The sequence below is a fragment of the Gossypium hirsutum genome, chromosome D13 (assembly GCF_007990345.1).
Source record: "Gossypium hirsutum isolate 1008001.06 chromosome D13, Gossypium_hirsutum_v2.1, whole genome shotgun sequence".
NCBI lineage: Eukaryota > Viridiplantae > Streptophyta > Magnoliopsida > Malvales > Malvaceae > Gossypium > Gossypium hirsutum.
The window spans coordinates 50,201,386-50,272,903 of NC_053449.1; the positions used below are offsets into that span (position 1 = coordinate 50,201,386).

General features: G+C 34.1%; 6 protein-coding genes, 1 long non-coding RNA gene, 2 other non-coding genes and 1 pseudogene across 13 annotated transcripts in view; 6 read left to right on the top strand and 4 right to left on the bottom strand.

Moving 5' to 3' along the window:
* Window positions 1-1,497: 1,497 nt before the first annotated feature.
* On the top strand, window positions 1,498-2,258 carry LOC121225109 (uncharacterized). Its single transcript, XR_005922966.1, has 2 exons — window positions 1,498-1,606; window positions 1,988-2,258. It is a non-coding gene; the product is annotated as an uncharacterized lncRNA (long non-coding RNA).
* Window positions 2,259-20,626: 18,368 nt separating this feature from the next.
* Window positions 20,627-23,213, top strand: LOC107920079 (purple acid phosphatase 18-like). Its single transcript, NM_001327167.1, is given in 5 exon segments — window positions 20,627-20,849; window positions 21,513-22,181; window positions 22,285-22,473; window positions 22,556-22,644; window positions 22,775-23,213. Coding segments are annotated over 5 exon segments (1,314 nt in total). The 5' UTR covers window positions 20,627-20,702; the 3' UTR covers window positions 22,995-23,213.
* Window positions 23,214-23,354: 141 nt separating this feature from the next.
* Window positions 23,355-27,112, bottom strand: LOC107920078 (probable folate-biopterin transporter 4). Of its 2 annotated transcripts, none has more exons than XM_041109050.1 (7): window positions 26,928-27,112; window positions 26,125-26,252; window positions 25,506-25,727; window positions 24,907-25,374; window positions 24,354-24,551; window positions 24,115-24,252; window positions 23,355-24,039 (listed from the first exon to the last, which is right to left on the bottom strand). In XM_041109050.1, exons 1-7 carry the CDS (start codon window positions 27,006-27,008, stop codon window positions 23,940-23,942), a joined length of 1,335 nt encoding a protein of 444 aa, XP_040964984.1. In that variant the 5' UTR covers window positions 27,009-27,112; the 3' UTR covers window positions 23,355-23,939. The 2 variants fall into 2 exon arrangements, with proteins under 2 accessions (XP_040964984.1, XP_016705086.1); XM_016849597.2 differs by having other exon boundaries at window positions 23,355-23,956; window positions 26,928-27,108.
* A 3,735-nt stretch (window positions 27,113-30,847) lies between these two features.
* Window positions 30,848-33,408, bottom strand: LOC107919199 (uncharacterized). Its single transcript, XM_016848710.2, has 2 exons — window positions 32,967-33,408; window positions 30,848-31,321 (listed from the first exon to the last, which is right to left on the bottom strand). The coding sequence occupies exons 1-2, from the start codon at window positions 33,262-33,264 to the stop codon at window positions 31,038-31,040; spliced, it is 582 nt and encodes a 193-aa protein (XP_016704199.2). The 5' UTR covers window positions 33,265-33,408; the 3' UTR covers window positions 30,848-31,037.
* A 143-nt stretch (window positions 33,409-33,551) lies between these two features.
* Window positions 33,552-37,857, top strand: LOC107920626 (uncharacterized; annotated as a pseudogene).
* On the top strand, window positions 33,938-34,022 carry LOC121226042 (small nucleolar RNA R21). The gene has a single exon (XR_005923940.1). It is a non-coding gene; the product is annotated as a small nucleolar RNA R21 (small nucleolar RNA).
* LOC121226043 (small nucleolar RNA R21) lies at window positions 34,388-34,477 on the top strand. The gene has a single exon (XR_005923941.1). It is a non-coding gene; the product is annotated as a small nucleolar RNA R21 (small nucleolar RNA).
* Window positions 37,858-37,907: 50 nt separating the features above from the next.
* On the bottom strand, window positions 37,908-42,463 carry LOC107920625 (microtubule-associated protein TORTIFOLIA1). The gene is made up of 6 exons (XM_016850424.2): window positions 41,175-42,463; window positions 40,692-40,883; window positions 40,131-40,236; window positions 39,394-40,043; window positions 38,451-39,317; window positions 37,908-38,349 (listed from the first exon to the last, which is right to left on the bottom strand). Exons 1-6 carry the CDS (start codon window positions 41,865-41,867, stop codon window positions 38,152-38,154), a joined length of 2,706 nt encoding a protein of 901 aa, XP_016705913.1. The 5' UTR covers window positions 41,868-42,463; the 3' UTR covers window positions 37,908-38,151.
* Window positions 42,464-43,491: 1,028 nt separating this feature from the next.
* LOC107920673 (DNA polymerase delta catalytic subunit) lies at window positions 43,492-53,784 on the bottom strand. Of its 4 annotated transcripts, XM_016850485.2 has the most exons (31): window positions 53,423-53,782; window positions 53,212-53,322; window positions 52,954-53,060; window positions 52,712-52,871; window positions 52,316-52,511; window positions 52,086-52,221; window positions 51,778-51,915; window positions 51,154-51,231; window positions 50,918-51,009; window positions 50,221-50,287; window positions 50,046-50,117; window positions 49,742-49,828; window positions 48,809-48,928; window positions 48,631-48,729; window positions 48,410-48,517; window positions 48,175-48,270; window positions 47,974-48,039; window positions 47,780-47,836; window positions 47,570-47,657; window positions 47,375-47,454; window positions 46,899-47,012; window positions 46,434-46,548; window positions 46,181-46,353; window positions 45,988-46,059; window positions 45,522-45,596; window positions 45,335-45,424; window positions 45,094-45,254; window positions 44,561-44,634; window positions 44,368-44,455; window positions 43,994-44,092; window positions 43,492-43,725 (listed from the first exon to the last, which is right to left on the bottom strand). In XM_016850485.2, exons 1-30 carry the CDS (start codon window positions 53,706-53,708, stop codon window positions 44,005-44,007), a joined length of 3,294 nt encoding a protein of 1,097 aa, XP_016705974.2. In that variant the 5' UTR covers window positions 53,709-53,782; the 3' UTR covers window positions 43,492-43,725; window positions 43,994-44,004. The 4 variants fall into 4 exon arrangements, 3 of the variants coding, with proteins under 3 accessions (XP_016705974.2, XP_040964985.1, XP_040964986.1); XM_041109051.1 differs by having other exon boundaries at window positions 43,492-44,092; XR_001690722.2 differs by lacking the exons at window positions 43,492-43,725; window positions 43,994-44,092; window positions 44,368-44,455; window positions 44,561-44,634 and having other exon boundaries at window positions 45,522-45,631; window positions 53,423-53,784.
* Window positions 53,785-71,036: 17,252 nt separating this feature from the next.
* LOC107919198 (uncharacterized) overlaps window positions 71,037-71,518 on the top strand; it is a 1,038-nt gene continuing 556 nt past the window's right edge. The window contains exon 1 of the mRNA XM_016848709.1: window positions 71,037-71,518. This exon is cut by the window's right edge and continues 556 nt beyond it. Within this exon, the coding sequence (XP_016704198.1) occupies window positions 71,037-71,518 (482 nt within the window).

Sequence of the window (71,518 nt, forward strand, 5' to 3'; positions counted from 1 at the left end):
TGGCAATTTGTTTAAACGAAAAATCGAAACCCAGCACATTAGGGCACGTTCCTCGAATTTCCAAACGCAAAACATTGCCTTATTTTAAAAAATTTTAAAAGGATATTTAGCTATTTGGTTGAACGAGAAAAATCGAAACCCAGCACATTAGGGCACGTTTTCTCGAATTTCTCAAACGCTAAATATTGCCTTATTTAGAAAAACCTTCCTTTTGATGTTTGGTGTTAATATGACAATAACGAATATAACAAGTTAAGGATAAATGGTACAAACAATCATAAAAAATGGAATAAATAAATATAAGAGATGAATCGATCACTTGATAACAAGTAAATAAACAAATAGAATTAAAATGTTCTTTTAAAATAATAATGAACGTATACGCAAACAAATAAATGAACATCAAGTAACACGAAAAATGAGATGTGTGTTTCTATATACGTATTTTAAAATAATAAAGTATTTTAAAATATGTACATTGTAAGATATAGGTATATATACGTATTATAAAATGTATAGATGTACGTAGTTTGAGATTATAAAATATATGAGGAACATATGCATATAAATATAGATAAAAGGTACGTATATTTATATTCATGAAAATAAAATGTATATAGGTATATATGGAGATGTATACAAATTATAAAAATATGAAAATAAGTATATGTTTATATAAAATATTTACATACAGATATATTTTACAAAATGTATGCATATATGTAAAAATTTAAGATGTATATATAAATTATATGAGAATGTAAAAATATAAACGTGTATTTATTTATAAAAAGAAAAAATGTACACATGTGTAAAGTATAAAGTATAGATGATACATATTGAAGTAGGTATATTTATACATATATATAAATTTGAAAAATTATGTGTATATGTATATAAAAATATGAAATGTCTAAAATATAAGAGTATGTGTATACATGTATATTTATAATAAAGATAAGATATATAAGTATATATATATGAATAAAAATTATAGGCGTATATATATATATTATAAAAATGTATGATGGATATAGACATATATATGTATGTGTAACAAACGTATTTATGTACATAGCAATAATAATAATAATAATAATAATAATAATAAAATAACGGGACTAAATTGAAAACAAAACAAAATCCCAGGGGAGAAACCAAAAATAAAATAAGGCCAAAGATCAATCCGTGACGCGCGCAGAGGGAGGGGGACCGATTGGTCAATTATCCCTAGCCATATGCGTGTCGTTCCACGTGGGACTAAAATGAAACAACTATAAAATTATATGGCTAATTTAAAATAAAAGAAAAGAATGAAAAGGGGGCTAATTGTAACGCACTGCAAAAGCGGAGGGACCGCGCGCGTAAATAACCCATTTCATGCAAACACGCGGATCCCCCTGGAACGGGTCGGGTCGCGCGCGGGTCATGGAGGCTAAACGGCGCCGTTTAATGTTTTTATTCAAAACCCCTAAAAAAAACCTATTTTATTTCAGCAGAAAAAAATAACATAAAAAAAAGGCAGAGCCTCCATCTCTTTCGGCCCTCCGAGCTCCGGCGCCAAACTCAACCCCCTCTTTCCGATTTAGACCCGGCGATGGCGTAGGTAAGTCCTCGTCCTTCCCTTTTTATTATTTATTTCTTATGTAGAAGATAAAATAAAAATAAAAATAAAATGAAACAAACAGAAACGTGAATAAAAAAAATCACCTTCAAAAGTCTGTTTTGTTTTTTTTATTTCAATAATCGTAAAAGCAAAGGAAGAAGAAGTTCTTCCTTACAGTAGATTCGGTTTTAACCGAAAGAAAAGAAAAATAAAAGTGAAAAAAAGATTTCCCCCTATTACAGTGATTTCGCCCCCTCTACATTTTACAATATACTAGGCTTTATAGCTGAAAGAAAAAATGAAAAATCGAGGGAAAATCTCCTCTTTTGCTACTGTTTTCCTAGTCTGCTTCCATTTCTCTCTTTTATTGCTTGTTTGCAGGTACACAGCAAGGTCAACTTGCCATTTCGGTGAAAGGAGGGCTGGCGGTGGTAGACATCGGGCGTGGTGCGCGCTGAAGGCGCACATGGGGTAGCAACGGCGCGAGGAGCGTCAGAAACCCTAGGGTTTCTGGCCATTCCAAAATTTTTTAAGGTTTTGGGCCACCGGGCTTTGTTTCTGTAATTGGGCTTAATTTAGTTTGTTGGGCTGGAGCAAATTTGGGCTTTGTACAGAGTGTATATAAATAGAAGGTCTATGGTGCTCACAAATATATTACAATCAATTCAATTTTAGAAATTAGAGTAAGAGTTAGGGAATTCCTCGATTTTGCTAATCAAAGGAAATTCAAAAACTTTGTTGTATCCCAAGAGGACCTTTTTCTTAATCCTCTAGCAACATTGTGTAAGGGCAAATAATTATCTTTGGAAAGCGTCACCTGCGCCTTGAAGTCTACTGTTTAATTCAATATCGTCTCTAGATCTATCTTCTCCACTCAAAATCTCCAACAATTATTACATATGCTCCAATAAATTTTTCTTATACTAAAACTCAAATATCAAAGATGGAGACGATAAAAATTCATTTTCTTGCATTTCTTAAAGTTTTCTCACTTTTGCTATAGCTTTCTCTCACAACACCCATAAACCCTAGCTCTTGAAATGATGAACTTGATAGAGGATTCAAACTTGGATCAAGTTTTCCTACTTGAATTTAATAAGAGATAAAAGTTTAAGGGTTAGGTTTTAGATGAGATTGAAGAAGAAGGCATGAAAATGAAGAGAGAAAAAATTCTCTCTTCCTCCCATAACTGTCGTGTAACACCCTACACCCAATCTGATCACCAAGTTTGGATATCAGATTTTACAGATGACTTGGATAACCTTTAATCAGTTCCATGGTTAACGACCAATTTTATACATTATGTTTACAATTAGAATAAATTCTTTTATGTACTGAACTTTTACAGTTATTCGCCATTATTAACTCAATAAATTATTTACAATTTCCAATTCAAGTCTTTACTACAATTACATTATATTAGCCCCCGAGGCGTGGCCTCTAAGGTTGCCCCTCTATGTATATGAAATAACTATTATGCCCATCCATCAGATTTGGTGGTGTCTGGCTTGGTTGCTCCACTCAACCCCTGAGTCCTCATCTACCCTGCATTCAAGCAGTAAGTTTTATAAGTTCAGATTTTGAAAAAATATGCATTGCGGCACTTTAATTTTTCAAGGAGAAAGAATGAAGGCACAAAATTTCAACTCCCTATGTGTAGTTAGGAACTCCAAAAGTTTTTGGCGTGGTTGACGCCTTACCCTTTCCTGGTTTTCACCATAGGCTACTTTATACACTGATTTAATTGCAAGCATGCCTCCTAGACAACAACTCTTTTTAAAGTTTGATCCTACCTCACTTCATTTTAGATCCCCATTTTACCTTTCTTGGTTCCGCCTCCTTAAGATATCCATGTGGAAATACATACAGTTTGTTGACTACATTTACCATTGTGGACTTGATATTGTCCTCGTCATATTGGCGGATCCCTACCCTGATCCATCTGTTCTACACTAAACTGATCCTACGATTTCCATATCACCTCGATGGTTAACTTCTTTGACTTAACTCGGGCATAGACCCTCCCTCATAGAAGACCCATTATAACCTCTTTCTTTGCAGATTCCAAATATGAGATTTGGCTGGTTACTACACACCCCCTCTTCCTTAGTTCACTCATGCTTGTAAGATAGTCCATTAGGACTTTCCCCATTTCAGTCCATTCTACCAATATGCTCTCAATATCAGATTGTGTAACAGACCGTTTTTAGTGGTGTCGAAAATAGTGGTTTCGAGGCCACAATTTCGACTAGCGAGTCAGTAAATATTATTTATTTAATATTTATTAATCTAATAGAGTGTCATAATAAAATTTAGTTCAATAATTTTGATGTTTAGTTGATTAATTAATGTTTTAGGACTAATTTGCAAACAAGGTAAAAGTTTTATTTCATGAAGTATTACATAGAACAAGGGTCAATTGAATAATTAAACCAAGATGTATTTATGATAGTGGATTTTTATGTCATCATCCATGTTAATAATATTTAATTAATTTTAAAGAATGCTTAATTAAAAATGTGTTAATATTTACAAAAAAAAAATCAAACTATATAAGTTAAAATAATAAAACAAAATATGATAATTTTTATCATCTTCTACATTTTAGTTTCCCATGGCCGAATGTTGAGATAAAGTTAGGGTTTTAACATTTCAACCTTTAATCTTCAATTGGTAAGTGATTTTTAACCCGTTTATTGTAATTTTTATGTTTTTGAAATTCTAGAAAATCGATTTAGCTAGCCCAGGGACTAATTTATGAAACTGCTAAAAGTCTAGGGGTCTACCATGAATGAGTTAGGTGTGGATGTGAAATTAGTTGATAGATTCAAGAGCTTGATAGATAAATATAAGTATTTTTTAAAGTGATTTTTAATAATTTTAATGTTTAAGGATATATTTGTTAAATTAGTAAAACTCCATGGTAATATTTTGAAATGGTGATAAATATGGGTTGATTATGGACTTTAAGAAATTCGGTTAGCATGAATGATGGTTAAATGTGGTTAATTTGCAAGTTTTGGGTTGAGGGACTAAATTGTATAAAAGATAAAATGTTGGAATAATTTTGTAAAATGATTATGGAAGGGCTTATATTGTATAAAATTGTTTATTTAAGTGTTGGAATAGTATTAATTGAATCAAATTACTATTTAGAGCAAGAAACGCATCAACCAAATTTAAATTGAGGAAAAGCTAAAGTTTTGGACTAGTTGTCGACTCTGTTTTTGCAACCGTTTTAGTCGAGTTAAGTTCGTATAAGGATTAAGTTTATTAATTGATGTTTTGAATGTAATATTATTAAATATCATGCTATGTATAGTTTAAATTGATAGTTGTACGATATTTTAATATTTTGGATAAAATTATGATGTTAATTAAATTTAATGTTATATTTGAAAAATGTGCAGTTTCATGTAAGCATGATTGAAATGGTATAATGCAATGGAATTAAAATATTTGGATATGTACAATGGTCCTGTTTGAACCTCATGAATACTTAGGATACAAATGACATGTCATTAGGGGTTATTACAGTTTCGAGTGCTGGTCTCGGATGCCTTACCAATGGCTGAGATGCTGCATTTGTTGCGGATTCTCCACAGCTCGTGTGAGCAGCATTGTGTAGCTTAACATCCCGACCCACAGCTCGTGTGAGCAAGCTCATTTCATAGCATGTTTGAGCATATACGGTTATTGATTGTCTAATTTCAAATTGTGACAAGAAATATTAGCTCATTGGTTGTCTAAGTTCAAATTGAAGATAAGTGGCATTGTAAGAATATTTATATTGTGAAAAAGACAACTTACTTTAGTAGATAATCTAAATGAGCCTGTAATCCCGTAAAAGAATCAAAGTGGGTATTTGATTTAAATACTAAGAAGGATTATTATGTTGTCTACAATTCCAATTAGGAAGATGGCTAGTCTTGGCTATCGGAGTAGTTGACTCCACGCGTAGAGACATAGATGTATTCATTGGTAGAATGATCCATTAGACTGGACCTAAGATAAATTAATTCTAAATCTGTTTGTGAATTAATTCACTTGTGACATTCATGGTGTGATTTACCTAAATCCTAAGTTAGTCACTAACCATGCGTATGCAACTCATGTGTTGTGATATAAGTGGAGGCTTATGCTCTAAAGATGATCGAGCCCATAGCCAGTATGTTGGGTACATGACTTGTGTATGGCATGGCTTTACTAGAAATAATGAAATTCATAGCTCAATTGGCATTATGTGGATTGATAAATATGGAACGTGGCCATGGGTTGCTTGTTCTTAAACGAGCAATTTATCACAGTTATTTGTTGATAGTGATCATATTAATCATTAAGAAGACACAATGGTGACAATGAGATAAAATAGGATTGTATTCAGTGAACGGATTTAACTCAAAGGAATCAAGGATATCATATGAGAGTAACACACACATGACGGGGTCATAGGACAAAACAACTAGATGAATTGCTTTCGTAAAGAGTATACAATAGTTTTCAATCATGGTACTACTTGTGGACTGACTCCATGATTAAGTAATTGCGAATTATCGGAACGATACTTCTAGACATAATTGCAATTACTAGAGCCTAATTGTATATGTTCGATTGGTCCCTCCGCTAGCTTAACATAATATCCATCGGACTACATTTGAATCAAAAGAAAATTCCACGACTTTGGAAATAATTTAATTGAGTTGATTTATTCGATGTGGAATTAAATTAGGTGGTCATGAGAATTGTTCAACTTGAGCAACTGATTAAAGAATTTTCTTGAAAAATTAATTTGGAAAATATAAGTGATTTTTGGGAAAATTAATTTTGATCAAGTGAAATTAAATTAATCAAATTAATTAAAATTAATATGATATTTTTGGAAATTATATTTCAAGTCAAATAATTGGTCCAATGGGTAACTGAACTTGAAAATTGGAGCTGAGACCGTAAATTAGGCTCGGGAGCCCAAAGCCGTGATCAAGACCCAAAACCTGGTCGAACCAGGCCCGGTATGAGAAATCGAGTCGACTATCCAACCGGCGGCTAAACTAGACCGGTCAGGTCATTACTGACCCGAATCGAACTAGCAGTAACCAAATTGGCTCAGGGTGCTGTAAAGGTGTCGCACCTAGGGGTGTGCAAAATTCGGGTAAAACCGAAAAAATTCGGTTAATCGGTCGGTTAACCTAATTTTTTCGGTCGGGGGTCGGTTAATTATTTTTTGATTTTTCGGTTAAAGGTTAATTCAGTTCGAAACCGATCGGTTAACCGAATTTCTTCGGTTAACCGAAAAAATTAATAAATAAAATTATAATATATAAATAGGCCACTATTCACCTAAACCCAATCTAAACCCAAGTATTCAACCCAACCCAATTACCCAACCAAACCCAATCATAAAATTAAATTACAAATAATTTAATAAATATAAATAAAATTTTAAAACTAAGACTAAAACTAAGGTCTAAAAGTCTAAAAATAATTTAATTATGTAGTGATTCAATTTGGTTAATTTGGTTAATTCGGGTAATTCGGTTAATTCGGGTAATTCGGGTAATTCGGTTAATTCGGGTAATTGGTTAATTCGGTTAATCCGGTTAATTTTTAACCAAAAATAAAGAAAACATATAATTTTCGGTTAATTCGGTTAACCGACCGAATTAACCGAAAAAATTTCGGTTCGGTTAATTTTTAAAAAAAATTCGGTTCGGTTAACGGTTAAAGATTTTGAAAGGTCGGTTAATTCGGTTAATGTTATTTCAGGTCGGTTAACCGAATGAACACCCCTAGTCGCACCTACATCACTGGACACGGTGGTTGAGCAGTGGAAGAGTTACACTCCTACAGGGGCTTTACCAAAGAATTTGATTTTAGATTAACTGTTCCAAAAATAATAGTTTAATAGTTTAATATTAAACTTAATTTAATACTTGTCGTAATAGCATTTTAATAATTTAATATTAAAGTGATTATCTTAATATTTAATTTAATTTAATGTTTATCTACAAGATAAACATTCTATTATTTTACTAAGATTTAATATTAAATTTAATATAATATTTATCTTGATAAATATTATATTAATTTAATATTAAAGTGATTAAATTTAATCATAGTTGAACTCTCTAAACTCTCCTTATATAAAGAGAATATAGAGTTGTTATTTTACACACACACTTGAATTTAAGAGAAAGTTGTAGAGAGAAAATTCTCTAAAGAGATTATTTTAGAAAATTTCAAACAATAATTTTTTTGATTTACAACTTGACCCAAAAGTTCAGAGAATTTACAAAATTATCTCACTGGTATTTTTTGTGAAAAATTTTCTGATTCGAAGCGAGCCCACGCACAACAGGCGTGAGCTTAAGGCTAGTGAAGAAGACTACTCGGTCAAAGAGCTCATCCTATACGAATAAAAAAGGTACAATTTTAATTAAGTGTTTATTACGTTATCACAACCAAGATCTTATTTTGGAAAAATATTTAAAACTTTATTTTCCCTAAATTTATTTTTTGCTATGTTTTCCAAACTCGTTTTTTTTCCAACAGTTACATGTTACAGTCACAGCTTGTGTAAGCATTTCCCGAGTATCCAATGATATTCCATTTGGTTCAACGGGCGAGTAAAGCTTAAATTGAATATGTATGTATATGAAATGATTTATAATTTGAACAATGAAATGAAAAATGTTGAGATGTATACTTGAAGTGAAAAGGGTGTATTTGGATATATAATGGATGAAACATATATTGAAATGCTTATTATGATTTGTTCTATGATTTGGTTGGATTTATAGATTTATTGATACACCTACTAGCCTTGTAAAGTGGTGTGTATAGAAAAGAAAAGTATGCTTATAATCTAATGAAATTATGCTTGATTGGTTTCGACATAAATGTTGGTAAGCTAAGCTAATTGCTTATGTTAATTTTTTCTTTCTCTTTTTCTGTAGATCATCGAAAAGCTCAATCAGTTGGAATATCGTCGGAGCACATTCACACTATTCGCTCATCATTTTGGTAGTTTCTGGTTAATATTTGTTGATGGTTATAAATGGCATGCAATAGGAGTTTTAAGGTTATTTTGGCAATATGGTATGGTTTGAGTTTATGCCGAGCTTATTGTGTATATATCCTTAGTTGATGGTTGGTAAATACTGGTGTAAAAATGTATTTTGGTCACTTATGAATGCCTTATGAACATAAATGGCTTATGATTATATGGTATGTGAAATGTCTGTTTAAGGTATGGATTTATAACATTGAATTGAATTTTTTTGGCATGTGGATTGTGGTGTCAAATGATGGCATATTGGTTAGGCACATAGGATGAATGATTTGGCATGTTTTATGTGTGTTTGAAGGTATTTTAACCATGTGAATGTGTATGGAAATGGTTTGGTTTGGTGCCCAAGTAATGGAGGATGTTTTGGCTTGCATTAGAGGTCATTTAAGAAGCATGCAACTTGGGACACAGACTGTCACATGGCCATGTGCCACACACAGCCACACCATACGGCCGTGTGCTATTTAAATTTTAAGTGCAGGATGAACCACACGGTCACAGAAAATCATATGGCTTGCGACACGGCCGTGTCTTCAAGCCACATGGCCTGGGCAATGTTAGACAGCTTGGCCATACAGCCGTGTGACCCTTGTTTTCAATTTTTTTCAATTTTTCCAAAATTTTCTATTTCATTTCAAATCAGTCCCTGAATGTTCCTAAACTACTTTTAAGGCCCCATAGGCTCGATTTAAGGTTTGTAATTGTGGCTATGCTATGTATAAAGATTGAGATTGAATGTTATTATTTTAAATTGATTAATTGTTGTTATGTGAAGTTAAATGTTACGATTTGTTCGGTAATACTCTGTAACCCTAATCTGGTGATAGAGACGGGTTAAGGGTGTTACAGATAGTCTCCCCGGTGGACTATCAATTCCTTATTTATCATTGGCATACTTCTTCCTCTGTTAGTCCCAAATGACTCTTCCGCGTTATGTAACCCTTAGGCCATCTGCGCCTTTAGGTGAACTTCCTCGGCAGACTTTCCCTCCAAAGGTAAATCCCTAGACGAACTCTCTTGTCTCTGGTGACCTCTTTTCTTGTAGACCATTAGGATTAAAATCTACTTACTTGTCTCACTTTATTACACCCGATACTAGTTTACTTGCTAACTATTAGCAAAATCATATTGGCAGATACTTAGATACTTCAAGAAGGTATCCCTTCCATTACCATTGTCACGTTAAGACCACTTATGCCAATTCCTCTTATCGTCAAAATTTTTGTGGTTCCCTTATTAACAGGCTTACCCGTATTATCAGACGCTTCTACCAGCCTTTCTTATCTTTGTAGTCTAGTAGTTTCTCTTACTATCCTGTTTACCCGCGTTCTCAAACACGCCAAATTTATTATGTCTTACTACTCGCCGTGCGATTCATACCGCTACTTCTCCTTTTATGCCCTGACGGGTCTCCTGGTTCTTTGTCCTAGCGGACTTCATATACTACCATAGCCCAGCTATGGTCTTACACAATATAATCCCATGTTTACTATCATGACAGACTTCATATGTTGCTATAGCCCAACCATGATCTTACGCAATATAATTCCATGTTTACTGTCCTAGCAGACTTCTTATGATGCCATATCCCAAATATAGTCTTATGCAATATAATCTCATATTACTGTCTTGGTGGACTTCATATGCTGCCATAATCTAGCTACGGTCTTACGCAATGTAATATCATGTTTATTGTTTTGACAGACTTCATATGCTACCATAACCCAGCTATGATCTTACACATTAAACCTCTTTTGAGGTGTTGCCCCGAAGGACTATTCGATAACTATCGTCACAGTGTTGCTTCGTAAAGTCGATAGACTATCATCACGGTGTCGCTATAGCGAACCAGTGGATACCATTCCATGATGCCGCCTAAACTCCCTTAAAGGTAATTCCCTTATTACACCAATTTTTCCTATATTCATCTACCCTGTCAAGATAATTCCCTCCATACTCGCGTATAACATAATCCCGCAGTTGATGCAAATCAATGCATTTATTACTTAACATACAATATGCCACTTACTTAAACATTTGTTCACAACCAAATGACATCTAACAATCATATATGCACATTGTTATACATACTCAACATGCTTAATCACTATCTCACACACGATAGCAGAATCAGACAACACATAACAGACTTAACACAAATCATTCAAGTAGTGTCACATCCTATTTTCTTAATTAATTTAATTTAGTAAAGAGGATGAATCTACTAGCTCTTATGTCTTAAAATTATTCACGCATTATTGAAAACAAGGACGTGTTGTGGCTTAGTGGTAGGAAGCTCTTTAACTATCTTTGAGGTCTTTAGTTCGAATCCCTTTGAGCATATTTTTTTTATTTAATATTTGCACATTTTTAAAATGTGCTAGCTAGCCTTGCTGTCCACCTATGTTACCATATAGGGAGGATTCCTTTCCTCCATTAGCAAGTCAAACTAGCCTTTTTAAAATGAAACACATCCTCCTTTTCCCTCATTGTCTCACTTCGTTGCCAAAAGCTCTTCTCTTGCCATAAGGTTGTGGTACATTGAACCTGGTCATGGTTGACCAAGCTACACCACCCTTTGTGCCATCCATCACCCCTATTTGCACCCTAGTCTCTATCTTTTTCATTTTCCCCCCTCTTTTTTCTCTATTTTTGGCCACCACAGCTGATAATTCTTGAAAAGAGTTATATTTTAGGCCTCTAGATGGAATTAATTATTTGTAATTAAGTAAATACATTTTCATTTTTAGGGTTTTTTTAGAACGTTGCATAACAAAGCTTGGATTACGCTATAATGGTTATTATTTGTTACTTTTATCACTTGAGGAGGAAATGTATGGTTTTGTGTGAACACAGGTGTAGGAAGAGAAAGAAGATGAAGGAGCAAAATAAGGAAAATGAAACATTGTCATGGCAAATGGTAAGATTGATTGACAACAGAATTGTCATGGCAATTCCGAGAAGATAACTTAGCAATCTATCCACGTCACTCTCAGCCAGCTGTGCGTGTACCAGAAAAACCAACCTAAAAAGAGAAATGAAAAATGTGTACTGAGGTGGGATAGATCTACCCAATAAAAGAAAGAAAGAGAAGAAGAAAAATGGAGTAGAATTAATGTGAGAAAGAGATTGGTGACAACAATTCTCTCTATGTGCAGAGAAGAACTCTATTGGAGAATTCCAGAGAAAGAAATAGTAGTAGCTACAAATAGCAGAATATAGATGTGAAGAAAGGGAAGAGACATCTATCCCAGATTCACGTACAATTGGAAGATAAAAGAGAAGCTAGAGTATGGCGAGAAATCCTGTATTTTTTCTTTTGTTTTCTTGAGTTTTGTGATTCAAACTTATTCTGAGAATGTTGATGAATGATTTTATTTTGGTGTTAACTTTTCCACCCATGAACTAAATCTTTTTTGGGTTGGAGTTATATGGGTGAATTTTTTATCATCTTTAATACTCATGATTTGAGATTGTCTATGTCATTGTTTCATTCGATTTATGCTTCCTTTAAATACATATATGCAAACTCTAGACATAGTTGATTCTGTGATGTGTTCTTAGATATGTTTTTAATTCTAAAAAGGCTAAATATACTAGATCTTGAATCGTTTGATGCAAACGAATACTTGATAGAATATTCGTAACACTCTAGACATAGATGTTGCAAGTTGTGCAGAGAATAACATTCATTGTAGTTATTAATCCAAAGTTCCGTAGACATACAGTAACTCAGATTTTTAGCTTAAGATCTAACTATCGGAAGAGGCAGGTTATAGTAGTGACTTTCTGAGCAGTTGATTAAACAATATTTTTTCATGACATTATTTTGATATGAGCATTTCACCTGAATAATTCCAGTCCTATTCATTCAACAGCAAAATTACTCTTACTTTTCTCTGTAATTTGCCATTACATTTTATTTTTCATATCAATTCTTTTTTTTAGCATTTGATTTCATTAATTTATTATACAAACATCATATCCAACTTGAAACTATTTCCTGCTATTTGGTATAGTAAATAAGATTATAATAACTTACTCAATTTCTTACCAATTTCTGATCCTTGTGGAGACGATACTTACTTATCACTTTATTACTTGAATGACATGTACACTTGCACAATTACATTAGTTATCTACATGCAACAACAACCACTACCCATTTCTTTCTACCACTGTGAGTTTATTTGCACCAGCACCCCACAACCGTCCCCAACCAACATTCCCTCACTTTTCCTTTTGGTTTCCCCTCTCCTCTTCCATTGTGCACCGCCGTTAGCAGCCATGTCCACTGCAGCAACCATCGCGGGTTACCTTCTCCTCCATCGATTTTTTTCTCTTCCCCCTTTTTCTCCTTTCATTCAATTAAAAGTGACCGAACTCTCCTCCCTACTTGTATTTTGCACCACCATCGGACAACCGCACCTCCGTAGCCGGACCACCATTGAGTTGTCGCCATTATCAGACCACCATCGCTGCCGCTGCTGATAACCGATTTCTTCCTTTTCGTTTTTTCTTTCTCTTTTTGATTACCCTAGTGACTAAAACATTTTTTTTATTTTATTTGATTATTTTAGATTATCCAACCATCAATTTCACTCTATTTTCGTTCTTTCAATCATCTTGTAACGAAACAAGTGTAAGTGGAGTTTGGGATTGAAAATTCTTCGTCTTAAAATTTTGTGACATGGCCGAATGGTATAGGGCCTAAATAATTCATATTTTATTTTTATCATTTCAAAAATAATTAGTACTAATATGATCTTGTGTTAACATGAAGGACCAATTAACAATCTTCTGAGAAATCAATTGTGAAACATCACAAGAGTGACGAATCCAAGCATTCGAATTGAGGGTAAGTATTGGTGAGATTTTCACATTAAATCTTGTAATTAAAAGCCATGTTATTCGAATAGATCATGACTAAAATGGGTTAATCGTGTGTTTAGATTTGCAATCAAGACTAGACCTAAACGAAACTTTTACAAGGGAGTAAACTGTTTAGATCTACATTAAGGTTTGGGATTCAACTCTTGTTTTAAGTAAAGTTTCATATTACTATTTAGTTAAAATTTATTTAATTAATTAATGTGTGAGTACCTTACGTACATGTGTGGAGTTGAAAAACTCAATCAAAGAGGAAACCAAGTAAGTGACCTAAACTATTAAATGTTGTGAAAATCCATGATTTGTGATATGTGATGTATGTAATGTTGATCTCAACTCTATGTTATGTGATTTATGGCTAGATTGATATGTGATGATCTAATCATGTGATATATTTGTATATGTATGTTAAAATCCATGTTTTAATATAAATATGTATATTAAAGCATGCTAAAGTGAAAATTATGTGATATGTGAAAATGTGAGCATGATACATGCAAATGTGTAAAAATTGAGAAATATGAGTTATAAGCATGAATATGTGAAAAATGTGAAAATTGAAACATATGTGTTTAAATGACCATATCATATGCATGGGGTGGGATTGTGAAAGGAGGAAGCTATGTGGCAGTTTAATTGCAATTATGTGGTCGTTATCGGCAATTATGTGGTGGTTTATCCACGATGTGCTATGTGACCGTTCATCGATATCTATGTGATGGTTCATCCACAATGTGCTATGTGACCGTTCATCAGTATTTATGTGGTGACTTGTCCACAAAATTGTGTGTCATTGGATGGACAAGTTCTGGAGAACTCGATATTGGTATGCAGCGGAGATGGGTAGGAAATCCTATATTTGTGTATTGTTCATAAGCATTCCATGTTTGATTCAATAAATGAGAAAATATGTGAATTCTGTGAAAAATTCCTTGTGATATTTTGATGTGTTATGTTTTAAAATAAGTGTTTGTTTTGATCTCACACTGAGTCTTTTAAAGCTCACCGATGGTATTTGTGTGTCTCAGGTAATCCTCGTACTTAAGGCTAGGATTTGGATCTTTGAAGGGGCTCTCGATATAATATGTTTTCATGGTTAAGGATTTTGGAAATGGTTTGGTGCTTTTATAGATTTTTTGAACTTCCTTTGGACTTTTATTATGGACTTTAAACTGGGTATGTTTAAGTGGTTTTGGGACTTTAAATTTTATATCATGAACTGTGGTAAGAGACACTATTTTGATTTAATAAGGTATTATGCATGAATTATTTTTATGTGATTTCTAATCGATCAAAGAAATGTTTCAGTGATTATTAGCCACTACAAATATGGGTTTTAAAAACTAATTTACATTTTAAATAATTTTTAATTATAAAGGAACACATAACTCTAAAACAAAAAGTACAAGATGTTTTACAAAATCAAATTTTTTTAAAAGGTAAATGAATTTTCTGTTAAAAATCATTTTGGCCATCTTCATGGCCCATGTAATCGCTCAGATTGGGCCATAACGTCTAGGCCCGATTTTAGGGGTTACAAGCAGCATAATATCATCGATCACCCAAAGATGGAGTACAGAATCTCACTTGAACTCATTCATCTTTGTTAGCTTAACTTTACCAAATGTCGAGCCTCCATCGTCCTGGTAGATAAGCATGACAACCACATACCGATTAAATCAAAGGTATTTAAACATTATAACCCAGAACCCATTATACAAAAACTTATTAGGAATCCTTACTCTCCTTCCTCCTCTAATCTACTGAGTATAGAAAAATAAGAAAGCTTACCAGCTTCTTGGATTTTGTACTTCTTTACCTCAAACCTCACGATCATCGCCCCATACAATGTTTTCTTTAACTCTCTCTTCTTTAGAGCAACCGAAGAAGATGATGTAGATGAAAAGAAAATATAATCAGAATGGAGAAGAATTTCATCCGTTGAATGAGGCTTCTCCCATATATATAACCCTTTTTACACAGTCATCAAAGCCCCAAATAACCCTTCATTGATAATTATTACGCCTCCCACTAAGGAACCAATCGGTTTTATTTTAATTGAACCAAAAGGTTCGAGTCCTCTTCAAGGCATAATATTGAGAATGCTCATTGAATTGGAATAAGTTCGGCAACGGAGAACGAGATATTTGAAACCTAACTATTTACCAATCAGCCACTAAAATTTTCCAAAATTTCAGTAGAAACCATGTGTGAAATGTTGAATCTATAGGGAAAAATATGGCATTTTTCCCCCTTTCTATTCCACTTTTATAATTCTTAAAAGGACCAAGTCAAAGTTATTTTAAATGTGTGACCGACATTAAATCTTGAACTTTTAATCACATCCAATGGCTACAACTAATACCCAAATATCAATTATCTTATAAAAATAATATTCCATCATAAAATTCTTGAGAAATAACCAAAATGTCTTATCATGGCAAAATTACTATTTTACCTTCTTTTTTTTTCTCTTTGCACAACTTCTTCACAACAATAGGGACCTATCAAATTCAAATCTCATAATTCACATTTAACTCTTAATAATACTCCTTAAATGATAAAAATTACACTTTTACCCCTCTATTAATAAAAATGGGTAATTTATAATTTAGCCCATGTACTTTCAAATTATTTTTCAATTTAGTCTCAAAAGTGATTTTTATCACAGTAATATATATTCCAACTTATTATTATGTCACTTATTCAATAATAATAACTCACAATTCTCATTTTTGGTAAAATTTACAATTTAGTCCTTAAGCTTTTTAAAATTTACAATTTAGTCCTTTTGCCACATTCTCACATCCACAACATTTTTCATCGCTTTCCATCTCAATTATCAGTTCGCCTTTCATAATTTTTCTTTATATCACTCATTTCCCAATTTTTACGAAATTTCACTGTTTTTTAATCTTTAAACATTACTAGATGTCATATCGAAATTTTTGGGGTGTTAGAGTTGTGGATCAAGGAAAGAAGAGTCCTAATTTTTATTTGATGCTAGCTTTGACTTCCAAAGGTATTGTGAATGTGACAGAAAATGATAGCTCAACCAAGTTATAACATAAACGACTTAACCATATAAGTGAGAAGGGGTTTAGTTTCTTAGTTAAGAAAAATCAACTTTCAGGTTTGAAAAATAATAAACTAAAGAATTGTGCTCATTTTATAACTACAAAACATAAAAGAGATTTGTTTAAGCATCATCCTCCTTTAACAAATTCTAATTTTCTAGATTTGGTTCATTTGATGTTTATTGTCACTTGAAGGTTAGGTCACATAGTGATTCATTCTAGTTCGTGACTTTCATTGATGACTATTCAAGAAAATTTTGGGTTTATGCTTTGGAAACAAAGAACCAAGTACTTGACATGTTCAAGCATTTTCAAGCTTCAATTGAGAATAAAACATGAAAGAAGTTGAAGTGCATCTATATCGATAATGGTGGAGACTAGAAAAGACAATTTAATGATTATTGTCGGTTACAGGGAATCGAACATCAAAAGATACTACTAAAGACTTCACAATTGAATGGGTAGGCAGAGAGTGTGAATCGAACATTGATTAAGAAAGTCAAATGTTTTCTTTCAGATGCAAAGGTGCTTAGATCTTTTTAGGCTAAAGCTTTGCATATAGTTGTACATGTGATTAATTTATCTTCTATTGTCCCTTTGCAGGGTGATGTGCTAGATAAATTTTGGTTTGCTAAATATGAGTCATATGATCACCTGCGTGTGTCCGGTTGCGAGGCATTTTTTCATATTTTAAAAGATGAGGGATCTAAGTTATATGTTAAGACTCATCAATACATATTCATTGGTTATGGTTATGATGAGTTCGGGTGCTAATTGTATGATATAACTAAAAAGAAGCTTGTAAGGAGTAGAGATGTGGTTTTTTTTATCGAGGATCAAACTATTGAAAACATTGATAAGACGGAGAATATGGATCCACAAAATAGTGGTGACTTGATCAACACGGATCCAATTCCTCTAACCCTTTCATTGAATCCTTTTCATGATGATATGTAAGAAGATATTAGTGATGACATGCAGAGTATAGTTGATTTTAATGCTATCATAAATTATGTTGAGAATAATCAACACCAAACACCTATAGCTCCACCAATAGTTCCATCTCGAAGATCCATTAGAGATCAACGATCTTCTATAAGGTATCCTTATGATTAGTATATTCTATTGACTGGCGAGGAAGAACCAAAGTGTTATGAAAAAGCTATAGAGAGTGAATGCAAAGATCAGTAGGTTGAGGTTATGAAGGATGAACTTCAATCCTTGCATGACTACCATACCTTTAGGTTGATGAAATTGCAAAATGGTAAAAGAGCTTTGAAAAATCAATGGGTTTATAGGTTGAAGCAAGAAGAAAAATCATCGCCACGATACAAAGCTAGATTGGTCGTCAAAGGTTATAGTTAGGAAAAAGAGATTGATTTTGAGGAAATATTTTCTTCTGTTGTGAAGATGACATCTATCAGAACTATATTGAGTTTGACATCTTGTTATGACTTAAAAGTTGAACAGATGGCTGTGAAAAATGCTTTTCTTCATGGTGATTTGGAGGAAAAGCTTTAAATAGAGCAACCAAAGAGTTTTGTTACACAGGGGAAAGAGGACTATGTATGAAAATTGAGGAAGAGCTTGTATGGTTTGAAGCAAGCTCCAAGACAATGGTACAAGAAGTTTGAGTCAATTATAGGGAAACATGGCTACAAGAAGACTACTTCTGACCATTGTGTTTTTGTTTAGAGATTCTCTAGTGATGATTTCGTTATTCCACTATTCTTTATTAATGATATTCTTATTATTGGTTGTAATGCTTCTAAAATTGCCATGTTAGAGCAATAATTGGGTAAGTCCTTTTGCGACAAAGGACTTGGGGTCAACAAATCAAATTGAAAATGTTTTAAAATATAAATAAATAGGTTTAAAATGTTTAGAAATTCATCAGCTTTGCAATATGGTTTGGGAAGTGAAGATTTCTTTGTGATAGAATGTTAGTTTCATTTTGTAATAAGGCTTAGCCTCCCTCCTTTCTACCAAAAAATATTTTATAAAGCTTAAAAGAAGTTTAAATAATAAATTAAAATTATGCGTAATTAAAATCTATATTATGTATAAAACTATTATACATTAAAAAATTATGAACTTATTAAATTTATTTTCAAAATTAAACAAAATAAATCGTAAACTTTTTGTATATTTTTAATTTGATGAATTTATCATGAAATTAAACATTTTTTATTATTGTGTTTTTATTTTCTTAATTATATTATCTTAATCAATGATGCATGTGTATATGTGATTTTAAAAGAATAATTTTTTTAATTTAAACTTTTTTTTGTAATTATGTATTTTTTTTAATTTATAGAATTTATATTTATATATTTACATATTTCTAAAATTTTATTTAGAAACTCATTTTAAAATTTATATATAAATATTTAATTTTAATCTACATAGATGTCACAAATCACATTTTAATGGAAAAGAAGTGCCATGTATCAATAGATTTTTTAAATATATCATTACAAAAATTGGGCTAAATTACATAATAAAATATAAGCTTAGATACCAATTTAGAGAACCAATGCATTAATCTTTTAAAAAAACCAAAACATTAGGCCAAACTTTTAAATATAATATAGATAGTTAAGATGCATTATATGGACAGGTGAAATTCAGTGCTAAACACAATAAAATAATTAAAACTATGACTCTTACATGACTTTTTAAATTTAGAAAAAAATATTATTTACATGATTTATGGAAAAAACTCACATGGATCCTTTTTTTTTTTTAACTTCAATATATTATTTGGTATTTTTCTATTATTGCATTATTTGGTTTTTGAATTTGATATTTTTTAATGTAATATTTGTGCATTTTAATCTAATGTTGTATTTGTATTTAGTAAAAGTTATACATACGATAGTTACGAATATTTTTGCAAAATTTAAGAATGATTTGATGAAAGTTAATTGTTAATATTATTAGTTAATTATAAATTTTCATCAAATCAATCTTATAATTAAAATGAAACACTAGAAATTTAACGGCATTATCTATGAATACCCAAATAATTGTTGGCAAATACAAATACCATATATTTTTTTTAAAAAAATCAAATTTAGGGACATCAAATTAGAGGTGATCATGGGCCAGGTCGGGCCTAGAAAAAATTTTGGCCTGCGTCCAAGGCCCGGGCCCTAGCCCGACCCAAAATATGAGCCTAAAATTTTGTCCAGGCCCGGCCTGAGAAAAAATTCCTAAGCCCGAGCCCAGCCCGGCCCATTATTTAATAAACATCAAAAAATTATTTTAAAAATAAAAAAATAAAAAAATAGTTTAAAATAGTTTAAAATAAAAAAAAATAAAAAAATATATTTATTATAATCGGGCCAGACAGGACCGGGATCGGGATCAAAAAAGTGGTGCTCGAGGCCCGGAAAACGAGCCTCATTTTTTTGTCCAAACCCATATTTCGGACCTATATTTTTACCTGAACCCTCCCATATTTCAGACTGGCCGTCGGGCCGGACCGCGTGGCCCATGATCACCTCTACATCAAATGATGCAATAAACTACTTTTAGAAAAAAGGAGTTCTAATTAATTTGGTATAAATCACAATCTGGCTAGAAAATAGAATATAATTAGATTTAAACTCAAAATAAATTACACATATAATATTTAAATACGATCAAATAAAGATCATTAAGAGAAACAGTTAACGAGCACGAAATTCAAACATAAAACATAAAAAATCACCATAAATTCATGAAAGTGTAACTAGATGTTAGAAAAATATTAGGAAAGTTTGGCGAGGATACATGTTTGGCATTCTTAAATTTCATAAGAAACCATTTAGCTCTCCACAGTCCACAGTCCTCACAAATAAATTAGTATATTCCAAAACCGATACCGTGTGTCCGTGATTTCTCTAATAGGACAAGAATGCCACTTTCCTAATACAAAATCATCAACTTAACAAGGCTAAAACAGTCATATAAAAGAAGACCGTCATGGATTGAGTGAAGACAAAGAAAACAAATCATCACAATTTTTCTTTCAGTTCAGTGCTTCACAAAGGGGAAGAGATTCTGTAAAAGAACAGGAATGGAAACAAAAAGAATGATTTTTGTGATACTAATCAGTGTTCTTCTATCCTTGTCATTACCCGTTAGAACTGATTACGTTAGACCCCAACCTCGTAAAACTTTGCATTTCCCATGGAAACCAAAGCACCCTTCTCTGCCTCACCAGGTAACTTTTTATCTTGAACAATTTCGTTTCTATGTTGTTAATGTTTTTGTTTGATTCTATTTCTTTTTTCCTTGATCTGATCTGGGACTTTCTTGTTTTATGCATTTCTGGGTTCATTTTGTTGAAAAAGAAGATTTACTTTATATATATACGTGGAAGTTTTGGGTTTGATGTTTATGGATTTGTGATTATTTTATGTTTAGAGAAAAGGATTTAACTTGAAATAGCTTAAATTCTTGACTATTTTGTTTTGTTTGTTTTTAGGTTACTGTCAATTTTCTTTGTGGATTTTGTATTTCATCTGCCTGTAAAACTTAACATTTAAGCTAATAGATTTGGTTGTTTCTGGAACTGCATGGTAAATTTGTAAAATTAAGCAACCTATCTATGATTAGGGTTTGAAACTTTCCCTGAATGTTTTTGAGGGAATATTAATAGTAATTTTGAGATTAATGATGGTTATCTAGAACTGAAGAATGGCAGTGTAAGGTATTACTATCACATTCATGCACATGTTTTGTTTGAAAGCATGATACATGCATCTATAATCGCGGTCGGCATACAAAAGTTTCTTTCTCTGATTTGACTTCCTGTTAATTCCGTCAAGACCTTGATGTTGCGATTTTTAGTTGAAATGCATTGTGCTTCATGAATGTGTTGCAGGTACACATATCATTGGCTGGAGAAAATCACATGCGAATTTCATGGATCACTGATGATAACTCCGCTCCTTCAATTGTTGAATACGGAACCTTGCCTGGACAATACACCTTTTCATCATCAGGAGAGACCGCCTCTTATAATTACTTATTTTATAGCTCCGGAAAGATACACCATACTGTCATTGGGCCTCTGGAACATGATACCATTTATTTCTATCGGTGCGGAGGACAAGGTCCTGAATTTCAGCTCAAGACCCCACCCGGACAATTTCCTGTTACCTTTGCCGTAGCTGGCGATTTAGGTCAAACTGGCTGGACTAAATCAACATTAGACCACATCGACCAATGCAAATATGATGTACATCTGCTTCCTGGGGACCTTTCTTATGCTGATTGCATGCAGCATCTCTGGGACAACTTTGGTGAGCTGGTACAGCCACTTGCGAGTGCCAGACCGTGGATGGTAACACAAGGCAACCATGAAAAGGAGAAGATACCATTTTTTACAGATGCATTTGAGTCCTATAATGCAAGATGGAAAATGCCGTTTGAGGAAAGTGAATCGACCTCAAATCTTTATTATTCTTTCGAAGTTGCAGGGGTCCATGTTATCATGCTTGGTTCATATACGGATTACGACGAGCTTTCAGATCAATATAGCTGGTTGAAGGTTGGTTTTTCCTTTCCTCTAATAAGTGATTGAAGATCAATATAGCATGCAACTCTATTTGCGTATTTAATTGACAAAGTTTCTTGTCTCTTTAAAATCATAGGCTGATCTTTCAAAGGTGGACAGAAAGAAGACACCCTGGTTAGTTGTGTTGTTCCATGTTCCATGGTACAATAGTAACCATGCTCATCAAGGTGAAGGGGATGGGATGATGGCAGCCATGGAACCACTGCTTTATGCTGCTGGTGTTGATTTAGTATTTGCGGGTCACGTGCATGCTTACGAGCGCTCCGTATGTCAATATTGGCCTAGCTTTCTTTCTTATTCTTATGTTATTAGTTGGATATATGATAATGTTGTTCTCTACCTGGCAGAAACGTGTTAACAAGGGAAAATCAGATCCTTGTGGCACTGTTCATATTACTATTGGAGATGGAGGCAACAGAGAAGGTTTAGCTCAAAAGTATGTCATAACAAACAAATTTCTTAAATTCTGATCTTAGTTGTAATACAAATTGAACATCATACATTTATCTTGTTTGTTGTAACAACGTTGAGCCAGAATATAGTAAGTCATGTAAATTTACTTACAGGTACATTCACCCAACACCAGAGTGGTCAATGTTCCGTGAAGCGAGCTTTGGTCATGGCGAGCTCAAGATAGTGAATTCAACTCATGCATTTTGGAGCTGGCACCGGAATGATGACGATGAACCAGTACGGTCCGATCAGGTTTGGATAACCTCTCTCATCAGTTCTGGATGTCTTGCAGAAAAGGCTTATGAATCAAGTAAAATTCTTGTTTCTCCTTAAACTAAGACTTGGCGGTCAGTGTCCCTAGATTCGAGCCAAGTTGTTGCTAAACAGTTTGATGTGTGTTGTGTGTATATATATACTAATACTAGAAGACATGGTTTCAATTAGTAAAATGGTTATTCGTTTCATGTAATTGAGCATAAAGGCCATCTCCATTTGAAGTTGTCCTATTGCTCATTTCTTATATGTAACTTTTCAAAGATAATTTTGTTTCCCTATGCGCATACTGAAAAGTTGCTCCGATCGATTGAGCACTGTCAACGGAGGTATTATTTTTGTACTAAAAAAGTAAGTTTAGCAATTTCGAAATGACCTGATTACACAGTACAATAAAAGAATATTGATTAAAATACAATATAATATGAAACACCGTAAAAAAATATTTAAGATGTTTAGGCAAAAACTGAATCCTCAATCTTTTCTTACGATTGTTACATTCCTTCGAGTAACGAATCAATTAACCAAAAACGGTTTATACAAAAATGCCTTTGTAATATCAGAATGAAGATATTTAAAGATGTAAACCAAGAACCAAATGACTCAATGTATCCATTGCTATTAATTTCTGTGTATGGCTACCTGTATTTTAGTAGCAACTAAGTTGATGGAGAGATTATAATTGTTAGGATGATATCTAGTCGAGTCAGAGTCAGTGGCTAGCAACCCTGGTTGTTCATCTGAAACATCTTAAGGTAAGTTATCACGCTATCCCTGTAGCTTCCTTCGGTATCAAAAACAGGAGCACAACAGGAATGAAAGTGCAGAAGAGTTGAATATTGATGCCTAAAAGAAGGTTGTCGAAAGATCCTGAAGAGATGTTCAAGATTGATGCTAACCCAGCGCCTACAAACGATCCTACAGTGGACCCAAAGTTGTTTATTGACATAAAGAGAGCAAAAAGTGTTCCTTCAATTCCTGGTGGGCAAAGCTGTCCGGACAAGATCAAGAATGGCATGAACCTGTGCAGTGACAGGACAGGTTGGCTGAAGAGAGAATGTCTAAGCTTTGAACGTAACTAAAAACTAAGAACAAGGCATGTGGCCTGCGCACATGATGAAGAATTTCATATTCATATTATGATAGTGATGATTTATGAAAAAGAAAGCATTATACATACTTGAATTGGTTGACGGCATCTGAAAGTGCAGATCCACAAAGAACCAAGGTCTTGTCTGATACTCCAAAGGCAACATTAGTTCGAGACACCAAAATAACATCAAAGAGATTCAAGAAAGCCAAACCAATGTGAGTCAACCTGCATTACATTTTCGGAATAGGAGATACAACTTAATCACATTAGTTTCAGGAAAGGAAAATCTTTTACAAATGAATTAAGCTAAAGTACTAAGTACTTACGCGAGAATTCTTCGTAACTTCATTTTCTTCAAGTACTGATTATATGTAAATGTCCCTAGCATGAGTCCTAACCATCCAATAACTCGTACAGTCCCCAAAAAAGATGCTTCCAACTTCAAAAACTCAGTCTGATAGTAGAACATGACGGTTGAAAGGTTTGGAACAGTAACGTGTGCTAGGAAAAACCAAGCCATTGGTCTTGTTTTTCCAGGGGAAAATTAAATCAAAAGAAACTTGATTAGAAGGGCAAAGAACATATATAAAGTATAACTCTGAGACAATATCAAACAATAGCGTCAACTAGGATAGTATCAAAGATCAACTGCTGATTATCCAATGTTTCATAGACAATACTTAAATGACTTTTTAAATCTACACATCTATAGTCAAAGAGCTGTGTCTACCCCACATAAAATGCGGACAAACATTAGCGAGACTATTCTAGACCATGCGCCATTTTTGAGTAATCATTTCTATTAGCTGCCTTGGAAATGCAATGCATTTAATAACACTATGTTTAACCTTCAGTTCCAGAAAGTAAGTTAATACTTACCTCAAAATCATAGGCTGTTTAAAAGCACGGCACAAATTGTAAGTGGCATATTTCAGGGACTGGAACCACAGTAATGGTAGGGACTCGCCCTTTCCAGGACTCAGAGTCTGTGCTTTTCTGCGTGTAAGTTGTGTCTTTTTGCTTTTCTTTTGGATCTTCTTTCTTTTTCTGGTACTAACATAGGATTTCTTTTCCAAAGAACTGTCTTCATCCAAATCATTAGCTTTTCCATTCAAATGATGGGAATCACTTGAAATACAGAAATCAGATAAAACTTCACCCCCCATAGAACTCTCTTCGACCAAACCACATGAAAACAACTGTATGGCTGGAAGTATAGAGAAAAGAAGGAAGATAATATCTATCTCTAAGTTGGTTAATGCATATCCTCCTAGCAAACTCCCACACACTCCACCAAAAGCCATCGATAACCATGACAATGACTGAAGGTCTCCGGCAAAGGAGGCCCTGATGAAAGTTAGTTCAACTTTGTAAGTTATTTGTTCTACTGAAATAAAACCAAGCAAACAATTGGTTGCAGAAAACATAGAAGGATTTATCAAACAGAGTTGAAAAGTAAATTTGATAGAAGAACATACTTCTCAAATTGTACAGCCTCAGCGATCATTGCATCAACCACAACATCTGCCATTGCAGAACCTAGGTTCTGCAGTGTTAATAAGATCATGAGGTGCCCTATGGAACTACTTGTGGAGGCATTTATACCCAGAATAAGCCATGGCACAAGAGACATCACAGTGGAAATCACCAAATATGGGATCCTTTTTTTCCCTTTAATCGGAATGCAGTCGGACAAAATCCTGCATGTGGAAACAGAGTAAGGCTCCAATAAACAATCAAGAGATACAATAATGCTAAAAGGACAATTTTCTTGTCATCATATATTTTTCAGCCAAATAGTTTTCATCACATTATATTAGGGCTTTAGTAAGGACTACATCATAATTAACATCCTTTACAACATATTTCATGGTCATTATTCCATTACCAATCATGTTCCAGAAAGATATTTTCCCTGAAAACATGCTTTTCCTATGCTTATACTTTCATGCTAAAGATTGGTTTATCAGAAAACACCAAACTGATATTATCCAGATTCTTTAGAACCTCAATATGTCTTTTTTTCTAATAAATAAATCTACCACAATAATGTCATTCCATGACAACAAGAGTACTAAGCACCACAATGACGCGTACCCGTATATAGGTTTTATGCTCCATGGGAAAAATGATACTGAAAACACAAATTGGGAAGCCGAAGGTGACAACTTAAGCCTATCTTTCAACTGGTAAGAAACTGCTGTCCATACGAATGATCTGAAACCCTGCACTCATACATCGTGAAGTTACTTTAAATCCAAACTCAAATTAAAATAAAAGGGGACAAAAGGTAACATACATAGGAATTACAAGAGCATAGAGATAGGAACTATTGGAAACCCGGAACAAAAATGAGATTGCTAGCTTATGCAACAGATGCTTCAGGGAAATCTTGAATCACACTTAATTCATCTTAGCTGCCTTAGGGAAATCTAAGCAGAAAAAATGGGTGATGTTTCTAAACTAAAACTCATTTAGCTTTAAGCATGAAACTAAAGAAAAGCTTCTCAATTATGTCGTCTGAGGCTTGACAAAGATCTCATTCATAATTCAGCATCAATCAAACGTAAATCACGAGGTTCTATTTGGCTTAACAAAATTATTGCTTTCAATTACCTAAACGAGCATATTTTCCTTCAACGAGAAAACAAATAAAATATTAACCCAAACTGTCATTTACAAATTCATATGATATCCAAATCCAAAGTTATATAACATCGACAATTAAAAAGAAGAAAAGAAAATCAAAACTTTAAATGCAAATTTTTAGTTTTTCAACAAAACCCAATACGAAATCAACAAAGAGAAACCACAAAACCAAAGCAATGGAATTTCACATAATTAAGAAGTCTATGAATCAAAGTAAGAGGGAAAAAAGAAGAAGAAAGAAATGGGGGAACCTGGGTGAAGTAAATCAAACAAACAAGCCATAAAAACGCCAAACCAAATGCCGTTTTGAGCTGCTTTATACATTGTATCATCTTTCAGAAACAAAACAAACAAATATGAAAGAAAAAGGAAAAAAGAACTTATAAATTTCTCTTGGATCGGTTTCTGGATCGTCAAAAATCGTTTTGTTGGGGGGCGGGTGTTAATTTTCAGTTATGGAATAAAATGGTGAACACGTACATGGTCCAACTAGGTCTCGCCACGTAAGCTATCTGGTCCCGCCCACAGCACCAGTCAAGGTCTCCTCCCTTGCCTTCTGTGTTGACTTTGACTTTTTGATCAAAATTTACCTTAAAATAAAGGGATAATGTAAATTATAGCTCCTGAACTTGGCAAGTAAATTCACTTTGGCCCCTAAATTTGATAACTATGTTCACTTTGGTACTTGGTACTTGTTTTGTTCACTTTGATATTTGAACTTGACAACTAGGTTCATTTTAATCTCAGAACTTGTCTAAAAAGTTAGATATGTGGCACTCTAAGATTCTGTTACATCATCACTTGAAAAAAAATTAGAAGATTATGTGGTACAATCTCAGAATGTCATATTCAATATTTTAGTGACTGAACCGATCGTTGAACATGTTAGACCACTAGCTCTTGATCCAACTAGTTCGATCAGTTCAATTTTCGGACCAACAATAAATAAATAAATAAATAATCATAAAAATCTAAAAAGCCAAGTAAAATTGATTTTATTTTATTTTTTAAAATTTTTATGATTTTTTAATTATTTATTTAATTATCGTTGGTCCGACGGTTGAACCAATCGAATTGGTTGAATCAAGAACTAGTAGCCTAACATGTTCAACCACCAGTTCGGTTATTAAAATACTGAATATTACACTTTAAGATTGTACCACATCATCATCTAAAAATTTTTTATTTTTCAAACTCAGAGTGTCACATCATCAAACATTTAGAATTTTCAAATTCAGGCATTAAAATGGATCTAGTTGTCTAGTTCAAGTGCCAAAATGAGCAGAAAAAGTACATGTACCAAAATGAACCTAGTTGTCAAGTTTAAAGGCCAATGTCGACCTACTTGCAAAGTTTAAGGGCCAAAAGCTACATTATCCCAATATGGATCTACATGATAAGTTCAGAGGCCAAAATTTACATTATCCCTAAAATAAAAAGGGAAAAAACCCAAAATAAAATTTATCAAATAAATTTCAATTGGTTAGGTGATTTTATCTAGACCTGCTCATAGGCCGGGTCACCAGCCCAAGCTCAAAGGCCCGTTCGAAAAATGAGAGAGTTTGGACGAAAATACGAGGCTCGTAAAATAGGCTTGGGTAAAATTTAAGACTCGTTTTCTATATAGGTCGAGCATTGGGCAAGATTCTTTTAGCCTGAGCCCGGTGTTGGGGATCGACTCGTTTAAACAATGAGAAAGAAGGAATAGAGAAAATTGTGCACACAAATTTACGTGGAAAAACTCCTCCAATCAAGAGGATAAAAAATCACGAGAGCAAATGAGTCTTCACTAATGAGCAAACAAACGAAGAGTACAAGATGGAGAAATTTAAAACAAACCCTAACCCCGAATACAAAGCTCTCTCTGGCTAAAAACACAAAATTCCCTTAAAGGTCTCTAAAACTCTCTCTTAATTTTCTCTCTAATGTTGTGTTATTATCCTCTTTTTCTAAGGCTTCTAAGGCCCTTTAAATAGGCTAATATTAGAGTTCTATTATGACTATAATATCTCTAGTATAATAAAAGTTTAACTAGGAAAACTATAACACCCTACATCCGACCCATTCACCAAATTTAGGTATGGAGCGTCACAATTAAAACAAATCAGACGGAAGAATAAATTTAAAATTCTAAAACCTTAAGTTTGACGAATCACCCCACAAACTATAACATAAATCGGAAAGATAAAATGTGCTAACATTCATATAGAAGTTCAAAATCCATTCATAACTTATTATCGTAGCATAAGTTAAATAGGAACATGGGCATTGTTACTGAACTGTGAACAGGGTGTGCCATACTTGTGTGAAGGCTAGTTCACAAGCACTTACAATCAGATAGGTTAGTAAAAACTTAGGATTTCAGAAACACAATCTTATTCACTTGTTTATTCCTGTTGGATAAGTGGGTCTCCTTATAAGCCTCAAAATGACTCAATGAGTCCTTAACATGTCCCATAAGTATAGTGCAAGGCTAACACTCTCCAACACACCAACATCTCCCATTGAATAAAGCTTAGCTCGACATTCCATTATCTCTCCAACCTGTCCTAGGGCCTCAATGCCCAAAACATAAAGCATAAAGGTGAGTACTCACAATCCTGTGACATGTCATTATATCCAACAAGCTCAGAAGGTTATCTTGTCAAAACATTTAATTAACACGAAGCTAGCAAATCACAAGGAGCTCGCAAAAAATAAAATAATATAAAACTCTCATATCATTGTTTCATAAAAAAACTTATTTGAATACATTCATTAAACAAAGTTATTGAAAAGACTTACTCTCGGAACTTATGTTAAAACCCTAAGCTCTTGATTAACATTATGGCTCGCACATACAAGTGGTGATCCCTAAACACTCACCAATTTGTTGAATACTTAGGCAAGCTTTACTTTTCCTTGTTTTTGCTTGTAGACGGTTTTGTTAGGTTCACAATAGACATACATAAGTTACAAACAACACATTCAACATACACACATAAACATAAGTGAACCTAGGTTCGCATATGCTGGACTTTTAACGAACCTAGTTTCCTTTGTTGCGAACCTATCCGAACATTAATAGAGAAACAAAATATTACCTTGCTTTCTAAGAGCTAATTCATGGGTTCTTAGAACTTGGTGACAAAATTATCGATGAGGAATTTTAAGAGAATAACAAAATATGAATTTATAGTCTTAATTTATAGACTCTTAGTGTTTTAGTGTCCTTAGGATACTCTAGTTGTAATAGAAGTAAGTAGTTACATGCATGAATGGTGTTGTAATATAAGTTGACATCCTAATTCTGGTATAACCCTACTTGGCTATTCTTAGTTTTGGCTCTCGACCCAACATAGTGATTACAACTCGCCAAGCCCACTAGCGAATACCAGCTCGCCTAGCCCTATGACGAACACCACCTCGCCATGTCTCCTAGCGAAATCTACTCGCCATGCCTACTAGCAAACTCCAATTCGCCAACCTTAATGGCGTATTTCAGATCGTCAAACCCAAACTTCCAAGCCCTACTGTGGGATATTACACAAATAATAACAATAAATTTTAAATTCATTTTTTATTTTTTATTTTTAATTAAAAATTAAACTTTTTATTGATTTTCATCATTATTTTTTCTCATTTTTTTCTTAATTAATTCATATTAATTTTTAGAGATTTTTAAAATGTTAGTAATTATAATTATCTTGTTTGGATAAATAATTTTATAAATTAAGTTATTAGATTTTTATGAATTGAAAACTAATTATAAAAAAGAATAATTATATTAAAAATATATAATGTAAAAAAATATTCAATATGTATATCATTATATTTGTTTAATTTTATAAATATTTTTAATAAAATAAAATTTTAAAAATATATATTAGAAATAAATAAAAATAATTTTTTAAAGTTTTAATATTTATTTTATAGTGGGATAATGTGGATGAAATGAAATAAAATTATAATTTTTTTTTAAAAAAACCACCTCAGAAATTAAAAAGGAAAATTGGCCCACTAAAATCTCCTTTTTGAAATTACTTACTAATTTTAAAATTCTCCAATGAAATCCCAAAAGTTTTGATTGTAAATTAAAATAAGAGTAATAAATATGTCAACATTTTAAAACAAGAATATTTCGTGACAATTGTTGAATAAAAAAAAACTTTGGATATTTAATATTTGAGTCTGTTGAATACTGAATATCTAATACAAATTTAGATTCGGATAATTCACATGCCACTGAATTTTAATATTTTAAAATTTACAGATATTTGATTACTCTCTTTCCTATATCACCAAGAAACAAAAGATAATTTGCAACCTTAAAAATTATTAATTATGTCCATTTGCTTCTGCCCAAGACATCAACCAACAGTTCAAATGCAGTAGGTTGGGGCTGTTGAGGGTCGATATACAAAAGGTCGGATAACGTGAAAATGACCCGAGGGATGATTATAGGTGAACTTGATTCCTGTGCTGCCGTCCCCAAGATGGTTGCAGTTATCATGGAAACTACTGATAGGTCGTGCCAAGCATGCATCCCACCACTCACTCTCGGGCATTGTTTCGGCCACGGTGTATATCCCCTTGGAGTTTGTAAAAGCCGGATAGTTCACTACTTCCCCAGATTTTGTAATGCAAAGAACGGCAACCTCAGCACCTGCACCAAATGAAATCCGCGGTTTGTAAATATAAGACAAACAGATCAAGTTTCATTGATGATTTGGATATTTCTACTTGGTTCGAAATATTAGTTACAATTTGCCTAGAGAAAAACCCCGACTTTGTTGGGAAATTGCCTAGATGAACGAACCAAATTCTATCATTTAAAGCATCAATGGCATAATACAACTTTAAAAATAATGCAGATGGCATCAATGAAGCGTTGAAGTGAGGAATAGTTTTCTCCTGTTTAAGACAAATAGACTTGGGAGGAATGCTTAGTGTGATCGCTAAAGAAAGAATATTGAACATTTTCAGTTCTTCAAAATTACAAAGTTTGCTCTCGTTTATTGGTACAAGAACTGAAGACTTGGTCTAACATCACTAGAATGTGACCAACCTTAAAGGTTAGGAACAGTTCTATCGATTCCGAACAGCTTTTTCTCAATTATGGAAATGAACAAGTACTTATTTATCAAATGCCAGACACCTTTAACAATCTATTAGAAAGTTACAGCAACTGTCCATTCTTTGATTGATAATCTACTAACTTCACCAAGCATGCAAAATGAAAAACAGACCTTTGGCTTGATCAGGATGAATTGGTGTTGTTGTCGGATCTTTACAACATTTGTAACCCGAAATCTGTCGTTTGGAACTTGCACTAAATTAAACAACAAAGTAAAAGAAAAGCTAACAGGACAGTCATCACAGTGGTGGAAGAAAAAATATCAAAACCAAAGATCATGAACATATCACACAATTTGACATTTTAAGCCTAACTCCTTAGATAGACTTGTGGGAGAATGCACCCTAAACAAAAAGGCCTTAGAATATAGCAGTCAGCTCAGAGACCCTTTCTAACACTATTATTGCCATTTCCAACCCAATTAGCCACCGGTTAATCTATCGAGCAAACACGAATTGTGTGACCAGGATGAATCAGTGACGTTGTTGTACCTTTACAACATTGGAACCCTAGACATGTTCTTCACAAATTGCAGTAAATTAAGCAGCAATGTAAGAAAAAAGCTAGCAGGACAGCCATCACAGTCACAGATGAAAGAAATGGAAACCAACGATCATGAACATATCAAACGATTCCACATTTTAAGCCTATAAACAAAATTCCCTACACAAACAGGATCCAGACAACAACAGGAGGTCAGCTCAGAGATCCTTTCTAACACTAGATTAGCCGTCTGCAAACGCAATTAGCCACGGAAAATCTATCAAACAAGCTCCTATTGTAGAAGCAATTTACACAAAAGAAAAACACAATGAACTAAGGACACCATTGAAAGGTAAGTTTTGTTTTATTTTCTTTGTTCAATCTTAGCATAAATTCAATCAATCCAATGCAGTTATAATAGATAAGGCCCGCCATCACCAAATTTCATCCAAATTCAACTAAATCATTCAAGTTCATAAGCATATAAGAAGTAATTAACCAACAAAGGAACAAACTTTAACTTTGCCCAGAAACTGAGATGCCACCAACACCTTAAGAATCATAATTCCGACACAAATACCACTTCAAATTTCAGATAAAATAAATAAATTTACCTATCAAACAACCACGATTATGATTACAGATAAGAAAAAAGAGAGAAATGAGGAGGAAAAGAGATGGAGGGAGGAACCTTCTAAAACATGATCTTCAGGACCAATGGAAGAATCAGCACAAACATCACAGACAACTCTACCATGTATCTCACCAGTCCATGATTTAACACCTGAGATTAAAAATACAGCTAAGACAACAAAACCCAGAACCAGATTATTGTTCTTTGATTCCATGGGATGTGTTTTGTCTTTGTCTGAGACGTTCAGTTGAGCTAACAATAAACCTGTAACAAAAGAAATGCATAAATCTACCATTTGTGATTTGGGAAAGCTAAAACCTTCCTTTTTTGGGCTCAAAACAGAGACCGAGCCCATTGCATCAAAATAGTAAAAGTTTTTTTTTGTAATTTTATTATCTTTGGAGGATAAATCAGACAATTTCTACTTGTCATCTCATTCTATAAATTAACTCAACCCTACGCTCTTTATTCCCAATTTGTAGCCCTTCCATTCCAGGTTCCATCACTCGAGATCTGTATTTCTTTTCTCAATTTTAAGTACGAATATCCAATTCCGATTGTTTTTTTTATTATTTATAATTATTTTGTCTTTTGCAATTTCTCTTTCTTGTTATGAGTAAGTTCTCAGTTAAAATATTAATTTTCATCTCAATTATGTTGGATACTTTTCATGTTAGTTAAAAGTAGCCTGATTTTGTTGATGATAGATAATTCCATTACTGATGGATGCTCCTGATTGTTTTTTTCTGGGTTTTCATTTATTTTATGAGGAACGATTAAATTTTTTTTTCATTTTCAATTATTTAATGCTGAACAATTTCATAATCCCTATGATGATTTCTATTTTATTTTTAAAAAGTTGATAGGCCTGACTTCTATTTGAAGAATATATCATTTTGAGGGATATAACAATTTAATTTTTTTATAGTGATATTTTGAAAGTTATTTGTGTTTTCTTGCTTAGATTAAATGCTTTTGGTATTGTTGGTTTTGTGTTTTCCTTAGAATGTTAACCCTACACTAACTTGCATCCCAATGATGATGATATGGATTGTTAAAAGTAGTGCCTGATCTATATATTATCATTTGATGATAAATACATACCGAGGGATGCATAGGTTTTTTTTTTTTTCCTCCATGTAGTTTAGCTTTTATTATTGTGCTATCAATTCAGTATCTAACTGGTTTTCTTACTATTTTGAATCCCAATGATGATGATATTCATTGTTAAAAGTAGTGCCTGATCGATCGATGATCGGTTGATGATAAGTACATATACTGAGGGATGCAAAATTTTGCTTGAACTTGGTGGTGGTGTTCATTCATGAACACTTTTTTGTTAGCATTAATTAGAGATTTATGTATATTAATATTGTGGCATCAACTGATTTTGGAATGGCAAGGGGGTCTGATTTCCTTGTTATCACTGAGGATTGGCAGTGTTTTGGGGTTGCTGGCTGTTATCCTACACTAATTTGCATCCCGATGATGATGTATATGGATTGTTAAAAGTAGTGTCTGATATATTTACAATGGTTGGATGATAGATAAATACATACTGAGGGATGCATTCTTCTCTTTTTTACTTGTAATGAGTATTTGGTTATCAAGACTAGCATTGTTAACGAAATTAATATCAAATTCAATCTCAAGGCAGTTTATGCCAAAGCCATCAGGCGTGGGCTCATAATTTGGAATATGTCTCATCATCCCTCTAACCCAATCACTCTCAAGGTCTCGAATGATACAACCGGGCCTTGCTGCTCCCGGATTCTAAATATATTCTATTCAATTATATATTAATATTCTAAATAAAATGACAAATCATTCAAAATGCAAGTTAAACGCATGCAAAAATATAAATTAATAGAAGCATATGAAATTCAACAATGAAGTTAAAGAAAGGGATTGGACTGAATTGTGATTGGATTTGTGGATTTACATTTAAATACCAGGATCAAACAAGGCGAAACTTAATGTAGTGTTGGTCGATTCATCTCGTTTAAGACGGGATAGGTGACCCAATAATGAAAAAAAGGGATTTGGTTAATCATAACTGCCCTGCACTTAGAAAAAATAAAAAAAAATAATAAATGAAAGCAATTTTTTATATTTGACTTTATTGTTTCTAAGGAGGAGTGAAAAATGTGAGACAAAAAATTGTTATTATAATATATACGTGATTTACTTTGAGTATGTTCAATAAAAATATTAACAACCTCATATGATATGATGATATAATGGTTACTTATGGTGTTTACTATTTCAAGTATAATTTAGGTAATGTTTTTTTTTAACATTATGAATACCTGGTAAAGCTTCTTTCTCTCACTTTAAATCTAACGGCTTAGATTAAAAGGGTCACCTCACATGTGGATTGCATGGAAAAGATTGCACCCCCCTAAAAAGGAGACGTTATTACCAGAATACCCTTAAAATAACTGACTTGCAGAACAACAGAAGAAGGCGTAATTTTGTTTATGATCAACGAACGCAGCATCCAAATTTTACACTGTCCTTCATTTTTTCTTGATGAGCAAGCAGAGAAAACAAGACTTGCTTGTCTACTGATAGTGATAATGATAGTGATACTATCTTTTTTCTTTTCAAAAAAGTGAGTCGGTAACTAGTGTGAAGCATTGGATGCAATGGTGGAACCAACAGGTAATGAAATTGAAAATGAAACCACTGTTGAAGAAAGGGAAGAACTTATGGTTTTACCTTTTGCTAATGGAAAACCCTGTTTAAGAACAGCCCATTTTCTTAAACCAACTTTATCTTCCATTCATGAACCAATCCCAGACCGTTTTCCACTTTCCCCTTCTTCTCTACACGACAGTTTCTGCCCTGAACAGTGGCCTTTAAAGGTCAGCTTCACTGGTTGGAGCAACCCCAAAAAGGCTTGGGTTTTTTGGATTGATATCCTGCGTCCCGTGTACCAACCTATCTGGGAGAAGGCTGGTATCTTTGAAGCAATAATGAGCTCAACTTACTCGACCAAAAGATATTATAATTTGGTTATCGGTTTAGCAGAGAAATGGAACCCTGGAACCAACACTTTCATCTTCCCTTGGGGTGAAACAACAATCTCTTTAGAAAATGTGTTGATTTTGGGAGGCTACTCTGTTGTAGGCTTCCCTGTTACATTCTCTGGTGATAGCCAAGAACTCAGGGAAGCTCAAGATAAACTGGTTACAGAACACAAGAACATCAGAGGGGATACATGGAGAAAGATCTTTCTAACAGAGTGGATGGATTATTTTAGAGGAAGCGGGAGAGATATTGAGCATGAAGCATTTCTTTCATGGTGGTTCACAAGGTTTGTTTTCCAAGATTCTGTTGGATTCATTTGTAAAAGCGTGTTTCCAATTGCATGTCTTTTAGCTAGGGGCCAAGTTGTGGCACTAGGACCGGCGGTTTTGGCTAGCATTTACAGGGACTTGACTTTATTGAAAGAAACCATTGCTGATTCAACTAAATATAAGAGTGCTGAATTTGATGATTGTGTGTCGAAAGTTACACTTTGTTCACCAATGAAGTTGGTTCAACTTTGGGCATGGGAAAGGTTCCCAGCATTGCAGCCAAAGCCTAATGTGATCCAAGAGTTTGACCCCAGATCAGCTAGATGGAACAGTGTGAAATTTGTGAAAGTTGAAAATGTGAGGATGGTTTTGGATTCAGCAGGCGACACTTTTGGTTGGAGGCCTTACGCTAAAGTTGTTAATAACAGGCAGTGTCTTGAATTTTACGAGAAAGAAGAGTGGGTATCAATTGATAGAAATTTGATTAAAGAATTAGTATCTTTTGCTCTATGTTTGAGGCCTTCGGAGTTGGTTGGATTAGGACCAGGATGCATACAACAGTAAGTGCCGCATCGAGTAACAATGCAGTTTGGAATTGATCAAGATGTACCATCTCATGTTGCTCGGTCCAATAAGTCTCCGGAAATCGCTTGGAACAATTACCTGAGGCCAATTAATGGTGGAAAATTGTATATCCCATCTCGTTTCTTCGGGTCTGACGTGACTGTCCGATACTTGGAATGGTGGAAGATGGTGTCAATGCTGGTTCAGCAAGATGTGATAAAGGGTATAGTGCACAGAAAAAGAAGTTCAAGGAAGAGGCCGAGACAAATTCCATGGGTGAAAGCTAAAAAGGGAGAGAATGAGGTCAGTATTCCTCCCGGTTTCCTTCCCAAATTAATCACTGTGAAACCTGAGCTTTTTATTGATGAACTTGAACCTGAAGCTTTTGAAGTGTCTAAACAGAAAGGCAATGTCACTACTAGACCAGTTGGTCATGATAATTGCTTTCTTGTTAAGGCTCAAGGTCACTCATCTTCAACGGCAGATACTGGAGGATCTGTAAAGATGGAGTTTTCCATGACGCCAGCTCAAAAGGCTATAGATATCAAAGATCAAAGTGAAGAAACAGCAAGAGTGAGGAGAGAAGCAATTGAGAGCGAATTCGAGTGTTCGATGTATAGTAAAGATAACATCAGCAAGAATGGTGAAAGCAGTAGTACTTTTGAAGTCAACATGATAGCTTCCACACTTGAAGTTCGGGTTGCCAGGCTTGAAAGAATAGTTTCTGATCTAAATGCAGCATAGAAGCTTGGAAGAAATCCAAGCAAAGAAGACAGCTAAAGAAAACCGGGCCATAGTCAATCTATACATTTGATTCAGTATATGTTTTGCATATGAGATTGGATATATACACACGAGCCCACAACTATGTATTTAACTTTAACCCCGTTAATTTTGCATAGATGATATAATGCTATCTCAGCTTCTATCATTATTTACATTGTTTAAAACTTTATTATCTCCCTTCATTCGGTTCCATATAAATCAAGCATGGTAGTGGTGTTACTAAAATGAAATACAATGTTGGATAGTTGTATTAGCAAGTCTCATTTGTGCACTGCTTCATGTTGCAGTGAGGTCTCTGAATTTCCTACAGAGCTTGATCTTTGGTTGTATGAAACATAAGAAAGACTGAAATTAATAGCTGTTAAAGCTTTTCTGTGATTTCCGGCATTGTCAAGTACACGTACATTTACATTTATATCAGAGGCCACTATCTTACATGATATACAAAATGTATAAGTAGCCTCAACCATTGATGCTAGTTTTCTTTCACTTCAAATTTACATCATGTAATATATATGCGCCGAACCAGAGTAACATAATCATGAAGTTTGCAAGAACAACACAGGATTCCAAAACCAAAACCAGCAGATTTACTTATCAAACTGTTGCAGCTCAATTTTCCAGGCAGATGCCAATTGTAATAGAAGTTGATCAGGTACTGCGCCTTCCCAATTCTCTGGTGGATCCATCGTGGAAGCTGCCTCATGTAAATTCAACAGAAGCTCTTTCTTCAACTCCATCGGTATACCCAATGCATCAGGTCCGTTTTCTATCACCACTTTGACCAGCTGAATAATTACAGGAAAATTTTTATTATAGTAAACTTATAAAAGAAAATGTCTAAATAGAGCAGCTTGAAGTAAATGGCTCAAAGATGAAGAATCCATACCTGTTGAATCCAGGATAGACAAATATCAAACAAATCTTGCTCCATAAGAAATTGCACAATAGAGTGCAAGGCTTCATTTGCTATCTCTTTTGATAGTTGGTCAACCATAGGGCCTGATCTATCCATCAGCTTTATAAGCAAGAGATCATCCCCTGTAGAGAGAACTTCTGCATAGGCAGAGTCCATATCACCTACTTGAAGGGCATGCATTGCGTTGCTCCAAGAAGTCCAGACAGGATCTCGCTCCGGTCCAACATTATCATCGCCAACAGCTTCAGCAGTCAATTCAGGAACACGTCCTGATTGAGATGCTACACTATCCTCCCCAGCTACACGAATTGCTTCCAAGGTAGCTTCATCTTTTGATGCTTGCCATACACTTCGAGCAGAAGGCCCTTCACCAAGCCTCGCAGGCCCAGGACCTTTATCCCAACCTCTCCTGCCACCAAACTGATCACTCTCATGTTCCGATTTGGGAGATCTACTATCCCGGCTACTGCTAGCTGGAGCTCTTCTTGATACAACTTGCCCATTTCTGGAAGCACCAAATGCAGGGAAATCCCAATCATCAGGCATTTCAGATCTCCAAGAAGGTCCCCTCCCCCTCACACCTGGAACAATTCCGTCAGATTGGGCAAATCTTTCAACAAATGGAATTTGCCCATTGAACTTGGAACCGTAGTCAGAAAAACCATTATACTTCCCTAAATGTCTATTATAAGGTCCTTCAAATGCTGCCGTGAAGTTACCACCTCTCCTGCTTGATGATATTGATAAATCCCTAGCCATGTCTTCAACAATTCTTTCAAGTCCCCTAACTCTGTTCTCCAAAGTTACCATGCTATCATGAGAACCACCCATAAAATCCTGCAACATAACAAGGAATCTCATCAATCAAAAGAGCACTTTTGGAAGCGTTCGTAAGTGCTTAACTGAGAAATACCTGCAACATGTTCATAAGATGAGCTTGATGTCTCTCCAGCTGCACTAACTGCCTCTGGATAGCCACCCAACTTCCTTTGTTGCTAACGAAGGACCCTTCAGACTGTCCATCCACTTTCGAGAAACCCAAACGATTTCCAGATGGCTCCCTTTGATTTACATCTATCCTGTCATCAGCATCAGTTGCCCTTTTTCTTAGGTCGTTTCCATTTATCTTCTCTTCAGGCCATTTGTCTCGCATACCAGCAGCTCCTCTCTCTATTTTACGGTTTTTGCTGGTGGAAGATGCATGAAAATCATCTGTCTGATTGTCTCCCACACCACTCAATCTCCTCCTCGTGTCTGAACCATTTGGATCAGACACTTCTTCACTCTTCAAGTTTGAAGAATTAAGATATCTTCGAGGAACAACTACTTCAACTGGCAAATCATCAGAACCCCTTGTTTCGAGTTTCTGAAAGAATTCAGGATTCAACTCTCTGTCTGTTAATGCAGGTGATTTCTTCTTTAAAATTACAACTGCTTTGTCAATAATGCTTCCACCTTTGCCTTCAGAAACAGAATCTGAAGTATGTGTTTTTTTATCACCCGCACTTGGATCTTTGGAGCCATTCTTTTCTGATGATTCAGCTGACTGAATATTGTCACCATCTACAGCATTGAAACAAGTTTAATCCAATAAGATGAATGACCTACACATCAGAAGGACAACCCGTAACACTTAACTGACACACTTACCATGAGACAAGGCTTTCAGGTCATCTGCAGCTCCATCTTCCCCTTTTCCTGCAATCTTCTTCCATAATTGCAATGCTTCTGTCATGCTCTCTCTCACAGGTTTCATCTGGTTGACCAATGATTAAACGTTACAATAGAATAAAATTTCCATGAGGCAGTGTTGAGTAATGTAAATCTGTCATATCTGCACCATTAGAAGAGATGATAGTGAAAGGACTTCAATCCTAACCTTGCTTAATCATAATGTGCTAACTGAAAGTCCCTTGAAAACCAATCTAGAAAGCATGGATGCATACAGTCCAAACCCACATTTTCTATTAGTCTATATTCTGTCACACAATTAACCCTAGGATTTCTAATTATATCAAGTTCCTACAAAAAAAAGGGAAATCTATGTGGAGGATATACATGTTTTCCCGAAGCAAAGTGACCAGATCAACTCATATAATGAAGAAAAGAAAGTACATGGTCTGACACCAGTCATGTCCAAAATATGTATCAAAGTAATATACATATATATAAGTATGTATGCATGCAAGAAAAATGACACCAAAAAGCTACCCTATCAAAGCGACAACCCTCAAGTATGGTTATTGTCGAAGATGCTCTATCTGCAATCAAGTTGCTTGAATGCAGTGCCAATGCACTTAAAGAATCTGCAGCTGCCTTTCTCGTCGCCCAATCTGTGCTCCCAAGGCATTCGTGGATGCTTAGCAGCAATGCTTCCAAGCTCTGAGGTGCAATTGCTCCCACCTACATGGTCATCATAAATTTACAGAACTTCAATTTTCTTTTCCTATTTTTGACCAAAAAAAAATTTGTTCCTATTTGTGGAATTTTCCATATCTATTCCCCACCTAGCTACCTAATTCACATGATCAAATATAACAAGATCTACAATACCAGCCAAAAAAACAAGCACAAAGTAAACAATAAAGAAACTACAAGATATTATTTAAGATGATACTTGACATCCACAAAACCAACAACATAAATCATCAATATCCTTATGAATCAAACACAAAACAACTGCAATACACAAACCTGTGACAAACTTGCCACTACTGGCAAAAGGGAAGCCTTGGCCATAAAATTCTGGTTATTCAACAGCTTGCAGATCCTTGGACACAGTTTCTGAAAAGCAGGCAAAGGGGGATCAGATGCACATTCCACCATCTTAGCCATACACGTCGATGCACCAGATTGTACCCCTTTGTTCTGCTCCCCCATTGCTTCAAACAATGGCTTTACAAACAATCCCACCATATTCCCCCCACTCTCCCCTTTCAAATACTGCCCTGAAAGCGCCCCTATTGAATCGCGGCAAGCATCTTTCACCCCAGAATCAGCATCTTTCAGCCTTTTAACAATGTGGGCAACGATTTTAGTCAAATGGGAAGCTGCCAATTCACAATGGCAATTACATAGCACTGAAAGTAACCTCAAAGATTCTTTCTTCACAGCTTGTTTTGGATCATTTGAAGAATCAAAAAGACAATTGAGTAACAAGGGAAATGATTCGGGAGAAAGAGATTGGATGGTCTTTTCAAGTTCTTCAACAGCAATTTGGTAAGTATCACGATCAGAGAGCTTGGAAAGTGAAGTCAAAATCCTTTGCTTTAGCTCTACCATTGCAAGGTGAGATGACACTGAAGAAGGTTTAACAGGGTTTGAAGGAGGAGCTAAAGTTGAAACCTTTGAAGGTTTTGTTGATTTGGGTGCTTGAGAATTACTCATTTTCAAAACTGAGAAGGAAAAAAAAAACAAAAGGCTTTCTAAGAAATGAGATTTCAAAGATTGAACATAGGGGAAAAAAGATGGGATTTTGAGGAAATGGGGTTATAAAGATTGGAACAAAGTGCGAAAATGGATTGGATTTTGAGGAAATGGGGAAGTTTCATATTAAGTGAAAAAAAATGGGTTTATTTTATACATTGAAAGTTGATGGAGGAGGAAATTTTTGGAGTTGAATGAGAGAAAATATGGTAATTTCTAAACAGGAAAGACAGATATTAGAAACTAAAATAAGGGGGGGGAAATGGGATTTTTGAGGATGGTTCTATGAGTTGAAAGGGAAGAAAAAAGATGGGATTTTGCATACATTGAAAGAAAAGTTGATGGAGAAATGAGTTAAGGGATGGAAAAAGCTGAGATCTGAAGAGAGTGAAGAAAAAAAGCTATTATTTTTTTCCTGGATTCAAGATTTGGTGAAAAAGAGGATAAAAGGGAGCATTCAAGATTTTAAATTTGATAGTTTTACTTTGTTTTTGGAGGGTAAGGAGGTGTTAGGGTTTGAGCGTTGAGGTGGTGAAAAACATCATAACCGTTGATTTTGATTAGTCAATTTTTGTAGTGTCATAGAAAAACTTATATATTTTTAACTCCATGTACTGTCAACCTATAATTAGAGAATGTAATAATTATTTTATTTTTAATATTTTTAAAGCTATTCATTAATTTATTAATGATTTGTTTTAAATTTTTAATATATTTGTCTCAAATTTATCATCGATAAAAAAAACCATAATTCCATTTATAATATTATCAATTTAAATTAATTTTAAATTAGATGAGAATTCAAAGTAAAAAGAAATACATTTCAAAAGTTATGTTTTAGAAACTTTAGAGTTGAGATTTAGTAGGTTTGTTTCAAAATTTTCCTTTTTCTTTCTTAAATGGTTGAAACTTGCTCTTCTCTGGTGAATTGCCCCTTAAGTTTGTGCAACTAACACGTTTTAGTCTTCAAAATATTCTTTAAAAAAAAAAAGATTCAAACATATAAAGCTTTTCTTAAATATAAGAATGGATGGTCCTAATTAGTTTAAATTATTTACAACATTTTTATTTTTTATATAGGTCTAATTGTGTCCCCGTCCCTGCACCCTTTTGATCATCCTACTAGTCTAATTTGACAATTAAAATCCAATTCAACACTATTAATTGACTTGTTAAATTTTATTGTCTCAGATAGTACTTTAATTTTTAAACCAAATATTTAAAGATTAAAATGTGAAATTCAAATTTAACAAAAATTCAGCAGAAGTGTTATAAATAGACCTTTAATTTTAAAATCAAACAAAGAGTAAAATTAAATTTCAAAAATGCAAAGAACATAGACGAAAGAAATAATTAAACCTTTATATATATATATTTGTTAGGACATATGTTAAGGAGTTGAAAACCTCAAGTTAACTACTATCATTACATGGAAGGTTAACGCAGCAAATTACCTCAAATTTAGGTAACTACCTTTTTTTATATATAAATAAAGGTAGTATTCATTTTTAAGATGTTGACATATTTAATAATTTATGATGTGACTAGACATACATACAAATTATCAAATCTAGTAAAAACAAGGTGAATAAACATGTATCATAATAGGTAAAGGGAATATAACACGTTGCAGGATCGCCTACCCACCCACTTAATGCATGTAATGATACAAAGTAGAGATTTTGTGCACTGAAATACGGAAAAGATTATAGATAATAGCACATTAGCATTACATGCACCACTGCACACCGTGATACAGCAAAATTGAAAATAGACCTCAGAAAATGCTGACATCGCTCAACATTGCACAAGCCAAAACCTGCAATTTGTAAAGGCGTTGAGGAACAGAAGCTTTAAAAGGAAAACTGAAGAATCTTAACTGATAAAGCTTTATGTCCAGATTTTCAACTTTCTTTATTTCAAAAAAGAGAAGCTCCGCCTGGTTTCTAATCTTTAACTTTAAACTTTGGGATAGAAACACTCTAGAGGTTTTCTTGACTCAATTGTTGAGATACCAGGGAATCCATACACAGCCTGTGAAATGCTCATTAACGGGAAGATGCGTTTATTGAGCAGCTGAAAACAACCTGTTATAGACTTAAAAGTTCCACCGGTCCAACTGCCGCTTGGCTTCTACCATATCTTTCTGTGCTTTCTTTCTCCGGTAAAATATTGGACAATCCCGACTGTAAACATGATAAAACATAGTTTATAATTAAAATAAAGAAAGGACGAAGCAATAAGATGCAGTCACACTTAATAGGCAGCCTGTCATTCCCTTTCTTTTCCAAAAAAAAGAAGCACATAATCTGCATGGTTCTATATTGGTTGAGCGCTACTACACTAATGCATTGCAAGATCCTGGTTTTACCAAGGATTTTCCAGGAAAAATGAATTGTCAAACTAAAACAGCATTAACATTATTCATCACAAGTCACAAAGAGAAAGGAGATGGTAAAACCTAGTGCAGAGCACATCCTGGTGAAGAGAGCCTTGACACTCTTGGCACTGTGTCCATAGCCTCCCAAAAAGCTCCTCTAGTTCTGACACTGCAATCATTTCATACAATCATAATGTCAAAAGACCTTTGGCTCCTCCAGTTCTAAAAAATGTTATTTTAATTCAGAAAAACAGTAAAGGAAAAATATGCACACCTTGAGAAACTGTTTTATAATAAAGTTCTGCCTCTCTTCCCTTGCAGTGTGAACAGAGTGTTCGATCTGAATTGCTGAGGGAAAACCCAAATGGTATTTATACATGTAAGATATGCCATATATTTGCATGGTGTGCAGTAATCAATATGCAGGTGGACCCTATAAAGTTCTTGCAGATACTTCTAAGAACTTTTACACCTATACATCTCCCAATGCATATTTTGTATTTTGCAAGACCTCTCTAAAGGCCGTTCTAGGTTCAATCAATTTTCAAAGTTAAGAGTGTGTGTATCTGGGGGGGGGGGGATCATTTTATGGAAAAATCAATTGAGGGGAAGTCTGTTGAAAGCATTTCGACATTGAAAATAGCATAGAAAACCTGGCTTATGAAGCACAAAATCGTAAGAATTGAGACACTGGTCATCTTCAGAAATAGTAAAAAGCAAACATCATAAAACAAGGATCCTCAATTTCTTTACAGAAAATATTACTGATCCTTTAAATATAAAAAATAGAATGAAGTAGATTTATACCAAATTAGCGCTTTGCAGCCAATACAACTAAGTTGTTTCTTTGCAAATTTCATTATTCCACTGTTTGACGGAGTTGATATGGAAATGGATCTTGTGTGACTCCCATGGAGAAGTTCCTTGCTAGCATTCTTTAAAATGGGCTCAAAAATTCTTAAAAGTGGCTGTTACATTAATACAATTGTTAAAACAAGGGAAAATTTTGTCATAGACTAAACTGAAACGATTAAACCACTAAACCAACCTTGCTAATTTGATTTTCAAGGTAATATTGAGGATCTATGGGGATGTTATTTTCTAGCACATAGATTGGGTCCTCTGACCTCTCATAAGCCTGAATTCATAGACAGTATTGGATACCAGGATGTATAAATAATACAATCATTTGCAATAGTTCTATTTTTTTATGAAAAAATCATCAACAAGATTACCTTGGCGCCTTTTGCAGCTTTAATAATGACATAAGGCACCCGATCCCCAACATTTGGAGCAGTCGCAGGATCTCGCTGTCAAGTATAGAGAAAAAGCTCATCCTAATGCTCTAAAATCAATCAGCATTTTATAGAGGATATCAAACAGGCGGCCTTAGAAGAAAGCAACTACAACTGAAATCTGGTAAAGGCAACAGCGCATTATCTCATTTAGAAATTGAAAAATAGTAGCAATCATTATTGCGTCTAACAATTATCTAGAAATATATGATAACATGCAAACTCAGCATAAAACTTACAGTAAGCACATGCAATATTAGACTGTTTAACAAGTACCTAAAGAAATTAAACATAAGTCATCTGAAGACAATGCTACCACCATATATATAAGTATTATAATTAGGTACCTCAAACATATATTATATGTAGCATGCTGAAATATACCAAGAAAAAGCATAATACAAACCTTGCGCATACGTTCAGCAAGTTCAACATGAGCAGCTTTTACCTCATAATCATCTCCAGTTTTTGTCAGACCCTGTACATAGGAGCAGGAACAAACAGCTAAAATAAAGACAGACACAAATTTAGACCAAGCATTACAAAATCTTCAGTGACTAAAGCATCATTAAACCAGGAATAAAGGATATTCTTGTCACCTTAGTAATAACCAAAAGTGACAAATCCATTCGATTCATGAGAAGATCTGAAATGGTATTCTTGACATATTGAACTGCACCAGGAATATCTCTATCAATCAGTATTTTGTGCAGGCATTCAGTTACAAGGTTTTTGACCAATAAACAATTGTCTCTTCGAACAGTTTCGATGCCTGTTCATGATGAAAGATGAATTAGCATTCAAGTTCAATGAAAATTTCAGAAGTCCACATGGTTGAGGTTTCTTGTTTACCTTTAGTGTCCATTTTGTCAAACTTTTGTGGATTTGTCCAAAATAAACCAGCATATCTTTTCTTGCTAATCAAAAGATAGGGATAATAAACCTTCTCAAACTCTAGCTTGATGGGCTAAAAACACCAAACCAATATAGAAAAAGGAAAAAAAAAAGAACAGAAAATGAAGACAATATTAACAACAGATAAACCAACAAGTAACCAGAAGTTGACAAAAAACACAAAAATTAACTTTAAGTGATAATTTGCTATGAATGAGATTATTAACATCCATGGCCCTAGAGGTAGCCGCCACGTTTACATTATGATTCAAGATGAGAGCTGACCAGAATATTATAACCAAGTGTAACACATTAAGGCTCAGACAGTTGCAGAACACTTCCCCTTCCTATTTAAACACTGGGCAATTAGGGTTTCTTCAATTTTAAACGATGTGGCACTATTTACTATAAAAGAAGTCTTACTTTTGTAAAAGTTCCACTGATGTGTTCTGCAGCTTCTCTCCCCAAGTTCATTGCTGCTTCTACATCAGACACACCAAATTGTACCATCACCGAATCTGTGTCCCCATATATAACCTGATTACAAAAAATTATTTAGTATGATTTCTGCCACAATATCCGCAACAATAATGTGATGCAAGACTATCAAGCAACAATAAGTACACATATGCAGGCCCAAATACTGTATCATTCTAATCTCCTTGGCCAGGCGAGAAAATTAAACTTCCAAGAACCAGGTAAGACAAAGCAGCCTTAACTTGGGGAAGCTGAAATAGATAAATATGAAATGAAAGATGATCCATGTTATGGATGCAATGATCCTTGAGATTCCAACTTTAAACCTTCAATCAAATGCTTAACCGAATCTCAGTTCATTTTGATTAGCAGATTGCATCAAGTTCATGACATATATAACTAGAGCTTTTGGGATGACTTACCTCAGCATTGTGTTCATAGCCTCCTAGCACTGTAAATTTATCTTCAACAAGCTTCTTGGTGTGCTCAATCATTTGGCGACCTTTACAAGGCAAACAACATGTTAGATCAAACAAAACTAGAATAATGCATTTTAAATCATTTATAGGGAAGGGAATTTTTTTAGCAGTGCTGTTAATAAGAACATTTTATTGTACCATAGCTTGTAACACTCGAAGAAATCTCTAAACATGGTAACTGACCAACAGTAGCTCCTGTAAATCCATATACAGAATTTGCACTTACCTGAAACAAATAATAAATCAGATCAAAGTAATGAAAAGCATACATGGAAACATTTATTTTAACCCCTGAATGCAATAATTACCATTTGAAAACGGATGATAAGAAAAAAGTAATGATCCTACCTTTAAGGCCAGCTGTCGGCCATCTAGAACAGCTTTCTCAAGTGGATCCTTTGCTTCCTACATTCATATAAAGAATATGAGTAAAAAAATGGAGGCAAAGAAGAAAACCAAGAGAAGACTTAATATTTTGATGGCACAATATAGAACCAATAGGAAGCAGAACTGTGCAATTAAAATAAAATTATTGTAATCACCTTCAAATCAGCTTTTGCTCGTTTACGAGCAGCTAATAGCTCTTCCAATATTTCTGGAAGTATCCCCTGAAGATTTTCATTCTTCTAATCAGTTAGATTTTCGGTATTCATCAACAAGAAAATAAAATAAAACCTCTAAAGTTTACTTATTTATAGAGGAAATAATCGTCTATGACAAAATTGACATTTTAATAATATAACCTTCTGTAGCTCTGGTTTAACAAATGTTTCACCAGACGGAGTTCTGTTAACACATTCTGGTGGGAGGTTGAGTTTGTGAACATCTTCAGGAGTCACCTTCACAAAGACCATCCAAGATCAGAATTTGCCCAAAAGTCCCACATATTATTGATCAGACAAAAAGGAACATAAATAAAAGTAACATAAAATAACAGCTGAACGAGATGGCAAAAGCAAGATAAATTTGAAGTATCACCAATGTGCAATAGCATAAATTATATGCCATCATAATTGATGGATACAAAGACGCAAAATCCAGTGTTGCAATTGGTTTTTCATAGAATCCTGCTTTTGCTTCCAACACCTGAAACAGAGTTCATCAACATGATATGCATGTCTGTTTAATATTTTAGTGAGGTAGCTGTAGTTTTAGATGGCAAAAAGTTACAAACATAAGAAATTTGAGAACAAACTTACAGTTGCACCTTCAAACGTTCCCTGTTCAGATCCTGCTTGTTTGACATTTGGAATAACAAGGTTCTTCTGCTTAGACTTCCTAAGAAGTTGAGAAAGTACCTGAAAAAATCAACAAAGATTTTAAATTTGAACTATTAATCACTTGATTCATCCACGGAAACTTACAAATTGTACAAACCTTGATGCTTTGTCCTCTAGAAAGAAGAAAAGATATAGGCACACCTGTGACACGAGCCATCTCAACATAATTGTAAACATACATTAGTTTATCCAAAAGCCTTTGGGGAAGGTAAGCATCCTGCAACCATACAAGAAAGAGAATACTGATTCAGTCATAGATGATCAGAAACTTAAGTTCTTCAACTCAACCAATGCACTCTGAAGAGTAGAGTATAATGTCTGCTGATGTAATAGACATATAAGATCAAAAAATAAAGATCACGAGGTAGGATTTTAGAATGGAAGCTATAGCTGATGCTGGTAACATCTTATATATCTTAGCTGTAAAGAAATTGGAATAACCATTAGCAAAAGGCTCATGTCTTGAACAACTCAAAATACTTGTAGAAATACAACTCTGGGTAATATATTATGTATGTAAATTAAATGCAAAAGGAACTTGGGCTTTAGCACCAAATGTTTCACCCACCTCACTTAGGAGGTAGACTTCTACAAAGCTGGGGTTTGATGCCCATAGCAATATCCCTTCCCCTATTCCCTGGGCATTGCCTCCCTTGTATCAGAAAAGAAAGATACAAAAGCATGGCCCAAAAGACACCTAACAAGCTCTTCATAGAAAAACTAAATGATAGCCATTTCTATGAAACCAACTAGATGGGAGCTACTATCACAAATGTCTCAAGAGGCTCAGGCATTTAATGAGCTGAATACACATGAAGATAAAGAGAAAATCAAACTAAATTCAATCACTAACAATAATCAATCAAAATGAAAGTCAAGTAAACAATTCTATCCAACAATAAGGACATGGACTCAAGTTTCTTTTAGCCTCTAAATTCCTGATGAGACATAAAAAAAAGTCAAAAGAATCTACAACCATAATAGTTTATGCACTCAAGTTTTGCAAGTTAGACTAAAACCAACTATGCACCTTCAAACAATAGACAGCAAGACGCCTCCTAGTCTCAGCATTTCCATTCTGAAGATCTGATATTATTGAATGGTGAACATCCTCTTTCTGCACAAAAGCAATGCAAGGACAAAACTTGAGTTCAACTTTTGGAGAAGAGTGACAAACAAAAGGAAACAACAAATGTTGAAAGGTAAACACATCTGCAAAAGAACCCTTAGGAATAAATTAACCCTAGGAACCAATAGCAGAATCTAACAACATATTTTAACTATTAAAACATGATTACAGAAGTAGGCCATAATCTTAGAAGAGAAATTCTAACCTGCTCAGATAGAAAGTGTGCTGAAACTGAATTCAATGAATAAGAACTTAGTTTGTAGTCCCTTTGCATAGCCTACAACAAAAAGAAACAAAGCTAACAAATTTGTAAATATGAATCATTTGAACTCAGATAAAAATTAAAAACTCATAAAGTAGAAAAACTGCATGCATAAAACCTGGAGCAAATCAAATTGAACTCTCCCCTCCACAGTAACTTCTTTGCTCTCCCTAGTTCCATACTGTCTGTAAAACAAGCCAGCATCAATAACCAGAATATATACCAGGAAAGTAACTCTTAACTCAACCAGAAACTGGAAGGAAACCCACAATAGTTATTTATGCTAGGGCAGGAAGTATGATGAAACAAAGTAACAAACGCTCAGTTAAACGCTTTCGATCAATAGTTGAAGTAAGTTACAGATAACATAACTTTCCTTTTTTATAACCTCACTCTGAAAATTAGTGACAAGTGAATTCAGTAAGGGTATAGATCAAAGCAGCTAAAGGAAAATGAATACAAGATTGATTCACACTAAGCTCCTCATATGACCCTTCGGGTTATAGCCTTGTATGAAACGGAGCCTTAGAAAGGCAAAACTTTTTAACACTTCTTTAGTAACAGAAGCAACTAACTTCACCATCGGAAATTATGCAGGAACAAGAAATTCTAATTTGATAGGAGTAAATTAATAGTTTCAAAAACAAAAAAGGGAAGGCAATGAGGAGAAACAAGTTAATTTATAAGGATGTGGAGATTATTAGTATTCTTTGCAATTGCAATGTTAGATAACAAGCCAGTTAAAAAAATCTAGCAGAAAATAAGGCTAACAACAGCAGCAATTATAAGAATAACACCCATAACAGATACTTTACCTAGAAGAAAATGTTGTATCTTTTACACGAACCCTACTATTCCTGATGCGGCCAAGTATCGGAAACTCTGCTATTCCAAGTGTTTGTGCTCTCTGTTAACCAGAAGATTAAATGTCAGACGGTTCAATCACACAACTCCTATACAAATAAAGGAAACCCTACATAATGAACCAAAAAGAAACCTTTGCTGCAGCAACATTCATGGAGAATAAAACAGAAGTTAATTTTTCATTTACCTCAATAAGATATGGCAAATCAAACTTGCAAATGTTATATCCAATTATAATATCAGGGTCCACTTCACGGATAAATTCCTGCAAGCAAAACCTTCTCATTAAAAAAGGTGCAGTGTAAGCAAAAGAAACATTTTCTTCTCATACGAGATTGATGTGAGATTGCCTATGTTCTTCAAGGAACTGGTTTTGTAAAATGGAAATTTATCATAATATCAGCTTAAGATCCACTGACACTTAAAGAAGTAGATTGCTAGACATATACTTAGGGTTACTGATAATATTTTGATGATTTCTGCAGTGCTTAGGTGAATTGCAGAAATGAAAGCTTTATATTTGGCTTGAAAAAGCATTTGTTTTCCTGGTTCTTGCATTTCTGGCAGTTTTCTGATTCAATTTAAATGATTTATCGAATGAAATACAAAAAGACAAACATAAAGGCAGAACAGGGGCGAATCAGGAAGTTGCTTAATGAATCTGTTCAAACATATCAAACATGTCATGAACAATTAAGATTAAAAAGAAGACTCACTCATGGTGTTCAGTAATATGAACAAATGGATAACTTCTTTTTTATGCCTAAGTATTGAAGTAAAACAGAGAAGGTTTTAAAGACAAAATCAGTACCCTCCAAGCAAGCAAGACTTCTTTTTCTGTATCAAAAGACATTACATCAACACCAACTATTGGGGAGCATGACTTAAGGGTCATGACATTACGAATGAATGGCTGATCTTCTCCTTGCAAAGTAACTAGATTTGCTACCTAGAAAGAAACAAAAATTTTCTTCAGAGCTGGTGAAAGAAAATAATAGGTTAGTTTTCAATCAATCCTTCGTCAACGTGAACTAGGATCCCATGAACAAACTTAATAGTTAATAACATTTTTACAATTTTTCCCAAATCAAATGGGTGACTTGAACAGAGGAATAAGACCTGGATTACAGGATCATGAGAAGGCTCTGGAAAATGACCTTTGCGACCAGCACACTCTATATCAAAACTCAATATGCGAAATGGAGCCATCTTTGAGAATTCCCCCTCAGGGGCATGGCTAATCAAATCTGAATACCTAAGAACAATAAGGGAAGAGAATTAAACCAGGAGGATAAAGAAACAACAATGGAATAGTTGAAATGCTCTAAATAGACAAAAAAAGTGTTTACAAGCAATCAAACTCCAATTGGCAGTAGGACATATTCTTCGCTGTCTTCTTATATTTACCAGCCGGTATCTCAATCCAATTACCACCAACAATATTGCAATCAATCATGAAACGCAGTGCAAAAAGAACATTGCTTTCATATGTAATGAAGCTCTTCATACCAAGGCCATCAATTTGTATGCCTCTATCAAGAATGCCTGCAAATTATTGGCAATTAACAAGCCTCCAGATATAAAAAGAACTAGGCAGTTCTCTAGATAGTCAATTATGTACATGATTAAGATTTCATGTCGAGAAAAAAGTAAGTTAAAAATAGTTTCAACTACAATAAGGCATTTCATTTAGTGAAGGAAACCCAAACAGAATAAATACCATACAAAAGAATCAGGAATGTTACCACGACAGGTAGCAACCATTGTTGGCAATGCCACTACAATCTTGAGAAAAGGTTGAGACTTTTGTTGCTGGTAATACATAATACTTCTTTTCTGAACCAATTCAATACGTCGAACAAACTTCGGTACCTTGCTGTTTCTGTTCATCTCCTTCATCCTACCCTGAAACCATGTTGCTGAAACAATTAAGAAGCCACTCGCAAAAGGTAAATGCATAACCTGAGGAAGTGGTAAAACCAAATACCTCAAGCGTTTGATGAAAATGTGAGATATCATCGGGACCCATTCCTGGAGGGCAGCTAATGTAGAAATACGGCTCAAATCCATGAACAAGACAACAAACGCTATGTCCTACAAGTCGCCAATATAAGCAATTCATCAGATTGACATAAAATGTACAATTTGGGATTCTTTCAAATTAATAACAGGCACGGTCAGTAATATTATATGTTTTTAGTATTCTTAGCAGCTAATATCACTTAAAAGATTCTCGAATAAATACCTTCTCCAGTAACCCCGAAAATTCGGATAATGGCAGCTTGACCAGAAGAATCAGGCAGCAAACCTTTATGACTCTCTCCAATCACATAATCAATCTCCAATTGTTGGAAAACTAAAACAGAAGCAAGAGAAGAAGGCAGAGCTCAAAATTTCCCCCCAAAAAAACTTAAAAATCAAATATTTACAGCAAAATATTTGCTTCTTAAACTTACCAATGCTACGAGACTGGGAAATGTAGGCATCAGAGAGAGGAGGGCGAGCCCACTTGGAAAGACGAGAAGCGAGAGCTTGACGTTCCTCGAAGTCGCGTAGAATTAGGGATTCCACGTCTTCTTCCCCCATAAGGGTTTCGTCAAAGAAGACATCTTCGTCGACGAAATCTTCTTCCGTCGACGGTGGGGGAGGCGTCGGAGTCGTCGCTTGGTGCTTCGAAGTCGGAGATGGCTGGTGTGAAGAAGGCGGTGGTGGCCTCTTCCGTGGGTTGCCGCCCTTGTTCATGATTTGGTGTCGTTTTGGAGTAACGAGAGGGAGAGTGATGGGAAATGGAGGGGGGTTTGGGAGAAGAGAAGAGTGATATTCCCGCCAGTTTTGGGGGTTTTATAAGGGAATATGATGTCACGTGTCATGCAGGTGACTAACACTATATTTTTGGGATTAGATAGTTACAAATAGACCTGTCCATGGGCCAGGCCGGGCTGGGTCCAAAAAAAATTCAGCCCGACTCTTAGGCCCGGCCCAAAATATGAGCCTAAAATTTTGTCCAGTCTCGGCTTGGAAAAAAATAATAAGCCCGAGCTCGGCCCGGCCCAGTTATTAATAAACACAAAAAAAATATTTTAAAAATAAAAAATAAAAAAAAATATATTTTTAAAGTATTTTAAAATTAAAAAATAAAAATAAAAAATATATATTTATTATATTCGGGCCGGGCCGGGCCGAGCCTGGGCTAAAAAAGTTGGGCCTGAGCTCGGCCAATTTTTTAAACGGGTCTCGTTTTTTTGCCCAAGTTCGAGCCTATATTTTTACCCGAACCCTCCCATATTTCGGGCGAGCCGTCGGGCCTGGCCAGACCGCCCGGCCCATAGACAGGTCTAGTTAGAAATCAGTAAAAAAAATGGAAGAAGGTAAAAAAGAATGTGAATAAAAGTGGGTGACGTGAAAATTTAAAAGTAAATATTTTTTAACAGATATTATGCAATGATAGGTGATAGGATAAAATCAGAAATACCAAAACATTAGTAGTGGATTTGGTGTCAATAATAGCAAGTCACTAATTTTATTTGTAAACTTTCTTTTCATTTCCTATTTTCTTTAGAGATTTTAGCTGAATTTCTAACAATTGCGGCTGATATTTCTTGTTTGATATTTTGATTGGACTTTAAATTGGGTTTGTATTTTAGTCTTTTTTATAATTGAATCTTTTATTGTTGTTTTGAGAGGACAATGGATGGTACGTGATTGAATAACAACGTTTTCTGAATTTGAAGGATTCTCCTAAAGTTGATTACAATTTGATATTTGTAATTTTATGTTTTACAAGTCTTGTTGAGAATGGTATTTGGTAATGGTTTTATATTGATTGAGATTTTGCCATGGATGACTATGTCATGGCTTCTTTCTTTTGAGATTGAATAAGTTTAGTTTTGAGGGCTTGTGCGATAGCTATAGGGTTTAAAAGGTTATTGAAATGTGTGAATAGGAGAAGCTAGCTTATACAAAATTCAGGCAAATATATAATGGGCTGATCAACGATGGTGTTCTAATTTGCAAATCAAGATTTCTGTTGGAATCAGATTTGACAAATATGTTAATTTTGCAGGTAGTTAAGATCCCACTTCCAATCTTATTTTGTAAATATATTTCAAACTTGGTAGTATATTGGATGCTTGTCTCTGTTGATTTGTATTTAGTGGTGAATTAAATTTTTTATTTCTTGAATTTTGAACATTTGTTTAACTGAAAATAATTTAAAACTAAAAACAGGTTTAAGAAAATTTATCAAATATTTTATGTAAAATCATTTAAACATCATAAAATTAATTTATTTTCTATAATTTATTTTTTCAAAGCAGTTATGAAACAAACAACTTTTAATGTTTTTGTTATATTGAAGTATGATTACATCTGTAAGCCCGCTCGAAAAATTAGAGAGTTTAGATAAAAGTATAGAGTTGAAAAATGGGCTTAGGCAAAAAAGTAAGGCTTGTTTTGAAAACAAGCTAGGCCTCAGGTAAGGTTTTTTGGCCCGAACCCGGCTTGAATATGCAAAAAAAAAAAAACCTACTGCTTTTCCTTGTTTTTTACTGTTTTTATTTGCTATTTTCTTGTTATTTTTTCACTATTTTAATATCATTTCACTATTATGCTGTTACTGTTTGGATATTATATAACTTTTGTTTTATTGTTAATTTTATTACTATTTTAGAGACATTTGCTTATTAAATTGCACCTATATTAGTGTTATTTAGGTATACATATATATTTATTTTCAATTTGTTGGGAAATATTTATTTTAATTATTTTAGAATTTTTAATGTATTATATTTTTTTAAAAATTATATAAAAAATTAATACAGTCAGGCTGGGTCCAGATTTTAGCATTTTTATCCAGGCCGACATTGGACAAATTATTAGGCTCATTTTCGAACCCGGCCTATGGACACCTCTATAAATCTAAAGATACACAACTTAACATATTTTTCTTTAAAAAGCATATTTTTTTAATACTAACATTTTAATATAGAATATTTTATTTTCATATCATATAAATTATATAATATATAAAATAAAATAAATTAACATATCATAAATTTTGAGAAGACGTTCAAACTTAAGTGAACAAATCTAATTATAAATAACAATTAATTAATTAAAAAAAGTATTGCTAAAACAATTATTAATAAAATATTAATTAAACACAACTACACAAGTAAAATCAATGAAACAAATATGAATGTGACTATATTTTTTTCTTCTAAAATATCAATAAAAAAAGTTTCTAATCTTGTCATATATATACTAAAAGAATCATTAAGAAATTTTTCAATAATTTTTTGGTTGAATAAACTACACTGTCGTGTCAATCTATTATCATTTTACATAAGACTCTAAGCTAACCTCAGCATAAAGTTACAACTTAAATATGTTATATTTGTGTGTGTGTATATAGTTCTATACTACCAAGAATGAACAATCTATAAAGTAATTAGATTCAACAAATGAATCAAAAAATTATTAAGAAAAGCAAGGTAGACGATGGTCGACGATGATGGTTAGTGATGATGAACGGTGGGTTGCATGATGACTAGATTTTCTTCAATATCAGAGAGAGGTGATAGTAAGCAAGAAGAAAGAAAGAAGAGAAAATATAAGTAAACTAGGTTTTTTCTCGTGCGGTGCGTAGGTTACTAATGTGTTTTATAAAATTGTTATTATTCAAATAACAACTTAAAAGTATTTTAGTGGGAAAAATGTTGATCGAATTTGTATCTGTTTTCTTTGTTCATTTTATAGAAACATATTTCAAAGTTTTTAGATACGATAAATGTAATAATTCGGTTTTCAACGGTGTCGTAAAATTCGATTTTAGACTGAATTAATTGAGTAAAATTAGTAGATAATTTAAAACAGAATAAATACAAGTCAAATGCGGATTGGAAAGATTGAACTAATAAGTGTTATTGAATTAAATAGATTATAAAAATAGTACAATGACTAAATTATAAAAGATAATGATTATTAAGATTTAAATTTAAAAAATGAAGAGGGATCAAGTAGGAAATTAACCTTCAAGAGCGCTAAGAAACGTTGTTTCTGTCGGCCTTTCTGTGCAACAGTCCACCAATAGCGGAAGAGAGGGTTACCATACATACAAGACTCTTCCAGTTCTTATGTAAGCTTTTTCTTACCAGTCAAGTAGTACAACAGCTGTATCTTATCTTATAGCCCGTCGCGGCGGGTCGCCTTTTGAATTCAGTAGATAGAAGAAATTATTAGATAAATAGGGAGTAGGTGAGTGAGTGAGTGAGTCGGTCGGAGCCCCACTCATGGTGACCTGGTTGAATTGGGAGAAGTTGTAGGTATTATTGCGAGGCAATCCAGTGGAGAACCGGGAACGCAACTAACATTAAGAACTTTTCATACCGGCAGAGTATTTACAAGGGGTACTGCAGAACATGTACGAGCCCCTTTTAATGGAAAAATCAAATTCAATGAGGATTTGATTCATCCTACACGCACACGTCACGGGCATCCTGCTTTTTTATGTTATCTGGACTTGTATGTAATTATTGAGAGCGAAGATATTATACATAAGGTGACTATTCCACCAAAAAGTTTTCTTTTAGTTCAAAACGATCAATATGTAGAATCAGAACAAGTGATTGCTGAGATTCGCGCGGGAACATACACTGTAAATTTGAAAGAGAGGGTTCAAAAACATATTTATTTTGACTCAGAGGGGGAAATGCATTGGAGTACTGATGTGTACCATTCGTCTGAATTTACATATAGTAATGTCCATCTCTTACCAAAAACAAGCCATTTGTGGATATTATCAGGGGGTTCGTACAAATTCAGTGTAGTTCCTTTTTCGTTCCACAAGGATCAAGATCAAATAAACATTCATTATCTTTCAAGTCAAGCAGTGCCAGATGCTTCCAAAAAATATAGTTTGATTTCATTGTTTTCATCAAGGTCCGTTGTTGTGACTGGAAGAATTGATTACATATGAAATAAATATATAAAGCAACGGAGCCATCATAGCATTTTTGAACTTTTTCGAAAAAAAAAGAAAAAAAAGAAGGGTGGTAATTGGATTATTTAGTGATCTGGGTCTAACTCGAGAACACACATTTGCGAATTCGGCCCTCTTTCGTTTGTCGTGATTGCTTTGATTGCTCTGAAAACACCCCCTTTCACTCAGGGGTAGCGATCAGATTTTCCTGCTTCAACGGTTACGAATGGCGATTCTTACCACAAAATTAAACATTCCACTTTGAATGATGTTTTCTTTCGCTTTGTTTTGGCTTCCATCCCTAAGCTTTAGCCCCCTTGCTTTCTTACGAAGAATAGGCGAGGAACTGAACTGCCAGTATATCAAGATCTTAAGTAAGAAAGGGATCCCCTAATGAAGTCAATCAGACAAAGTAGATTATCTCATGCAATTTAACCATTTTTTTAATGTTATGGCGATGGTTAATGAAAAGTTGAGTCAACACGTTCTAATTGAATTTTAAAAAGTTAAGGTTTAGATTAATAACTAATTAACTTAATTAGTTTGCTAATTATTATATATATAGTGGGAGAGAAAATTTCATTTCCATCTTCTTCTTCTCTCCCACCAAAGAAAAACAAAACCGTTCCTCCATTCCATCATTGTCGAAACTTTAATTGGGTAAATAAGTGAGTTTTAACTTTAATTTAAATTTAATTATTAATGATTGGTACTAAATAATGTAAGTTCAAGTGATAGTATTTAGAATTATTAAGTTTTGGTTTAGTTTCATTGTTGGAAAAATTTAATTCTTAATATTAATAGTTTAAATTCATGCATGATAGTAGTAGTTAAGATCATAGTTATTTATGTTGAAACTTTGATGAAAAGTATTAAATTAGGTTAGAAGTGAGCACAGATTTTATAATTAAATTATGTATAATTATGGACTTAATTATAACAAATGAAAACTTGAGGTTTGATAATAAATAATGGTTGTAGGAAGTCCCTATATTATATTTATTAAGTCAAATTTAAATTTGATTGGGTAAATTGTGGGTTACGTGGGTTCCGAATATTAGGACGTTTAGCGGCTTAATTGAATAAAACACATTCATAAATATAATATGTTGAATTGTGTTTGAACTGTATGATTAATGAATTTTCTACATCTAAATTTATTGTAAAGCCATCGACAAATAGCTAATCCGGTTTGTGCTCTCATAATTCAAATCCGTTAAATAAATATGTGTATATATTTGATTCGTTAAATGTTCGGAAATGATAATCTAACAATGTGAAATATTCAGAAGGTATTTATATATTTGACTATTTGATTCATGATTATGGGTTGGTTGAATACATGAGTATATGATTATTGATGAAATATGATAGTAATGATATTTACCCAACTAAAGTTGTCAAATAGAGTTATGAGTATAGTTAACATGGCATAGGGTCCGTTTTGATAGATGGGAGATTCAACACTATGCTTACATATCGTGATAGTTCTCTAATACCTTGGGGGTCAAGAATGTATCACTAGCTCAAATACCCTGAGGATACGAGCGTATTCTGGTGTGGTTAGTGGCATCGGTGCATTTATGTCCGATTAGCACTTCACGTATTTGGTGTGGTGGTGGATTGATCTGAGTATCCGTTCTTGTATCCGATTTGGTTAATAATGATTAAAAATGTAATATTGCATATTGTATACATGTGTAGCTAAAATGAGATAAAAATGTTAAAATGTTACATAATTTGATATGTTAAATTAAATGCAAATACCTTGAGGGTGCATTGAAAACTATATCGAGTAGTTGAGCAAAGCATTGATGTGATTCGATTGAAATGATAAACGAATTATTGGTATATACGTGTCTTTGATATTAACGTTAATTGATTTTTTGATTAACTTGGATTATTATGCTACTTATGTTGTTTAAATCTTGTTATGTTCGAAATTAAATTCGAGTTATGTTAGCACCATTGTGTAACCATTACTCAGCGTATGAGTTTGTTTGTTTCTTTGCGTAAGTCTCGGATAAAGCTAAAGAAATTTTGCAATCCAACATCCAACCCTCAAGCTCAGCTCAAAAGCCTTTTCAATCTCATTTTGCATGTCCATATATATGTTTAAAGTCATATGACATATACCTAGGTTGGATGGCTTGTAGCCTAAGTTAATTTTGGAATTTTTGGTAAGTAACATATAAGGTCATATAGGTTGAACTTTATCTTTTGACTATTATGCTTGATTAAGTGTGTTTGAATGTGCCAATTGGTTGATTTAGTAATGATATATTGAAAGTTATAACTTGGTAACTTTAAACATGTTTAGCTAGGTTAATTAGATGGCTAATTTTTGTGATACATTTTAGGTATGTTTAGGTTCATTTGGTTAAGGCTTTGAACACTTAAAAGTGTAGGATTTTGACCATTTAGTCACTGTGTCTCGAGACAAAAAGAACATGTCTTGAGACTACTTGAACAAATTTCATTTAAATTTTGCATTCAAGAGCCTGAGGTCCCGAGACATATTTGTATAGTCTCGAGACAATTGTTCCTAGGTCTAGAGATAGAAGTACATCAAAACTAAATAGATTTTGTCTTGTTCCAGATCTCGAGACAAGAACCTCTTTTCTCGATATCTTAAGACATTCAAACATCGAAGCAAAAATAGGAAACATGCGAGGTTGGTCTCGAGACATAAAAGACTTTGCCTCTATACACAACATGTAGTGTCTCAAGACATTCTAACTTCGATGCTAAAAAATTCAAAATAAATTATGACCTATCTCAATATATAAATTCGAAATTTGACATTTAAGTTTGAATTCAAGTACTAACTCTGAAATTAACACGTATATCCCGCGTAAATTGATGAAATGAAATCAACGAGTGTATAAATAGTTGCATATGAATTATTTTGTTGAATTGAAAATATTTGTGTTATGGTAACTTGAGTTGCTTCGGCAACACAATATGATATTACACACTCAGATCCAACGATCAAGACAAGTATAAGGTGCTATAAAACTTCTAAAATTATCTACATATTTTGAAAAATATTAGGAATAATATATTTAAAAAACCATCACCTATTTCAATTACGTAAAGTCAAGAATATTTATCTTTTATGTTTCAATTTTATTTATTTTAAATCATTCAAAAACTAATTTGTTTTAATCACTTATCACATGAAAAATAGGAATTCAAATAAAACTTCTAAAATTATCCACCAAATTCATTTGAAAATTATAAAAAATAATTTATTTAAAAATTCAAGAATACTTTTAATTTTATTTATTTTAAATCATTTAAAAATAATTTATTTTGATAATTTATCACATAAAAAATCAAGAATTGCAATAAATATGGAGTTATCCACTTGCCATTAAATTAAGCTATCCACATAAGCTTTAGTCTTAAACCTTGTAATATATAATATATACGAGTATGATACATAGATAGAGAAGAAAACAGGTTTTTTTTTTATAAAATTAACCTAAAAAATTAATTAATTATATAAATGATCTACTTTTTTTGATAAAATACGAAAATGACCTAAAATCTACAGTGCAAGTTGGTGGAGCCAAAGTGTTTGGTGCCAACAACATGCCACGTCAGCAACCGGGATAAAAAAATCAATTTTTTGGTAGAGCCATGTAGAATGGCGCCACCTATATAAATACCAAGGAAATAGTGCAATTTCTGAAAATATGGGGAGCTTTAAACAAATTTTCCTTTTTCTAGTGGAGCCAAATAGTTTGGCTCCACCCGTTTCCAACATCTCTGTCACATTTTTGTCCTTTTTCTATTTTTCTTTAATTTGTTTATTATTATTTGTTTATAATATTTTACATTTATATTTTTTGGTAGAGCCATTCTAAATGGCACCACCAGTTCATTTAAACCCCTTTTTAAAAAAATTGTTTTTTTTACATTTAAAATTTTTATTTGGTGGAGCCATTCTCTTTGGCATGACCAATTGGAATACATAAGCCTCAATAACACATCAATCTGAGTTGAAGGAAAAAATTACTTATACTTTCTTAAGGGATGAATGAGAGAGATATGAGAAGCGTTTTTTTTTATATATTTGTGTTTTTTTTTAATTTAAAGGTATGTTTTGTTTAACGATAATTGTAACAGCCTGTTTTTAGTGAAATAGAAATAGTGGTTTCGGGACCACAAATCCGAGTCCAGAAGAAAAATAATTTTAATATTATTTCATGGTCTGCATTATAATTGAAATATCGTATGAAAATTTCGTTAAGAAAATTTTACCGATTTCATGTTTAATTTGAGGGAAAGGACCAAATTGCATAAAGTGCAAAAGTTGAATTCTAGTAGCTAAAGGGATCAAATAGCTATGGAATTCAAAATTAGAGGTCCTTATATGACAAATAAACCATTTAGAGGAGTTAGTAAATAAGTATGCTTAGTCATCAATGGAAAATTAAATAAAGAAAAGGAATAAATTGGAAAGATGAAATAATAAAAGATGATATTTTAATTAAATAAGAAATATCATCATTTTATATCATTTTTCCCAAATAAAAAGACATGGAAACCCTAGTTAGAAGAGCTCGAAGATAGCAAACTTATTTGGCTTAATTAGATCCAGATTGATCAAATACGAAGTTAGAACGAGGAAAAGAAAAATTGTCGGATTAGTAGATCACAAATCCACAAACACTTGTCGAGGTAAGTTCGTGTAACTAAATTGAGAATTTATATGTTTGAATTGAATGTTATGTATGTAAATTGTGTAACTGACATGTATGAAAATCAATCACATATCCGATAATGTCTGACAAATATTAAGTTCCGTCTGAATAAATGAAATTCGATAGATACAGGGTTCCCGAATTGGTTGTGGTCCTGCATGTGTTGTGGACACATTACAGCTCGAAAGAGCGTCCCGTTATTAGCTCTCATGAGCATCCTGATATTTGGCTCTCATGAGCTTCCCATTATATGGATCTTGCGAGCTTCTCGTTAATAGCTCTTCGGAGCATCCCAATTGGTTGTGATCCTGTATGTGTTGTAGACACACCGCAGCTCTTATGAGCGTCCCGATATATGGCTCTTCGGAGCTTCCTAATTAATGGCTCTTTCATGAGCTTCCCGATTAATTGGCTCTCCGGAGCTTCCCGATATTGGCTCGCTTGAACCTTCTCGATATTGGTTCGCTTGAACCTTCCCAATATTGGCTCGTATGAGCTTCTTGTTAATGGCTCTCCGGAGATTCCCGTTTATGTGCTCATATGAGCATTTCCGAATATGAATTGACGGATTTCAGATTTGTGCACTTCGTGTGTACTACCCGTGGATCCATCGATATTTTAAATAATTCAACGGCAAAATCCTGATATGAGAAAATAAGAGTTCGAAATGAATCATTACCCGTATATGCACGACATACATGGAATTTGATATTTGATGAGCTCATACATGATTCTTGGTGTTCATGTGAAATACATGACTAACATGTTTGATGAGGTTATATGTTTAGGTTATTGGTCAAATTACTTTGGTTGTATTATGTATGCTTACCTTAAATGCAAATGTATGGTAAGTTAATTTCCCGTTATACGAATTTACTAAGCATTAAATGCTTACTCTGTTTTATTTAAAATAGGTGAGAAAAGTAGCCTTGGAATTGGCCTTGGAATTGGCCTTTTTTCGTCCATACGGGCAGAGACACGGGCGTGTCCGTGTGTTAGCATATAGGCATGTGATTTGGACGTGTGTCCCCTGCATCTTAAAAATTGAGAAACAGAATGCTCAAAATTATCCACACGGCCTAGAACACGGGCGTGTGGCTTGACCGTGTGACCCCTGCACCTATTTAATACAAGTCAGTATGCTCACACGGCCTAGCACACGGGTGTGTGGCTTGGCCGTGTGACCCAAGTCAGTGAACACATTAAATTGGACAGAAGTTGGGACACAGCCGTGTGTCCCTACTTTGAATGCCCACATAGCTTGAGACACGAGCGTGTCTCTTGACCGTGTGAGACACACGGCCTGGCCACACGAGTGTGTGTCCCCTGCACCTTGGAAAAATTTTGATATTTTGCAAAAAATTTTCTGAGTTTCCGATTTAGTCCCGACTTGTTTCTAATGTACATTTTGGGCTTCGAGGGCTCATATAAGGGACAATATGACTGAATATGATTGACTTCTAATATGAATATTAAATGATATGAATTATATGTATTTGATCTGTAAATTTCGGTAATACTCCGTAACCTTGTTCTGGCGACGAATATGGGTTAGGGGTGTTACAATAATCCGGTAAGGCTCTGACACCGGTAAATTTAATGGTTATTTTCAGACCAATGGGTATGTTTGAAGGTTATGCAACCAATTTGGTTCAAATTAGTTATGCAACCAACGAGTGGATTATTTGGGATTCCCTAGGTCAATGGGATGTTTGAAGGTTATAAGGAATCCAAATCGAACCGCAAGGGTGAGATCATTAATATCGGCAGCATTCAAGCTACAATTTAATAGCACCGAGAAAGTCGCTTTTGTTGCGGTTAAGCAAATTATTTTTCAATTTGTAAGATAGAATGATGTCGGTTTTAAACAAAATCATTTACTTATGTTTTGTTGTACAACCCAAATTTTGCCCGGGCCCAAAAACCCACCTAAACCTACCCAAACCCAATTACAATGGTTCAACCCTAAAGGCCCACTAACCCAACTACCCAAATAACCCAAATCAGAAAACAAAAAAGTAACCCTAACCCTAGGTGCGCCGCACCTAAGGTCGTCCACTTGCTCTACTGCCACCCTAGCCTACAACCACCGTCCCATAGCACGTCCACCGCCATGCCCACTTGCCGCGTCAATCACCTGCAAAGAGAGAAACCAACACGCAACAACAAACAGTAGAAATAGATAAAAATAATGTGTAAAATTAGCTATAAAAGCTAGATTAAAAATGTATTAGGGCCGGCTTTTCTTCAGAAAAAAAGAAATAAAAAAATAACAGATTCAAAAAAATTTTTTTGCAACAAAGTAGAAAAAAAGAACAAGGCAGATCGGGAAAAAGGTTTTTTTTTCGAAACCCATTTTTATTTTTATTTTATCTTTACTTTGTTTCTTAAAAACTTTACATATATACAGCAAATATATAAAAAAGAATAAAAACACACCTTTTTTTGAATTTTTCGGCCACCGTGAGGTTGGCCGGATTCTAGAGAAGGGGAGAGAGGTTGGGAGTGTTTTTTTTTTGAAGTTTTTTTTTAAGAAGAGTGAAAATGAAATTTTTTGAAACAATTTTGGTTTAAATAAGGGAGCAAAACGGCGCCGTTTTGCTCAAGCCTTTAAAACGCCAAAACGGCGTCGTTTTGATGTTATCCGACCTGAACCCAACCCGCCTGCTCCAGGATCCGCGTGTTTTCACGGAGGGGCAAATTTCACTTCTAGCCCTTCCGCCTTTTAATGTTTTCTCAATCAGTTTTTTCATATTTTTAAATTTGTCCCTTTAGTTTATTTTTGATTTCAATTTAGTCCTATTTGAATGACGCCGTTTTAGAGGAGAAGGGAAAATTTCCCTTCCAGCCCCTCTATGTTATTCACGCGTTCAACTTAGTCCCTCCCCTTTGATTTTATTTTTGATTCAACCCTGAATTTTAATCTTTTATTCGATTTAGTCCTTTTCTTTGTTATTTTGATTGTCTTCTCATTGAAATTAATCAATCTAATACTATTATTATTATTAATTATTATCGTTATTATTTACTCATTTCTACCTTTTTAATCTTAATTTTGTTATATACATTAAATATATATACGTTTCTACAATATATATATACACATATATTTTGCTAATATATATATACGCACATTTTTAAAGTTATAAATATATTTTTATATTTCATTTTTTCGTACATACATACACCTATATCCATATGTATATATACATATTTATACACACTTCTATTTCATAATTTCAAAATATATATACGTATATCCATACATATTTTTTATATACATATATATACATATATTTTAAAATCTATATTTTTCTTATATATATTTCCTATATTTATAATTCATATATACACATATTTTCATATATCTTTTTTTACATAGTTTTATTTATTTTATTCATTGTTATGATTGCTACTTGGTGCTTATTTATTCATTCATATGCACTATTACTAAAAGGGTAAACTACACTCATGGTCACTTTTGTTTATCTTAGGTTACATTTCAGTCACTTATGTTTGAAATATTACGTTTTAGTCACTTATGTTATTGTGTTGTAACATTTTAGTCACTGAGCCGTTAATTGTCGTTAATGGTGTAATGGTAAGCTGACTTGGCACGTTAAATCATCATTTCAAACAAAAACTTTAGGTTAAATTATACAATTGGTCCCCATAATTTTTCATTTTGAGCAATTTAATTCTTTTATGTTCTTTTAACTTTTTTTTTTCCTTTTTTTTCCATTCTTTTCTGCTTCTCCCTCTATTTTTCTACCTTCTTTATTTCTTTTAACATACCAGGAAGTCGAATTGGTAGTGAAGAAAGAAGCATAGCATGGGTTTATGGGTTTTGGTTATAGGGTTTTGGTTATAGGCAAATGATGACAGTCGACTTCCTACTTCTTCTTTCATTGCCAATTCGACTTCCTAATATGTTAAAAGAAATGGGAAAGGTATGAAAATAGAGGGAGAAACAAAAGAGAATGAAAAAAAGAGTGGAAAGTTTAAAGAACATAAAAGAATGAAAATTAAATTACTTAAAACGAAAAAAATATGGGGATCAATTGTATAATTTAACCTAAAATTTTGTTTGAAATGATGATTTAACGTGCCACATTAGCTTCCCGTTACACCATTAACAACTCAGTGACTAAAATGTTACAACATGATAACGTAAATGACTAAAACGTAACATTTCAAACATAAGTGACTAAAACGTAACATAAGGTAAACAAAAGTGACCATGGGTGTAGTTTACCCTTACTAAAAAATGTGTTTTAGTTCTACTTATTTATTTACTTGTTATTTTATATGTCATCGCTTTGTCCCTTTTATTTTGTTTACTTATTATTTTGTTGTTACTCGCATTATTTAGGCTTACATTATCGTATCTACTATTGTTTTGTTACACATGTTAACATTGTATTTTTATTTTTCTAGTTCAAGTCAGATTAGTTTTATTCAATGCATAAATTATGATTTTTGAATAAGCAAAATCTCGTGTTTAGATTCGAGAAGGTCGTACCCTAACTTTCTGGGTTTCGATTTTTATGATGAATCTAAATACACGAGTCTTTTTTTAAACCTAAGCTCTAAACGATCTCGGAAATTAAGAAAAGATCAAGTCCTAACTTACTGGATCTGATCCCTTTTTTAAAAAAAATCCGAGATAGCTAAATATATTTTAAATAAGCAAACTTTTAGCATTCATTCGCATATCGGGAATTCGAGACATTGTGTCCTAACTTACTAGATATGATTCTCTTTCTCGATTAACGTGAAATATGCCCCTTTTCCCGAAAATTTTCAACATTTTAATACAAGGATCGTATTTTTAAAATTCTTCCAAGTCTTCAATTTTCGACATTAAGACATTAACGAATCAACTAGGTACCAATTTTTGGGCATTACGAGGGTGCTAATCCTTCCTCGTACGTAACCGACTCCCGAACCCGTTTTTTTGAATTTCGTGGACCAAAATTGTTGTTTTAATAAAATCAAATTGTTTATTAAAAAAACTAATTTTCGAGGTGTTCCGATCACACCTCGCCAAAAAGGATTGGTGGCGACTCCCGTTTTCGTTTTCGTTTTCAAAATCCAAGTCGACCCCGTTTTCACAAAAAATGTGTCAACAGCTTGGCGACTCCACTGGGGACATAAAATAAGAGAGTTGAGCCACGAGTTGATTAATTTTGGTATTTTTTTCCGAAAATTTAAATTTGGTTGGAATACGATCCTTTTACTACATTTCATCCTATTTTTATCCTAGTTTAAGTTTTGGTATTTTTCTGCACGTTGCATTGCATTACCGTTGGTCACACCCTTTTAAGTGGGAGTGAGAAACTATGCCTTTGTGAGGTTTTCACCTCCGCATGGGATAGTGAATCGCTTCCAGGATACATCCGTACCTATGTATTCGTGAGATTTTCATCTCCGCATGGCCATAGGGAAATGTATTCCCCTGAACTGAACTCGGTCTATATGAGCTTATAATGGGTGAGGATCGAAGAATCTGCCGGTTCGAGTACCTTTGCGCTAGAAGCCAAACCGCATGTAGTGAACCTTAGGAACTCACCCTAGGTAGAACTACACATTAACCTTGTTAGATACCCGAATATATGTTTTATTGTTGCTATATTTTCTTGGATTGTTTGTTTATACATGATATTGACTTTCTGTGTTTTACTTTGAATGCATGACATTTCAACTACATGACACTTCACTATAAAAGGCGTTAGTTCATATTCGGTTGCTATATAAAAAGCTTGTCATGGAAAAAGGGTTTCTTGATAAGGTGGAAGATAATACGGCTGTCCGAGCTTGGTCAAAAATGACACAGCACAATAAAGGTGATAGTTTAGCTGAAGGATATGTATCAAAATTGTGAGACTTTACCCGTGTTAATGTAACTCAGAACAATTTGCAAGAATTGAAGGAAATCTGGGATCAGTGGAACGAGGAGGTCAAACAGCTATTCTATTCTATTCTAATTACGGGGATTTACCGTATCTGCTAGATATAAAGGTAGACAAGCGTCTATTTCGGGCTCTCGTACAGTTTTGGAACCCTGCCTACAGTTGTTTCACGTTCGGAAAAGTTGACTTGGTACCTACTGTAGAAGAATACATGGCTTTACTTCGATGTTCAAAAATTTAAGTCGATAGAGTCTACTCGAGAGCTGTAAATGCACCGATCTTCTTAAAAAAGAGGCTGATGAACATAACCGGGATGAGCGAGCAATGGGTTACAGCTCGAATCCAACAGAAGAGGGATAGCAAGTACGTTCCTTGGAAGAGTTTGAAAGATATAATTCTAGCACACCCAAATGTAAAGAAGAGGGTAGATGTCTTTGCTTTAAACATATACGGCTTAGTTATATTCCCCAAGGCTTTGGGACATATTGATGAGGCAGTCACTGACTTATTCGACCAACTTGATAAGAGGGTTACACTAGTCCCAGTGATTTTGGAAGAGACGTTTAGGTCGCTAAATGCTTGCCGGAGAACGGGTGAAGGTAGATTCGTCGGATGTGCGCAGCTTTTACTCGCATGGTTTCACGGTCACTTTTGGAGAGTTGATAAGGTTTTGTATCAGGTCTTCTTTGAAAATTATTCACCACTGAAAGAGATAGTAGCTACACCAATGAGAGATGACATCTCGGAGGAAAAGTGGATGGCAATTCTACAGAATCTGCGTGAGGAGGACGTCGAATGGAGAGCCTCGTGGTTATTTCTACATGGGATTTTATATCGATGCGGCGACTTTAACTGGGTTCCCTTGCTGGGAATTTGATGAGCTGTTGTTTATGCCCCATTGCTAGTGCTGAGGTAGTATAGGTTAAGACAATTTATACCCGCAACTCATAGACTAGCTAAGTGTGAATTCTCGTACAGAGGTGATGGTTACGAAAAGAAGATTCGAGAGATGTCCAATGCGTGGAACCAGACTCTTCAGATGAAGAGATTAGCCGTGGGACCAATGATAACTCCCGAATATAATGAATGGTGAGTTAGAAGAATCAATGACAATATCCCCGAGCCGAGTCATGAAAACAGTCAGTCGATAGAGGAACATTTGCGAGTCATCCCTTCTGAACTAGAAATCATAAAGTAGGATTTTGAAAGAAGAAATGCAGAATTAGAAAAGATGATAAAGCAAATGTAAGAAGAAAAGAGCAACTTGAGATTAGATGCGGATGTTCAGAAGCTCGAGGCAGAAAGGTTAAGAAAATGGAAAATTAAAGCCGAAAAAGATCTAGATAGCTTGAAGGCAGATTACAAGAAGCTCCACTTATCGATGAGAACTGTCGAGTTGGGAAAAACTTCAAAGCAGTGGCGCGAAGAGATTTGAGAAGAAAGAAACAAGGCCGATAGCTGAGAAAATAAGTTCCAAGAGGTCCAAACACAAAATGAGGCTCTAAAGAAGAGTTTGTCAGAAAACCAAAGGAAAAAGGCGAACTAGAGAATAGAGTGACTGAGTTAGAAGGATCTCTCCATCGACATCGAAATCGAAATTCTGTGATGGAATTGAAATCAAGCTTGAGCAAGATCGAAAAAATGAAAGAAAGGATAGAAGAGTTAGAAACGGTGCTACAAAATTGTGAGATCCGGATCGAGTACTTGGAAGCTAATGAAGATCGTCAGAATAAGCAGCTGCATTACTTTTAGAACCAAGTCAAAAATAGAGATCATGTTATGGGAGAAGCCGTGGCTCAGATCCGAGAGGTAGCTGATCACCTGTAGACTTTAGCAGTACAAGCCGATACGCTGAGTGTGAAGTATGAGTTGGAATCGAGTCGGGGATAGGAGTTAGCCTCGTTACTTAGGAAGATTAGAGTTCTGAGCATTAGGGCTAAGTCGTATCTATAATCCATCTTATCTAAAGAAGTTTGATTTGTAGTAAAGTTTTCAAAATGTAATTGAATTAGAATTGACGCCTTTTTTGCATTCATGCATTGCATCGCATCATATGCATTAACGACCATTAAAAGACCCTAATTGAATAAAATTATTTCAGTTAACCTAGAAAACCAACACCCCCTACGGTACTCGGGCGAAATCAAAGAACTTGGATCAAAGATTAGAAAAGCTTGAACAGCTCTAAAAAGAGATGCAAGTGCGTCTAGAAAAAATTTAGCAAGATTTAGCAGAAAAGATGGCGGAGTCCCAAAGAAGCATGATGACTAAGCTAACACAAAAGTTAGCTGGAGGAAATGACAAAAGAAAGGACCCGATAGTTAATGTTGAAGAAGGAGATAATGATGGACCCCTCTACCCTCCAGGCTTTACTCCTCTACATGTACAGCCCTAAGCTGATATACACCTAGGCAGGTGTTCTGTTACAATTAGGCCTCAGCAGTTTTAGGCTGGCACCTCATTGCCAATGAGCTTTCAAACTGAATTAGGATCGAACCCTGGAGAGAACCCTACCAATCCTATTGTCCTCGATTTCGACGAAGTGGATGAGAAAGAGAAATCAAAAGAAGAATTGCCAAAACAGCTAGAGGAAAGATGTAAATGGCTCGAAGAAAAATTCAAGGCAATGGAAAGTATTGAGAATTATCAGGGGATTGATGCTAAAGACTTAAGTTTGGTTCTGAATTTGGTACTTCCCCACAAGTTCAAAATGCCGGAATTTGAGAAATACAATGGGACCAGTTGCTCGGAAACTCATATTACCATGTTCTGTAGGCGTATAACTGGATACGTCAACAATGACCAACTGCTTATACATTGCTTTCAAGAAAGCCTCACTGGGGCAGCATCTAAGTGGTACAATCAATTAAGTCCTACCAAGATTAGTTCATGGAAGGACTTAGCACAAGCATTTATGAAGAAATATAGTCATGTAGTCAATATGGTCCC

Bases quoted from the DNA above. Each gene is read 5' to 3' on its own strand.
- LOC107919199 (XM_016848710.2), bottom strand. From the start codon at position 33,264: ATGGGCTCGGTCTCTGTTTTGAGCCCAAAAAAGGAAGGTTTTAGCTTT. The intron at 31,322-32,966 runs GTTCCTCCCTCC...CATTTGGTGCAG, and splicing joins TGAAGATCATGTTTTAGAAG to GTGCTGAGGTTGCCGTTCTT.
- LOC107920625 (XM_016850424.2), bottom strand. From the start codon at position 41,867: ATGAGTAATTCTCAAGCACCCAAATCAACAAAACCTTCAAAGGTTTCA. The intron at 40,884-41,174 runs GTTTGTGTATTG...ATGACCATGTAG, and splicing joins TAGTGGCAAGTTTGTCACAG to GTGGGAGCAATTGCACCTCA. The intron at 39,318-39,393 runs GTATTTCTCAGT...GTTATGTTGCAG, and splicing joins ATCTTATGAACATGTTGCAG to GATTTTATGGGTGGTTCTCA.
- LOC107920673 (XM_016850485.2), bottom strand. From the start codon at position 53,708: ATGAACAAGGGCGGCAACCCACGGAAGAGGCCACCACCGCCTTCTTCA. The intron at 50,118-50,220 runs GTTTTATGCATG...TTTTTGTTGTAG, and splicing joins TTCAATTTGATTTGCTCCAG to GCTATGCAAAGGGACTACAA. The intron at 47,013-47,374 runs GTAAGTCATCCC...TTTTGTAATCAG, and splicing joins GCTATGAACACAATGCTGAG to GTTATATATGGGGACACAGA.
- LOC107920078 (XM_016849597.2), bottom strand. From the start codon at position 27,008: ATGATACAATGTATAAAGCAGCTCAAAACGGCATTTGGTTTGGCGTTT. The intron at 26,253-26,927 runs GTTCCCCCATTT...GTATGAGTGCAG, and splicing joins GTTTGATTTACTTCACCCAG to GGTTTCAGATCATTCGTATG. The intron at 23,957-24,114 runs GTATGTATAATG...GTCACTGCACAG, and splicing joins GATGCCGTCAACCAATTCAA to GTTCATGCCATTCTTGATCT.